The sequence below is a fragment of the Pistacia vera genome, unplaced genomic scaffold, assembly GCF_008641045.1.
Source record: "Pistacia vera cultivar Batoury unplaced genomic scaffold, PisVer_v2 Contig804, whole genome shotgun sequence".
Classification (NCBI taxonomy): Eukaryota; Viridiplantae; Streptophyta; class Magnoliopsida; order Sapindales; family Anacardiaceae; genus Pistacia; species Pistacia vera.
In genome coordinates, this window is record NW_022196673.1 from 214,178 (window position 1) to 286,266 (window position 72,089).

Here is a 72,089-nt window from a genome sequence, read left to right on the forward strand (position 1 = left end):
TTTTACTGAAATCTTGTCAGCAGTAGTAAAATTTAAAACAATTAGACTCATGTTATCAATTGTTGCATGATATGATTTAAAGATAGAACAATTGGATGTTAAAACTTCTTTTCTGCATGGTGAGTTGGATGAAAGGATATTCATGAGCCAACCTATAGGATTTAAGGATAAAAATTGCCTGAGTATGTATGCTTAATGAATAAATCATTGTATGGACTTGGACTCTGTCTCCTTGCAATAAGCAAAGTTTTTGCTGCAAAAATATGAAATAAGGTTGGAAAAATTCAATACTTTGGACTTCTCAAATAGTTCAGCCAACATAGCCACTACAGCTACTGGAAATCAGTTAGCATCATCTGTGAAACATGAGAATGTTCCAATGTTTAGTTGAGCTACCTTGAATGCTTTACAAAATCAATAGCCTTATTCTGCTTATCCTATTCCTATAAATTCAATGCCTCATTTTGGTTCTCAGAACACTCCAATGTAGTTGCCTAATTCTCAAACCGATATCACCTGGAATGCCTACAGACCTACAGTGTTTAATAATTCTGGTTGAGGTAGAGGCATATTTAACAATAGAGGCAGACCTATATGTCAAGTGTGTGGTAAAACAGGACATACTATTGTCCAATGTTACCATAGATATGACTCTGCCTATTCTGGAGGATTTCAATCAGGAATGTTTCCATCTCAGTCACAGTTTAGCAATGGAAACTATAATGGAAACTATCAAGCTGGAAATTGCCACTTTGTAAGGCCAAGTCCTTACCCGTATGTAGGCTTATCATCTCTACAGTTTAATTCACTCCAACATACTTCAATACCACCACAATACTCTTGTCCTGGTTCTCATGAAAGTTTAGGACACACTGGACACTTTGCTCCTATTAGTCTTCCAAGCCAACAAATATCATCTAGTTCACAAGCTCACTTTGATGTGTAGTCCCAACAGTTTCCTACCATGGCTACACAATAGTACCCAAAGATGCCTACACAACACTTCTCAAACATGTCAACTTCCCTTGCAAACTCAACGACACCTACTGATCCTATCTAGTATATGGATTCAGGCGCAACAGACCATATTGCATCTGATCTAGCTTAGTTGAATGTCAGCAAACCATATGAAGGTACAAATCAATTGCAAGTAGGAAATTGTGAGTTCTTTAACATTTCTCATACTGGTTTTTCCTCATTACCTAGTGTCTCACAATCCAAATGTTTATATCTTAAAAATATCCTGTGTGTGCCTAAAATCACCAAGAATTTACTAAGCATTTCAAAATTTACAAAGGATAATAATGTGGTTGTTGAGTTCAATTCTAACTGTTGTGTTGTAAAGGACAAAATTTCTAGGACTTTGTTGCTCTAAGGAGATCTTAAAGAAGGGCTATATCGGCTGATGATACCTTCTAGTATGTCCATTCAACCCTCACTCTCTTCACAAGTTAAACTCATAACTTTAACTCCTAGAAGTTGTGTAATGTCTAAACAGTTTCAGTGTCTAATAGAAGAACCTTTAGGATTAGCAATGTTAGAGAAGTCAAATTCTGTAATGTCTGATGTCAATATTACATATAATAATGCTAAATGCTCAAGTGATCAATTCATCACTGTTAATAATGACACTACTTGTGTTAAATCTTCTTGCAATAAAAATAAAGTTCTAGTTTCAGTCTCAAACATCTTATTACCTGATGAAAGTTCTAAGGTTGATACTTCTAATGAATGTCTTCAGCATGATTTATCTGATGCATATCTTAAGTATAACATTGTAATTAAATCTGCTACTGCTGATAAATAACACCATATGCGTGACTTTTTTTATGCATGTATTAAACATGATTTGTCTGATGAATATGTTTAGCATGATGCTTTGTCAAATTCTGCTATTATTATTAAGCAAAATAACAAACTGTTGTCTTTAGACTGTGCATCCTCTCTTGCTGAGGCACTTGTTGCTACAAACAATAGTGTTAGCTCATTGACTTGGCATTAAGGACTAGGTCAACCCCATGGTAAGATTTACAGTTAGATCATGCATCATTTGGTGTAGAAATTGAATTTACATCCTATTTAATTCTATGATGCATGTCAATTAGGAAAGATGCAGTAAACTAGTTTTCCCAAATCACATTCTAAAGCTAATTTTCCTCTTGAAATCATCCATTGTGACATATAAGGCCTTGCATCTATTTTCTCCACTGAAGATTTTTGGTATTATGTGCAATTTTTAGATGACTTCAGTAGGTACACTTGGCTGTTTCCCCTTAGAACTAAGGCTGAGGTTAGATCTATATTCATTAAGTTTCATCATTTAGCTGAAAGAAAATTTGGTTATAAACTTAAGTGCATCCAATTTGATCAAGGAGCTGAGTATAAGGGATTATTGCCATATCTAACTAATGAGGGAATTCAATTTAGATATTCTTGTGCCTATTTCCATTAACAAAATGGAAGGAGTGAAATAAAGCATAGGCATGTTGTAGAAACAGGTTTAACATTGTTAGCCCATGCTTCCATGCCTTTACATGTCTAGTGGCTTGCTTTTGATACTACAGTGTACTTAATAAATAGAATGCCCACTGATGTACTGCAACATGCATCTCCTTATCAATTACTGTTTCAATTTCCTCCTATGTAGAATACTTTGAAGGTCTTTGGTTGTGCCTGTTTTCCTTTCCTAAGAGTTTTTGATAAACATAAGTTTAGTTTCCATTTTAGTAAGTGTGTTTTTGTAGGATATAGTTTGATTAATAAGGGTTATAAGTGTCTTAGCTTAGATGGTCGAATCTTCGTCACCTCAAGTGTTAAATTCAATGAGCATGAATTTCTTTTTTTTTTTTTTTTTTTTTCTGGTTTTACCACTATTAAACTTGTCCAGCCTTCCTCACCCGAGTCCTCTTCCACTGCACCTACATCTTTTCCCTTTATTTCCATACATAATCCCTCTTGCTCAGTGGCTCTGATCCTTCTGTGGTAGCCTGTTCTTCAAATGATTCTCCTCCAACAAGTGGTAAGAATTCACTCTCCTTTTCATCTATTACTCTTGCATCCCATCAATCACCATTATCCAGTGCATCTCCACCATAAAAAGCACTACCTAGCACTATCACAATAGACCTGACAACTTCACAACTTCCTAATCCTTCACCGCATAATTCAACCCTCCACAATTCTCACAAACCAAAACCATCCTGTTCCATTGAAATTGATATGAATCCTTCCAAGTTTGCTTCCATTTCAAGCTTTTTAGATGCTCCCACAAACACTCATCCTATGATTACAAGAGCCAAGTCTATTGCTCTTCCCAAAACAGCATTACTAGCTGCTACCTCCATAGTACCTAAACTAAGAATTGTCCAAGAAGCCTTATTTAGTAATGAGTGGAAATCAGTTATGCAAGTAGAATATGATGCTCTAATTGCTAACCATACCTGGACCCTTGTCCCATTCTCCTTGAAAATGAATGTTATAGGGAACAAGTGGGTCTTTAGGACAAAGTTCAATGTCGATGGGTCCCTTCAAAAGTATAAGGCAAGGCTTGTAGCCAAAGGTTTTCAACAAACCCCTAGATGTTGGAGTAGGTGCCCTAGAGCCAATCAATTATTGTGGAACTGACTCTTTGTAATAATGTTCATTAATCAATAAAAAGGCATTTTATTCTATATCGCGTAAATCATTATTATTGCAATATGTATTGATATATGTCCTTAGAATGGTAGAACTGTGACGAGGGTATTAAGTGTTTCAAATCTTGATAGTGAGAATCCTATGAGCACATATGGTGGCCATTCTAGAAACGTCTGTAGCCCCAATATTATTCTAAAGTAAGGGCACAGATAATACGGTAAGGCTATCATAGTGTTGAACGATCCTATTGAAAGGCAGTGACTGATCTCACTTGTCAATATTGTTTGGTGACAACCTGGTGCAACACATGGGTGCTTGTTGTAGGCGGATACACCGCAGCAAGTTCACTGGACTGACCCACCAGAGGATTCCATATGGATGGTAACCCCAGTGTCTATGGAACAAATCCTCTAACGAATGGTGGTACATGTGATCCTTAGACTTGAGATCACTGGAACGTCTTGTGCACCGATTGGTGTAGTTTGACACTAGGCTAACGCAGTTCTTTTCAGAGCTGTCAATACGGTGGTGATTGGCTGCATCAAGGAGTGTATCAAGACTATGGTGGATTGACAGAGGATTCATCACTCCGAGGTACGAGAGAAGTTATCTCATGGCGCAATTCAGTATATGGCAATGACACTAAAACTGTGGCCATAATGGGATTGAGTTGTTGCTCTATCCGGATTATAATACAGGTTATTGGTCCAAAAACTAAATACATAATATCGAGAGTAACCGAAGGTTGACACTATTTCTATGCCTTCGTCTTGTCGAGATAACGTATGATGAAAGGATCGAATTGCACGGTAACCATATCTTTGACAGGTAGCTACTTTGCTGAATCCGAATCTATCGAGTGGCCATGATGCCTTGCTAGGAGCCAATCTTGGTCTATGTATTAGTGAGACGATTATTTGGTGTTAATCGTGACACTATATACTGCCGATATGATGAGGAGCCTATGGGTCACACACATAGAAAATAATTTAAGATCCAAGAAGAAAGAAGGGCGTTTTCATCTTTTAATGTGAAAGCGTATTTTGGTAATTTCACAGTGCAATTAAATTTGCTGAGGTCGTAGCCTTTATTTAATTTGCTAGAAAAATTAAATAAGTGAAATTACGTTTAAATGGTGTTCGCACATACTTAAATAAATTATCATTATTGTTAAATGTTAATATATATTTAAATATATATTAATTGATTTTAATTGAGATAATGATGGAAAAATAAAAATATTAAATTGGAAGTGTTTGGCAATATGGGGCGTTTGGGTTGGAGCCCAATCCTATTCCGTATGGGATTAGGACAACTTGATTATTTTACTATAAAAAGAAAAGTGTGTGATTATTCAATTAATTTGATTTCTGTTTTAAAAGAAAAACACACACACAGCCCCTCTCAATACACTCCCACGGCAGAAACAATATTACCCAAAATCAATTCAATTGATTTGCTTTCTTCTTAATCTTGAAGCCAAAGAGGATCTAGCGAATCCTTCTTTGGTTCTTTTGAGATTGTCTTCGTGTGGACTACGTGGGTTCGATCCTACACTTGGATCGGTAGCAAAATATTCGTTGACAAATTTGGAGGAGCCTCCAACGTGCGTTTGTTTTCTTTAAACTCAGATTTATTTTTCTGTAGATTTTATTTTAATATGAATTGTAAAATTATACCCTTGATCTTGGCTCAAGTAAACGATCTCTATATTATATTTACTTTGTTTCAGCTGCGTATATGGGACCGTTTACTAACAGTGGTATCAGAGCCTAGGGTACTAAATTTTACAATTTTCATTTGGATGGTTGATAACATGTATTTGATGATAACATGTTGCCTTATAAAATCTGCCTCAAATCATGTTTTTGAGAAATTGATTAATCAATTAATCTGATTTGTTGATGAACTGCAAGTTTGGTTTAATGCATGATGGATTTTTGTTGAGATCAATGTGTTTGATTGATTGCAAAAACCGTTTAAAGTGTATATGGTTACTGTATGAACAAATCCAGAGCTACAAATCTGTGTACGCTTGCAGCAGCGATATAACCCATCGCTGCAGTGAGCGTTGTTCATGTTGGCGCTAGTGATGAAACCAGCACTCGCCGCGGCGATATAAAGCATCGTCGCGGCGATCGTCCTCTAGACGAGCGCTGGCGATGAAACTAGCGCTCACCACGACGATATAAAGCATCGTTGCGTGCATGAATGACTGGCTAAAGCATCGCGGCGATCATCTTCTGGACGAGCGCTGTACGAAAACAGCGCTCGCCGCGGCGATATAACCCATCGCCGTGGCGATCGTCCTTAGGACGAGTACTGTACCAAATCGCCATGGCGTACGTTAAGCATGGACGTCAAGTTACCAATGCACACCACGACGATCTAACTCATCGCCACAGCGAGCGTACTTCCTAGTGTGTAAGGGCTAAAGTGCAAAGTTTCAAAACTTTTGGACCAAACGTAGATCTATAAATTGTCAGGGGGTAAATTGTAATTAACCCACTAATTTCAAAAATTGATTGTTTTTGAAATGTATGCTTTGTACTTGTTTGTATATTGCATGGTGCCCGGTACATGAGCCTTAGACCTAAGGGTGAATGTTTTAAATATTTTTGGGTATGTATGGTTGTATAATTTATTAAATAGAGCCTACGTGTCCTACCTTTCTCCTATTCTCGATGTACACTCTCTTCTCATCTCATTCCTCTCGAATGTAAATCGAGGTTTCTAAATTTATTGATGTAAAGAATTTGTATAATTATTTATTGTAAATTTAGAACGATATTTTTTTGTAATGTACTTGAAGACAAAGCAAAGGATGAGACAACCATACTTGAAGACTCAAGATGTTTATTACAGGACCTTTAGTGACCCACCGATTCCTCTAGGCTCGAGGAAATCAGTTTTAGTTGGGCCATGTAACGACATGTTTTAAATTATATTTAGAATGCATGCTAAGGTTGAATGTTGAATAACATACCAAACAATGTCATTCTAACAAAGAAAATAATCTGGTAAGACATTAATAAGAAACCCTCAATCAAAGTATATTAAGTCACGAAAGCCTTCCATCACCATGGTTTTAATCAAACCACTGTTCGTCGAAACCTTGTTCGCCAAAGCGAAGGGTACACTTCTACCAGTGGGAGGTTAAAATGCATTGGAGTTTTCCTTAATGGTGATGGGTCGACTTAAAATGACNATTCGGCCCGTCGCCGCGGCGAAGAAACCTTTGTCGCCGCGGCGAAACTGTCCAGAGAGTTTCACCCTTGGTTCAACCCATCTTCGCCGCGGCGAAGATTCTTCTTCGCCTCGGCGAAGCTTGGTACACTCAAATTCTTCTATTTTCAACCAAAATTCAGGGCAACATTCAACATAACATTCAATCAAACAATAATAACAAAAACCAACTCGATTAAGGGCGAAAGAGGAAACAATAACAACGTACCTCAAGCGGGGCGTTACACTACACCAATCAATGCACAAGATGCTCTAGTGATCTCAAGTCTAAGGATCACATGCACCACCATTCGTTAGAGGATTTGTTCCATAGACATTGGGGTTACCATCCATATGGAATTCTCTGGTGGGTCAGTCTAGTGAACTTGCTGCTGTGTATTCGCTTGCAGCAAGCACTCATGTGTTGCACCAGGTTGTCACCAAACAACCTTGACAAGTGAGATCAGTCACTGCGTTTCAATAGAGTCGTTCAACACTATGATAGCCTTACCGTATTATCTGTGCCCTTACTTCAGAATAATACTGGGGCTACAGACGTTTCTAAAGTGGCCACTATATGTGCTCATAGGGTTCTCACTATCAAGATTTGAAACACTTGATACCTTCGTCGCGGTTCTACCATTCTAAGGACATATATCAATACATATTGCAATAATAACGATTTACGCGATATAGAAAAAAATGCCTTTTATTATTATTGATTAATGAACATTATTACAAAGAGTTAATTCTACAATAATTGATTGGCTCTAGGGCATCTACTCTAACATGTACAGGTTGAACATTATAGCTCTCTTGCAATGAGGAAGTAATCATGCAAGTGAAAGTGTTGACCTTTCTATTCAATACACAGAGCATTTGTTTAACCGCATTTGGCATATTCGAATCCACCATCGGTTCCTGTACATCAATTTCCATTGTATCGATCCATCCTCTATTCAAAAGGTTTTTGCAATAACCTTTTCTAAAGATTTTCCATGGAACGTACAATTCCATAGCGCCATTAGGATAAACTGCTAATCCTTGGACCAAATCCGCCAAGTCAGTTTTTTCCTAATTTCACTATTAGATCATTTAGATTCTCGAGTTTGAGATCTACCATGTCAAACAAATGACATTTTCTCATTACCTCGAGTTTTTGGATTTCGGCTTCATAAAGTAGAGCAGTTCCTCTAAATTCATTGTCTCCATAAAACAGTTTATCAGTTTCAACCAAGCTAACCTTCTTTCTAGTTTCTCTAAACACCTCTGCAGTTGTACTTCCGACCTGTCGCCAATGCGATTCTAAGTTGGGTTTCCAAATCCCCCCAGAGTGTTTGACTAGCTGAAGTTAATCTTAAGCCTTCTAGAAAGTTAAACCTCTCACAAATATCTGTGTCAATTAACCGCTTTTTTTGTGGAGTATGTGGAGTCACCACGCTCGCAGCGCTTGATGATGATTCCTCCAAATTTTTTGTCTTTGGCAGTTGACAATGAGCCTGTTCATGTCCTTCCTGTTTACAAGACTAGCTAACCATTGCTTTCTTCTGAGGTTTTTGTTTTTCCTTCTTAGGAGTAACCTCCTTTTCAGAAGTAATTTCCTTTGTAGAAGTACCTTTCAAACGTTGAAATTTTGGGTTTCTTCTTTTTGAAGTATCAGAGTCATAATCTCGACTCTTTCCTTCTTTAACCTGCTTTGATGTAGTAACCTGCTTAGGAGTAGAGATTTCCTACTTATCTGCAGTTTTCTCCTTTTTAGCAGTAACCCTTGAAGCCGAAGTTATCTTCAAAGGACAATTCCTCCTCAAATGTCCTTGTTGTTTACACTTGGAGCATGAGAAGTGATTTCCAATTTCCTTGTTGTCCGCCATGATCCTGTAATTCTTCACGGAAGTGTCTGGACAAAAAGTCAGCAACAAAGTTAGATTTACTATAAATATATTCAAATTTGATTCTATAGTTTGCAAACCAAATCTGCCATCTGATTAGTCTAGCTTTGTCATCCTTTAAAGACAGTTTCATAAAAGCTTTTAAATATTTAGAGTATGTCCTTAAATTCCTGATTGATTACAAACAATCAAAATCGGTCAATACATTCTTTCGCTGCTAAAACTTCCTTTTCATGAACATGATAATTTATCTCAATAGGAGAGAATTTTCCTGATGCATATCGAACAATTCGTTCAATATTATCAGTACCTTTAGCCTTAAGCACACCTCCTCAGTACAAGTGAGACGCATCGCTCTCTATGATAAGCGCATCTTCATCTTCTAGGAGTTTAAAGGTTTTAATTGCTTTGTCAAGGCTTTGGTCCACTTAACATAGTTAGTATCTTCAAGTGTCCAAACCCAAGGCACTTTATCACTAAGCTTAAGCATCAAGCCATTGATTACATTAGCGAGATTAGGAACATACTCGCGCATGTGATTGGCTAATCCAAGAAATTGTTGTAACATGTGCTTATCTTCCAGCACATCTAGAAATTCCAACAACTTCTTCGAGATATGTTCTTGGATTTGAATACCTCCTTCACCTATCTCAACGCCTAAGAACCTTACCTTGTTCTTAAACCATTCTACCTTTCTTTCAGATAGAATCATTCCATTATCAAGGAACCTTTTGATCACCAGTCTAAGATGATTTACATGTTCTTCTTTGGTCTTACTAAAAACCAGAACATCATCAATATAGACTACATAAAAGTTAGATAAGTCTCCAAAAACCTTATCCATTTTCCTCTGGAATATTGATAGTGCCTACTTAAGCCCAAAAGGCAGAACCATCCAGTCAAACAATCCTTTCGGATAGGTGAAAGCTGTCAAAGGAATGCTTGACTCCTCCATTATGATCTACCAAAATCCTGACTTTAGATTGAATTTTGAGAAGATTTTTCCAAATCTAGCTTTATTCAAACAAGCTGATTTGTTTGGTATCTTATAGGCATCATCAATAGTTTTATCATTCAATTGCCTATAATTGATAACCATCTACGCTTTTCCTCTTTCCTACTCAGCTCTATTCATGACCATGAATGCTGGCGAAGAATGTAGGCTTTTATTAGCGTGTATTAATTGCTTTTCCAGCAATTCTGGTATTTGTTTGCTAAATTCCTCCTCTGCATCAGGAGTTTAAGGATAGGATTTAGTAGTTATCGTATCATCATCCTTCCTTAATTTAAGCGAAGCATATATACTGTTCCTTTCCCATAACTTTAATGGTTGATCATCAAAGCATGGAGAAAGTTTCTCTTTAAAGGATTTTACAAGTTCCTCAATCCTTAAAGAGTTGTTTTGGCTTTTGTTTTCAACTTTCAAGATTATCTCCTTATGTGTTGATTTATCCGTGCTCTTAGGGCATGCACCAAAGGGACCAACCTCTTGCAATATACCCCGTGCGATCCGGTTTGTATGATAGCTAGGATACAATCTTTGAAAGTAAACATTACAAGCCTCATCCACTTCTTCTACTTTAGAAGTTTTTAGCCACCATTTTTCCTTTTCCAAAATTTAAAAAACAATGTGATCTACTTCTTGCCTTAGTTTCACCGGTCTAAAACCATTTCTAACTTTTGAAACTTCAGGCTTAGCAAGAATATGGATTTTATGACCTCCAAGGATAATGTGGTCGTTATCCTGAGTAAATGGTCTAACTTCTGCTTGCCCTCCCAAAAAGCTATTCCCGAGAATAAAATCTACTTCTAAGTAATCCACTATTAGGACTTCCCTTAGCATAAATTTTTTCTCGTTCAATAGTACAACCACGTTTTCAACCACATCCGTGATCATACTTTGACATCAATCTGCAACTGTATTTAGAATTGGTTTTTCCAATGATTTTCAAAGCTCCTCTAGAAAACATTGCTTTCTTGCAATACATTTCGTTGCTCTTGTATCTACAAGAACATCTAGAATATATTCCTCATATTCTGGGAAATACAATTTAGCACGAGTGCAAGTGTCAATAGTTCCTTGAATGATCGCATGACAATGTATTTCATGACTCATCATCATTTTTGTGCTTGGAGTTTTGTTTTCATATACTAGAATTTGTACATATTTATATCTAACTATTTTCCTGCTACTACTACTCCTAGCATCACTAGCAGTGTCATCTGCTTCCAATATATTTTTCCTTGATATAATAGGTTGAACTTCCTTATTCTGCTCCAGAGACACCGAGTTTCTAGGCATAGGAAGAGTAACCTCAACCTCATTATCAAGTTCCTGGATTTGAATTCCCCGATTTGGGTTTAATTCCACCACGCTGGGCTGCGTCGGATATTCTCCATCGTTTCAGCCACGTAAGAGTCTTAGCATTGACTACCATAGGTCAAATTGGAATTACAGAATCTTGTCGTGGGCCATGAACTTCAGTATCCACACTGGAGTTCATTCGTATAGGATTAATAGAATTTATCAATCGATAAATTAACCTATACTAGATTGCTACTCCATCACTAGAAGCCATTAAATCTTCTAGCCCTGAAGTATGAATTCAAATAACCATAATCCGTTTAAGATTTGGATCCTGGAGACTAACCATATATCTTGCTTTAACAGTCTCGTAGGCATCTCCCAAAGCCATATTAGCGTGAAAACCGTCAACTAGAGCTTTTCCAAACGTAAGCCATCATCTGTCTAATAAAGCAACTTGAACAGGTACATTCATTCCTTCATGGAATAATCCTTGTACACGTATTTGTACAGCACCAAGTTGCACATAATTAAACTTGCCATTTGCCCATTTGGCAAGGTTTCTAACCTTTCGTAGCCACTCATCGTTCGAGAATACCAATTCACCTTCTTGAGACTAAGATAAAGCTAGACGAACAGGTTTTTCGTGTACATCTTCCAAGCCTTCATCTTTAAATAACCACTTAGAGTGTTTCTCGAAAACTTCTCTAGGTGTTAGCCTAAGAATTACCCAATTCTCCAGGTTACCCGAGTGATCCTCGTAATTAAATGATGAACTAATTACCAAGTCAGGATTTTCATCTTCATTTCTAATTGTGATAAGATCATTCTCATCACCGATTCCGTTATTCCTAGGATATTCATTAAGACTACTAGTCCTTTGCATGAATATACCTATGTGTTGAAGATTTGAAGATTGTTCCTCAAAAGTCATACCTTTTGAGTCATCCTCCGAAGAATCCGACTCTTCAGAGTAATCTGAAAATAATTCATAAACTTCATCATCCGAATCAATTTCGTATCCCCAAACTGGCTCAAATTCAAAAGTTCGGCTTTCAACGTTGATTTCCAAAAATCTTATCGCTGCCTTCTTCTTTCCCTTATGAGGACTTTTATCCACAAAATAATTGTTGTCACCACAAATCCAGCAACAATTACAATCTTTTGTGTTTTTTCCAGATGGGCATGTAGCACAATACTTACGTGCTCCGCGTTCTTTAGCATTGAGTCTACCTTTCCTTGTTAGCCTAATAAACCTTCCATGATCTAGAAGATTCCATTTATTAGTAACAAGTCTTTTTACCATATTACGAAAACGTTTCGGTCTAAAATTCCTTTTACCAAATGATCTTTTCCGTTTTATATAGTTTTTCCAACCTTGATGTTTAGTCAAATTCCTCGACTCACAACCATATTGTCCTGACATTCCATCAAAGTTTTGACAACAAGATTCATTGAACTCAAGTCTTTTGGCCTCTTTATCCAATTTGGCATTCAAATATCTTGTTCTCACGAGTTGTCTAACAGCTTTTATCCTTCCTCCTAAAGAATCAACAACTTGATTCTTTTCTACTAGAAGCTTAAACGCCTCGTTTGCTGCCTTATCCCATCCTTGGAGAAGCTTAGCAAAGAAAGTATTTTTCATGACTTCCTGTGTGCCACCAGGCAACTCATAAAGATATCATCTATATTCGCAGACAAAATTTTCAAACAAACACACGTCACAAAGCCTAAGCTTTATCAAAGCTTCTAAGGCAACTACCTCTGTATTCTCAACAGAGCATATCTTTAAAGAGTGCAAAAATAGCCTCTGCATTCTTTAAGTCCCTTACAGTATCTAACAGACCTGTACCAGCTTCTAAACTTCTTTAGAAGCTTCCTGCAGCTCCTTGGATCTGAGAAATCTATAAGTATCACTGAGTCCAAAATTCTTATTTTGCACATGAACCCCGTTAACAGTTTCCCATGCTTCGATTGCATCAGGAACATTCCTAATACAATTGATGTTTAAGAAACTTCCACTAGACAATATCTCCACCATTCTAGGTACTCCCCTAGGTATAAACTCCGACCTTATCCTTGTGGGATAAGTTTGTTTATATTCAGGTTTGGAGATTTCCTTAAGAAATCCTTCAAAAGAATTTAAAGTGTTACGAATTCCTTCAAGCGAGTCATCTTTAAACTCAAATTCCCTCAGTCTAGAGATTAGCTTATCGAGCTCCGCCTTTTTAGGTCTTGGAGTAATTTTCAAACCTCCAGTTTCTTCCCCTTTCCTTTGTCTCTTCATTTCTTCCTCATAATACCTGCTGATTCTTTCAGCGTTAGAGGTAGAAATTTTTGGAATATCAACCTTCTGTTTGCCATCTGCTTTAGAAATAAAGTCTTCTTCCTTTACTCATTTCATAAAAAGCCTTTCTACCTTTTCCCAATTACCTTGGGTTTCTTTGGCCATGAACTGTGCATACCCTAGAGGTAATCTAGGATATTTTTCCTACAGACTTGCCGCAAACTAATCCAAAACATCTTAACCACCTATGGTCAATCTGAATCAATTCTTAGACTAGTCGTAAAGTCTGACTCTTTATATGGTTCAGGATCTGGATCCAGCTGGGATTCGTCGTACCATAAGGAATTACCACCTCAGCCTTTTCCAACCACTTATTCCGAAGTTCCAACTCGGCAACTTCAATGGTTGAAATTCGACAGATAAAACACAAAATCTTTATACACCCTTAACTAAAGGCCTTCTAGATAACATCCAAAAGTCGCTTTACTCCTAGCCAAGTTAGATACTCTTCTCGAATATCTGGGTTTCCATTACAGAGGTCTAACACAACTCGTTTAACCTCTTGTTCTGTATATCCTTTAATAGGTCGCACTTGCTTGATGTCACTTAGAACCAAGGACATCTCTTATTTTACTGACTTAGTAAAATAGTTAGGATGCGTTCTAGTGTCTTGACATTTTGAAGTGCAGAATTGACCTTTTCAATTTGTCTTTCGATCTGGGTCAATTCTTCATTTAGAGCAAATATACGATAGACCATATAATTCACTCTCCTATCTAAGTTATCAAGCTTCTGGGTTAAAAGCTCTAACTTATCTATGACAGTATTTAACAAATCGATCTCCAGTTTTCCCTCGAGTCCATGATCCAAATGAAAACAAGTCTTATTCAGACAAACTTCATCATTTGAACCATTATTCATGCTATAGAACTTTCAACAAGTTAACAGGGAGATAAAATATATTTATTAGAGTAAAGAATTTTCATTTGCTATTCTTGTAAATTTCTTAGTCATAATATTGCGGTTATTGTACTTGTGTTATTTAAAATGTTATGTAATTTTTATTTTGGAAGGATGAAAATTGATATGTAATTAACTTATTACGTGGTGTTATTGTGTTATTGTATGTGTTATGTAATTTTAATTTTGAAAAGATGAAACTTGGTAGTTGATATGTTATTATGTTGTTGTACTTGTGTTATTTAAAGTTATAAAGTGTTATGTAATTTCATTTTTGGGAGGTTGAAATGGATATTGGAATAGTTGTAATTTTTCTAAAGTTTTTAGGGTGTATTTGTTTTTTCAGAAAACTATTAGGGGTTATATTTTTTTAAATAGGGAGCTAATTGATATTTTTTCAGAGAAGTAGAACCAACAGTTCCGGTTTCTTCAAAAAAGGGTGGTACCAGGAACCACCCACCCTAACCAACAGGTAGAAGATATATTAGTATATCAATAAAGCTACAGACACCAGGGTTTTTGCACCAAAAATATGTATCGGCCTACGTGTCCCCTGACTCACACTAGCAATCTAGATGCGTGATTAAACAATAAATATTTTTCTAGTGAACGGTTATCCATATTATATGGGCGGCCATTCACCTACATGGACTCCCGTCCATATTATATAGATGGGGGTCCATTTACTACGGACAGACATCTCCATTTAAAGGACGTCCATCCATAAGTAAAATGAAATAATTTTTTTTATAAAAATTAGGGACGGGCGTTTGCAAATAAGGGACGCCCGTCCTTAACCAAAATATGAAAAAAAAAAAAACTTTGGGGATGGCCGTCCAAAGCCGTCCCTTACATTTGGACGTGCGTCCATTCCGTCCATTATTTTGGTTTTTATATAGTGAGTGCGAGAAACCATGCATGCAAGTTTTGGGTCAGAGAAAGTCCCCTTTTTTTGCAGTAATGTTTCGAGAGTGCCGGCGTCCATGTACTCCATCGCCATGGCAATATCCCCTGACGGTTTTTCGAAAACGCCGTGGCACTGGACGACGAAAGGAGAGTCAGTACAGCAAAGGGTTTCCATTTCGCGGAAGACTTGGCGGCAGAGGGTGGAGTCGCTTTCGCCGTGGATAACTTTCAAAGCAAATATCTTGTCAGTCCGTTTATGACGGACTTTGTAGAAAGTTCCACCATTTCCGTGGCCAAGGACTTGTAGCCTGTCCAAGTCTGCGCATGTTATGGTGGCTGTTGCGGCGGCAGAATTGCCAGAGGGGGCGGCAGCTGGAGGGAGAGGTAAGGGGAAACGTGGGCAACGGTCGGATTCTGGTAAAGGGAGTTGCAGATTCAACTGTCTGCGCTGCCTGACAACTGCCATTAATACAACTAAGAGCTTCCAGTTCAGGGTTTGACGAGATAAAATGAAGTGAAGCGAGGGATTATATATAAAAATTTTGAAGGGAGAAGAAATGAATGATTAATGAAGTGAGAGAGCTTATTGGGGAAGTTGAAGATATTCATGGATATTTATGGACTGGAGTCCGTCTCATGAATGCGCTTTTGAATACGGTTAATCAATGGTTAAGTTTTACTTGCATGAAAAATCAAGGTTGCTGTATGTTTATTTGTTATCAACGAGACTGGAGCTCTTATGATCTTCTGTACCACTTTATTAATTTTACTGATTAAAAGTTTTTTTTTTGGGGGGTTAATTTTTCTAAGTTTTCAGTGTTTAAAGCTACTAAAAATGATAGTTTCTATTGGAGATAGCTTAATGTTGCTGTAAGTTTTAGTTTCTCAAAATTTATGGTTCGAGTAAAGGAAATGGATGCTTAAGTTTTGATTTCTATGATTGTAGTTCCAGAAAAAACCTCAATTGCTGGAGATGGCAGTCGTGTTCGGTGATCTTAACTCAGCCTCTGGTTTGAAGAAACTTGATGAGTACCTTCTGACTCGTAGTTATATTACTGGGTGAGTTCTATTTTGCTGTATATTTGTCTGTGTGCTCCCAAGAATAGTGATGGTAATGATGGTTACTTTCGCCTGAAGAATTTTAAGCATTTTGCTGTGTTGCTCGCATTAGGTATTTAGGTACCAAGCTTCAAAGGGCGATATTACAGTTTATGCAGCTCTTTCAAAGGCACCGTTGTGTGAATATCATACAGTTTAGCCTCGCATGCATGGTTTCTCGCACTCACTATATAAAAACCAAAATAATGGACAGGCGTAATGGATGTCCATCCAAACGTAAGGGACGACCATCCAAAATTTATGGACGGCTGTCCCCAAAGTTTTTTTTTTTATTTTATTTTCATATTTGGGTTAAGGATGGGCGTCCCTTATTTGTGGACGCCCGTCCAAAATGAAGAGACGGCCGTCCATAATGGATGAACGACCATCCCTAATTTTTATAAAAAAATTTATTCCATTTTACTTATGGACGGGCGTCCTTTAAATGGGGATGCCCGTTCGTAGTAAATGGACCTCCGTCCATATAATATGGACGGAAATTATATGGACGGAGGTCCATGTAAGTGAACGGCCATCTATATTTGATGAACGATCGTTCACTAGAAAAATATTTATTGTTTAATCATGCATCTGGATTGCTGGTATGAGTCAGAGGGATATGTAGGCTGGTACACATTTTCAATGCAAAAACCCCGGTGTTTGTAGCTTTATTGATTAGTATATATGCTTGACCTGATGAAGTAGTGTTTCATTTTCAAAAGGTAAGTAGGGCATCTAATTCCCTGCAGTTCTTTCATTGGCCATCACTTGATGGATTTCCTATTCAGAATTTTAATAGTATTCACGACTTTAATACAATTTCCCCTTATGGTCTAGTAAAATAACAATTTTAATAGAATTTTTTTTTCTTGGAAGAAAGAAAATGTGGCCCTCTTTTTTCTTGAAGACACCACCATATTGTCCTGGCACGCCATCAAAGTTTTGACAACAAGATTCGTTGAACTCAAGCCTTTTAGCTTCCTTATTCAGCTTGGCGTTCATACATTTTGTTCTCACGAGTTTTCTAACAACTTCTATTCTTCCTCCCAAAGAATCAACAACCTGATTCTTTTCAAGTAGAAGCTTAAACGCCTCGTTTGTTGCCTTATCCCATCTTGGAGGAAGCTTAGCAAAGAAGTATTTTTCATGACTTCCTGTGTACCACCAGGCAACTAATAAAAATATTGTCTATACTCACGGACGAAATTTTCAAACAAACACATGTCACAAAGCCTAAGCTTTGTTAAAGCTTCTAAGGCAATTACCTCCGCGAGATTCCTACTGGTAATTGTTATCCCAGTAAATTCTCTATAGAGCATATCCTTGAAGAGTGCAAAGATAGCCTCTCTATTCTTCAAGTCCCTTCCAGTATCTAACAGACCCGTACCAGCTTCTAGACTTCTCCAAAAGCTTCATGCAGCTCCCTGTAGTATGGATCTTAAAAACCTGTAAGTATCACTGAGTCCAAAGTTCTTATTTTGAATATGAACCCAGTTAACAGTTTCCCATGCTTCAATTGCATCCGTTACATTCGTAACACAATCGATGTTTAGGAAACTTCCGCTAAACGGTATCTCCACCATTCTAGGTATTCCCCTAGGTACAAACTCCGACCTTATCTTTGTGGGATAAGTTTGTTTATATTCGGGTTTGGAGATTTCCTTAAGGAATCCTTCAAATGAATTTAAAGGATTACGAATTCCTTCAAGCGGGTCATCTTTAAACTCAGATTCCCTGAGTCTCGAGATTAGATCATCGAGCTCTGCCTTTTTAGGACCTAGAGTAAGTTTTAATCCTCCAGTTTCGTCTCCTTTCCTTTGTTTCTTCATTTCTTCATTTCTTCCTCATAATACCTGCTGATTTGTTCAGCATCCGAGGTAGAAATTTTCGGAATGGCAACCTTCCGTTTTCCATCCATCTTAGAAACAAAGTCTTCTTCCTTGACACCTTTCATAAAGAGTTTTTCTGCCTTTTCCCAACCACCTTGGGTTTCTTTGGCCACAAACTGTGCATATCCTGGGGGCAATCCGGGATATTTTTCCTGCAAACTAGCCGCGAACTGATCCAAAACATCCTGACCACCCATGGTCAATCTGAATCAGGTCTCAACTCAGTCGCAAAGTTTGACTCTTTATATGGTGTAGGATCTGGATCCGGCTGGGATTTGCCGTGCCAGTAAGGAATTACCGCCTCAGCTTTTTCCAACCACTTATTCCAAAGTTCTAGCTTAGACACTTCAATGGTGGAAATCCGGCAAATAAAACACAAGATCCTTGTGCACCCTTGACTAAAAGCCTTTTGAATAGCATCCAAAAGTCACTTAACACCTAGCCAAGTCAGATACTCTTCTCAAATATCTGGGTTGCCGTTACAGAGGTTACAAAGGTCCACCACAACCCGTTTAACCTCTTGTTCAGTATATCCTTCAATAGGCCACACTTGTTCGATGTCACTCAACACCAGAGTCATCTCCTATTTTACCAGCTTAGTAAAATAGTTAGAACATGTTCCAGTGTTTTGACCTTTTGAAGTATAGAATTAACCTTTTCAATCTGGTTCCCGATCTGGGTTAATTCTTCGTTTAGAGCAAATATACAATACACCGTATAATTTACTCTCCTGTCTAAGTTTTCAAGCTTCTGGGTCAAAAGCTCTAACTTATCTACAACAGTATTTAACAAACCGATTTCCGGTTTTACCTCAAGTCCATGAGCCAAATGAAAACAAGTCTTGTTCATACAGACTTCATCATTCGAACCATTATTCATGCTACCAAGAACTTTCAACAGGTTAACAGGTATAAACACATATACCCCTCGTCTTTCAAAGCTCTGATACCATTTACACCCAACACATAATATTTGTTATACCCAGTCTAACAAATATTATTGCAATTAATAACTAATCAACCTAGTTAATTAATTGGAAGGAAAATTACATAAATTCAGTTAATAGAATAATTTATACCTGGATATCAATCGTCTTGAATGAACCTTTTTCTTTGTCCCGAGTGTACAAATTAAAAGTAGACAAGAGATTGAGAGAATTTTCACAAACTGAAAATATTATTAATTTTCCCTTGAATAAAATGTACATACACTTCTCGTTATATAGAGTAGTTCTGGACTTCAATTGAAATTGAATCCGTGAGAAAAAAAAACAAAAGAAACAAAAGTTACAAAAATCTAAGCTAACGTACAAAGCTTTTAGACAATTGTACAACAAGTCTTAAATAAGACTTTGACTTAGCAAAAGAAAAAGTAAATACAACCTTTAGCTAAAACTTTAATGATAATGACATAGGGGTCCACATCTCTCCCATGTGTCTTACAAACATTTTATTACAGACGACTAAAATTTTACATTTATTATAAAGTCAACATCCAATGCCTCTTTAAATCTGGATCGTTGAATTCTGTTGGCAACATCCTGGATGCCCACGTATTGTTCTGCTGTTTGATACACGTCGCATATATGTGTTGGATGTTTACTGTTGTCCAAATTTCCATCCTCTTAGAATTTACTGATCTTTGAAATTATCCATTTCAATCAGATCAATAAATTCTTGCAGAAATTCATCCTCTTGGGCTTTCTGGTCATGGGCTAAGACCAACCCTAGAAGATCAATTGTACCTTCCATCAAGGCCTGCTTGGGTAGATGGGCTAAATCAAACCCTTCTAACAATGTTTTCAACTGGGCCTGATTATGTTGAAACAGAGTATCCTAGATTACTGCATACATGTCTGGTATGACTATCACTATCCCATGTTGGATATGGACAGTAGCATTTACTCTCACGAGCTCTTCCAGTTTAGATTTTACCAATAACATTTTGGCAATGTGTAACCTGGTCCAATCTTCCTCTTCTGTCTTTTGAATTTCTTCTAGCGCATAAGAACCCATTTTTACCTCACTATTTAACATAATTCGGTACCATGGTTCTCCTACAAGAAATTCTCATATCTGTACAGGTTGAACATCATAGTTCTCTTGCAATGAGGAAGTAATCATGCAAGTGAATGTGTCGACTTTCCGATTTAATACACAGAGCATCTGTTTAACCACGTCTGGCATATTCGGATCCACCATTGCTTCATGTATGTCAATTTGCATTGTATCGATCCATCCTTTAGTCAAAAGATCTCTACAGAAACCTTTTCTAAAGGTTTTCCATGGAACAAACAATTCCATAGCTCCATTAGGATAAACCGCTAATCCTTGAACTACATCCGTCAAGTCAGTTTTTCCCAATTTCATTATTAAGTCATTCAAATTCTTAAGTTTGAGCTTTAACATGTCAAACAAATGACATTTCCTCATTACCTCAAGTTTTTGAATTCCTGCTGCATAGAGTACATCAGTTCCTTTGAACTCTTCATCCTCATAGAACAGTTTATCAGCTTCCAGCCATGCTAACCTTCTTGCTAGCTTCTCTAAACACCTCTGCAACTGTACTTCCCCTTATCCTGTCGCCATTGCAATCCTAATTTGGGTTTCCAGGTTCTTCCAAAGTGTTTGACTAGCTGAAGTTAATCTTAAGCCTTCTGGAAAACTAAACCTCTCACAAATATTTGCATCCATTGATCGCTTCTTTTGTGGAGTGTGTGGAGTCACCACGCTTGTAGCGCCTGACGATTCCTCAGAATGTTTTTGCTTTAATAGTGAACAATTAGCTTGTTCATATCCTTCTTGTTTACAAGACCAGCAAACTATTGCTTTTTTCTTAGTCGTTTCCTTCTTAAGAGTAACCCTCTTTTCAGAAGTATCTCCCTTTGAAGAAGTTGAACCTTTCAATCGTTGAAATTTCGGGTTCCTTCTATCCGAAGTATCAGAGTCATAATCTTGACTCTTTCCTTCTTTAGCCTGCTGCACCACAGTAACCTGCTTAGAAGAAGAAGCCACCTGCTTATCCGCAGTTTTCTCCTTTTTAGCAGTAACCTTTGACGTCGAAGTAACCTTCAAAGGGCAGTTCCTTCTCAAGTGTCCTCGTTGCTTACACTTGGAGCATGAGAAGTGATTTCCAGTTTCCTTCTTGTCCGCCATTATCCTGCAATTCTTCTACAAAATGTCTGGAAAAAAAGTCAGCAACAAAGTTAGATTTACCAGAAATGTATTCAAATTTGATTTTATAATTTGCAAACCAAATCTGCCATCTGATTAATCTAGCTTTGTCATCCTTTAAAGACAGTTTTATAAAGGTTCTTAAATATTTAGAGTCTGTCCTTAAAGTAAATTCCTGACTGATTACGAATAATCGAAATTGGTCAGTACATTCTTTCGCTGCTAAAACTTCCTTCTCATGGACATGATAGTTTATCTCAGCAGGAGAGAATTTTCCTGAAGCATATCGAACAATTCGTTCAATATTATCAGTACCCTTAGCCTTAAGCACACCTCCCCAATACAAGTGAGATGCATCACTTTCTATAATAAGTTTATCCTCATCTTTCGGGAGTTTTAAAGGTTTTAATTGCTTTGTCAAGGCTTTGGTCCGCTTAACACAATTAGTGTCTTCAAGTGTCCAAACCCAGGGCACTTTATCACTAACCTTAAGCATCAAGCCATTAATTACATTAGCGAGATTAGGAACATACTCGCGCATGTAATTGGCTAATCCAAGAAATTGTTGTAGCATGTGCTTATCTTCCAACACATCTGGAAATTCCAGCAACTTCTTTGAGATATGTTCTTGGAGTTGAATACCTCTTTCACCTATCTCAACGCCTAAGAACTTCACCTTGTTCTTAAACCATTCTACCTTTCATTCAGATAGAATCATTCCATTATCAAGGAACTTTTTTATCACTAGTCTAAGATGATTTACATGTTCTTCCATGGTTTTACTAAAAACTAGAACATCATCAATATAGACTACACAAAAGTTAGATAAATCTCCAAAACTTTATCCATTTTCCTCTGGAATATTGATGGTGCCTGCTTAAGCCCAAAAGGCAGAACCATCCATTCAACAATCCTTTCGGACAGGTGAAAGCCGTCAAAGGAATGCTTGACTCTGCCATTCTGATCTGCCAAAATCCTGACTTTAGATCAAATTTGGAGAAGATTTTTCCAAATCTAGCTTTATTCAAACAAGCTGATTTGTTAGGTATCTTATAAGCATCGTCAATGGTTTTCTCATTTAACTGCCTATAATCGATAACCATCCGTGCTTTACCTCTTAATTACTCAGCTCTATTCATGACCATAAATGCTGGCAAAGAGTGTGGACTTTTACTGGCGCGTATCAATTGCTTTTTCAGCAATTCCGGTATTTGCTTACTGAATTCCTCCTCTGCATCAGGAGTATAAGGATAGGATTTGGTCACTATTTTATCATCCTTCCTTTTCAATTCAAGTGAAGCATATATACTGTTCTTTTCCCATAACTTTAATGGTTGATCATCAAAGCATGGAGAAAGTTCTTCTTTAAAGGATTTTACAAGTTCCTCAATCCTTAAAGAGTTCTTTTGGCTCTCGTTTTCAACCTTCAAGATTTTTTCCTTATGTATGAATTTATCCGTGCTCTCAAGGCATGCACCAGAAGGATCATCCTCCTACGATATACCTCATGCGATCCGGTTTGTATGATAACTACGATACAACCTTTGAAAGAAAACATTACAAGCCTCATCCACTTCTTCTGCATCAGAAGATTTCAACCACCAATTCTTTGTTTCCAAAACTTGGAAAACGATTTGATCTACTTCTTGCCTTAGTTTCACCGGTCTAAAACCGTTTCTAACTTTCGAAACTTCAGGCTTAGCAAGAATAGGGATTTTATATCCTCCTAGGATAATGTGGTCATTATCCTGAGTAAATGGCCTAACTTCTGCTTGACCTCGCAGAAAGCTATTTTCGAGAATAAAATCTACCTCCAAGTAATCCACTAGGAGGACTTCCCTCAGAGTAAATTTCTTCTCGTTTAACAGTACAACCACGTTTTCTACGACATCCGTGATCATACTTTGACCTCCATCTGCAACCGTATTTAGGATAGGTTTTTCCAATGGTTTCCAAAGCTCGTGTGAAAAACATTGCTTCCTTGCAATACATTTGGTTGCTGCTGTGTCTACAAGAATATCCAGAGTATATTCCTCATATTCTGGAAAACACAATTTAGCACGTATGCATGTGTCAATAGTCCCCTGAACTATAGCATGACAATGCATTTCATGACTCATAATCATTTTTGTGCTTGGAGTTTCTTCTTCATATACTGGGATTTGTACAGATTTATACCCAACAATTTTCTTGCTATTGCTACTTCCAGCATCAATAGCAGTGTCATCTGTTTCCAGTATATTTTTTCTTGATATAATGGGCTGAACCTCTTTATTCCGCTCTAGAGACTCTGAGTTTCTAGGCGTAGGAAGAGTAACCTCAACCTCATTATCAAGTTCCTGGATTTGAATTCCCTGATTTGGGTTTAATTCCACCACGCTGGGCTGCGTTGAATATTCCAAAACCCATCATTTCGGCCACGTAAGAGTCTTAGCATTGACTACCATAGGTCGAATCGGAATTATAGAATCCTATCCTGGGCATGAACCTTAGTGTCGGCACTAGAGTTCATACGTATAGGATTAACAGAATTTATCAAGTGATAAATTAACCTATACTGAATTGCTATTCCATCACTAGAAACCATCAAGTCTTCTAGGCCGGAAGTATGAATTAGAAGAACCATAATCCGTTTGAGGTTTGGATCTTGGAGACTAACCATATATCCTAGTTTAACAATCCCATAGGCATCTCCTAAAGCTAAGTTAGCGTGAAAACCGTCAACTAGAGCTTTACCAAACGTAAGCCATCGTCTATCCAGTAAAGCAACCTGAACAGGTACATTCATTCCTCCACGGAATAGTCCCTGCACACGATCTGTACAGCACCAAGTTGTACATAATTATACTTGCCATTTGCCCGTTTGGCAAGATTTCGAACCTTTTGTAGCCACTCGTCATTCGAGAGCACTAATTCTCCCTCTTGAGATTGGGACAAAGCTACACAAACAGGTTTTTCGTGTACATCTTCCAAGCCTTCAGCTTTAAATAACCACTTAGAACGTTTCTCAAAACCCTCTCTAGGTGTTAACCTCGGAATTACCCAATTGTCAGGGTTACCCGAGTGATCCTCGTAATTAGATGATGAACTAATTACCGAGTTAGGATGATCATCTTCATTTCTAATTGGGATAAGATCATCCTCATCACCAATACCGTTATTCCTAGGATATTCATTAAGACTACTAGTCCGTTGCATGAATATACCTACGCGTTGAAGATTTGAAGACTGTTCCTCAAAAGTCATATCTTTTGAGTCATCCTCTGAAGAAACTGAATCATCAGAGTAGTCCGAAATTAATTCATAAACCTCATCATCAGAATCAATTTCATATCCCCAAACTGGCCCAAATTCAGAAGTTTGGCTTTCCGCGTTGACTTCCAAAAATCTTACCGCAGCCTTCTTCTTTCCCTTATGAGGGCATTTATCCGTAAAATGATTTTTGTCACCACAAATCCAGTAACAATTACAATCTTTTACGTTTTTGCCAGATGGGCAGGTAGCACAAAACTTACGCGCTCCGCGTTCCTTAGCGTTAAGTCTACCTTTCCTTGTTCGCCTAATAAACCTTCCATGATCCGGAAGATTTCGTTTATTAGTAACAGGTCGTTTTACCATATTACGAAAACATTTCGGCTTACTAAGATAAAGGATATTAAAGTCCATTTGAAACAAAGTTTCAAATTCTTTTATGTTTTTATTTCAATTTTTTATATTTAAATTAAAAATTAAAGAAATAAAACTTAAAAAAAAAGAATTAGACAAAGGATATTTGTCTTTATATGATAAAGTAATCAATTTTTTTAGTGTTTCTGTTTTGAAACTCTTGGATGGGTTTTACTTTTTCAGCAAAGAATGGTAGCCCCAGTTCCCAAATTTGATCAATCAAGCCAGTGAAGAATCGGGCAGTACCCAAAAAGAGAGAAAAAATAGTAGCTTGAGAGCTATGGTTGATGCGGTGATCTCATTTGTGGTGAACAAGATTGGGGATTATCTTATCCAAGAACCTGTGCACTTCCAAGGAGTGAGGAAAGAAGTGGAGTCGCTAAAGAATGAATTGGAATGGATGCAATGTTTCCTCAAGGATGCAGAAAGAAAACAAGTTTATGATGTTATTATAAGGAAGTGGGTATCAGATATTAGAGACGTCGCTTATGATATTGAGGATGTCTTGGATACATTTATGCTCAAAAGGAGGAGAATTTCTGTTTACATCAAGAAGTTCAGTATCTTCAACAAAGGAGAAAAGGCTGTCAATCAGCACAACATAGGCAAGAAGATCCAAGAGATCAGACAGAAACTTGGTGATATTTCTCGGAAACGTGAACAGTACCGCCTTGAGGATTTTGGTAACAAGGGTGAAGGAAAGGTAGATGCTTTTTACAGATTGAAGGAACTGAGAAGAGCCACCTCCTTTGTAGTAGATGACCATGTTGTTGGCTTTGAGGATGATGCTGAGAAATTGTTGGCTAAACTTCTTGGCGGGGGGCCGCGGAGAGGTGTGATTTCTATTTTTGGTATGGGTGGTTTAGGTAAAACAACTCTTGCTAAAAAGCTTTACCACAACTATGATGCCAAGAATAAGTTTCAACATCGAGCTTGGGTTTCAGTCTCTCAAGATTACAAAACTCAAGATATTCTTCGAAGGATTATAAAATTTTCCCACATCATGCTTGAAAGGGAGGATGAAGAATCTTCAAGAAGTAAGAAGATGAGTGCAGAAGAGTTGGAGCAAGAGCAACGGCAGATCAAAGAACGTCAATATAAGGAGTTGGAGAAGATGAGTCAAGAAGATTTGGAGCGGAATCTTCGAAACTCTTTGATTGGACGCTCATACTTGCTAGTGATCGATGATGTATGGCATAAAGAAGCTTGGGAGAGCTTGAAAAGAGCGTTTCCTGATAACAATAATGGTAGTAGAGTCATTATTACCACCCGTATCAGAGAAGTTGCTGAACGTTCGGACGAAAAAGTTCATGTCCATGAGCTTCGATTTCTAAACCCAAGTGAAAGTTGGAAGCTTTTTTGTGATAAAGCCTTTCAAAACTCAAATGCGGATAAGGATTAAAGAATTTGGGAAGAGAAATGGTGGAGAAATGTAGAGGCTTACCACTTGCCATAGTTGTATTGGGAGGCCTGTTGTCAACGAAAAAAGCCACATGAATGGCGGAGGGTACATCATCACATTTGGCAACATCTAAGGGACGATTCAATTCAGATCTCCTTTCTGTTGGCTTTAAGTTTTAATCCTTTGAATTGAAGTTATGTTTTCTCTACCTAAGTCTTTTTCCAGAGGATTATGAAATCCATGTGGAGAAACTAATTCGATTACTAATTGCAGAGGGTTTTATACAAGAAAATGAAGGACAAATGATGGAAGAAGTGGCTGAGAGTCATTTGAAACAGTTGATTAATAGAAGTTTGGTGCAAATAGAGAAAAGATGCTGGGGGCGGATTGCCACATGTCGGGTTCATGATCTTTTGCGTGATCTTGCTATTCAGAAAGCAAAGGAATCAAACTTCGCATGCTATTCGGTCTTATTATCTTGTCGAAGACAAGCTGTTTATTCAAAGGTTGGAAGACATTTGTGGTTTCAATACTATAATCAGTTGTCGCGTTCCTTTCTCTTCTTAACCAAAAGTGGGAAAAATCACTTAAATTAACACAGCACTTACCACCCCTTTTCACCAAATTCAGATTACTCAGAGTGCTCGATGTTGAGGGTTCTATGAGAAAGGATTTAACACCGCAAAATACAAGAAGCTTACCTGAAGAGATTGGAAAGTTGATCCACTTGAAATATTTGGGGCTAAGGAATGCAAATATATATAATTTTCCATCATCCTTTGTCAACTTGAAGAGGCTGCAAACTCTTGACATATATGGTATTGGGTGGATTTTTTATGAAATACCAATTGAGATTTGTAAGTTGCAGGAATTGAAACATCTAATTGGAAACTTTCAAGGATCATTGCCGGTAGACAATTTGACAAACCTTCAAACTCTCAAGTGCATAAATATTAGATGTTGGAGTAAAATTAATCCTGAAAAGTTGGGTTATCTTCGGGAGCTGCGGATCCAATCGGGTTTGGCATTTTCAAAGGAGTTTGATTTGGAACCAATAGGCAAACTGAAAAGTCTTCAAATGTTATCAGTTACGCTGCCGGTGTCGTCTGATAAATCTTTTGCTTCATGGCAGGCACTTGCTCATTGCACATGTCTTGTAGATTTGAGATTAGGTGGGGACATAAAGAAACTACCAAGAAACATGGAGGAACTCTTACGAAATCTTGAATGTTTAACATTATCAGGTATATTTCTCATAGATGATCCAATGGCCCTGTTGGAGAATTTGCCAAACCTAATGGTTCTTGGGTTAAACTTCGTTTCCTGTAGTGAAGAAAGAATAATATGCTCGGCAAATGGTTTCCCTCGCCTTGAAATTCTACAATTTGATTTCTATGAATTGGAGGAGTGGCAAGTACATGAACATTCAATGCCAATGCTTAGAGGCTTGAAGATTCCAGAGATCCCCAAGTTCATAATTCCAGAAAGAGTAAGATCAATCTCGCCCCTAACTGAATGGGAATGTGCAGTTGGCAGGGTAACTATTAATAACTCAAGCTACTTTCAACCCTGATTATTGTGTAAGTGTAAATCAATTTCCTTTCAATTTTCTCTTTTCAGGTTTTTTCCTTCATTTCTTTTTACAACAGAGTTCCTTGTTTTCTATATGCACTACTTTTCTTGCATAATGGTTTGTCTCCAAATGAAGTTGTTATTTTCAATTGTTAAATGCATGCTACTTGCAAATGATATGATATATGCTATTTATAGCTAGCTGATAGTAAATAGCTTTTACAAATGGTGACCATTTAAAAATGTGCTATCCCCTATACTTACCAATTCTTAAGACTTTTTGCACCTTTCGATTTCTCTGAATTAGACCCTTCATGTCATTGAAAGATGCCCCCTTCTTCAACATCTTTCTTTGCCAATTCCTTGAGACGATTTGCTTTCTTTCTCATCTCCAATGTTTCATCTTCATTATTCATGACTGCATACACCGCCTTCTTGATCTTATGCCTCTCTATCAAAGGCGATTCATCTGTTGCCCAAACCTTCCAAAACTCATTGCCTATGGGACAACCCAAAAAAGGGCCAAGTGACCATTATTCTTATGGTTTCTTTGACTAAAAGAGGGAGTAGCATGATGAACACTTTAAACCAAGATCTTGAAATTGGTCATAATTTGATATCAATTAACAACTTTGTTATCTTAACCAGGAATTTGTGGTGCAAAATTTATGTTGGATCGTTTTAGTGAATTACATATGAAATTGAGTGTGGGAAATTAAAAATTAAATTTAATAATTTAATATGGAGAGAAATTTGTTATTAAAAAATTTGGCCTTAAAAGCCAATAAATGTCGAGGCCCGTATAAGGTGGACAACCCAAGTTACCCAACACCAACTTCCTCTATTTTAATTTTTATCTACAATATGAATCGAATGAGGCGTATGGTTGGCATCATAATATTCATGTTCGTTGGAGCTATATTAATATTTAATTATTTTAATAATTATTGAAAATATTCATATGTTTATTATTAAACTAAGGGATGAGTAATATGACTAATTATTTGAATAATTAATTAGAGCATCTTTAATGGTACTCTTTATTTTAAATACTATAAAAAACATCTTTATTGATTTTTAAATATAAAGAACAAAATTTTTATTCAAATCTAATAGACTCTTTAAAATTTAGGAAAAAGAATATGTTTTTTTTAAAAAGAAACTTAATAGGAAAGATAAATCATAAATAAAATACATAAAAACTTACAATTTATTATTTAAAACTTGAATAAAGAGTGAAATTTAACTCTTTAAATGTGAAGAGTCAAACTCACACTTTAATTTATATTTAAAAAATAAAGAATCTGATGGACTCTTGTTTCTATGAATAAACTCTTTATAATAAAGAGTTTAGGTCATATAAAGAGATGATGCTCTTTATTTTAAAGAGTACATTTCGTATCAATAAAGAACATCTTCATTAATTTTTAAATTTTAAGAACAAATTTTTTATTCAAATCCAATAAACTCTTTAAATTTTAGGGTAGAGAATATGTTTTTTCAAAAAAGAAACTTAATAAAAGAGATAAATAATAAATAAAACGTATAAAAACTTATAATTTATTATTTAAAATTATGATAAAGAGTAAAATTTAACTCTCTAGATGTAGAGAGTCAAACTTACTCTTTAATTTATATTTAAAAAATAAATAGTTTGTTAGACTCTCGTTTTTATGAATAAACTCCTTATAATAAAAAGCTTGAGTTATATAAAGATTTATATCCTTTGGAGATGTTCTAACACCTATATTTTGAGAGTAAATGTTATTCATGTTAATCTAAGGGCAAAATGATAATTTTATCAGGTCAGATACTTTTATTGTCAATTAACTGAAGTACTGAACCCGGAGGTGGTAGTTCTCTTTTTATTAACTGATCCCGGAGTTTTCTATAGAAAAAGCATCCTCATTGCTGTTTATAAGACATACTCCAAGTATCTTTGCGAAACATTGTTGATCGTTTTTCATGGCTTAACATATATGTACAATATGAAGCAGGTATTGACACAGGTCAATTACAACATAGAGAGAGAGAGAGAAACTGACAGTAGCTCCCTCATGCTGGAATCTCTCAATTTTGTAGTTGAAAGCTCTGACCAGGATTTGCTGCTGGACGTGCCATCCAACAGCTCATTCCCGCAGGCAGAGCTCCTTCACCCAGCTCCAAGTTTTGGCCAACAGGCTAGTACTAGTAGTAGATCAGTTTATCCAAATCCTGCCCGACCATAATAGCGTTTGCCAAAAGGTTACTTGATTGCCAGGTATGAACCTTCAACCAGATCCTCTGACTGGGATCCACATACTTTGCATGCCAAATGGCAAATACTAAAACATCAGTGAAAGAGGTTTGCTGGTTGCACTATTTTCCCCTTGACCTTTTTTAATATGAAATGCTCAGAGATAATGGGTAGGTTTTTTTGTATAGGTTGACAACAGATTGTAATATATAGCTCAAAAATGCAGTCGAGGTGGTAATTTTCAGAATTATGTATGCAAAACTCTTGCAAAGTAACTTTTGCGTCAATCCTTTTGTTTGCTTGCTATATTTTTGCTCACTTTTTCCATGTGAAGAAAATATTTATAGCTTTTTGGGATGCATATGGAGTTGACATTTGGTGAGAATTTATGCCTTATGGAGAATACCAGCACAGTTAGTTCTAAATTGTCTCTGTAGTGAGTTGAAGAAAATGCTAGGCAATCCTAATGCAAGTTTATGAGTATTCCCGCTTCATCTTTCTAAGGTGCTTCAAAGCATCAAGATCTACATTGCAGCAAAGAATGGGAAATCTTGACTTCTAGAGTATTCCTATCTCAATCTCAATTTAACATCTACTGCCTAGAATATGATAGATATGATGGGACGTTTAAATAGTTATTCTATAAATTTCCTTGATTCAAGGGCAAAGAATAATGTAAGTACCACTTACCTGTTTCTTCTTCAATTGAAGCTCTGAGGCTTGACTTTACACAAAATAACTCCAACCAACAACGCTGCTTTAAAGAAACCAAATTAAACATACACGGAGCTCATATAAGAAACAACAGTAGTTAAATATCAAGTTTTAGACCTAAAATTCCTGTGCATATTTTTCTTCATGTCCCCAAACTACTAACTTTACAAGTCATATGAAGCTTCCCAAATCCCAGACATACGAAATTAGTAAACCACAAGAAGTATCTCCAAGTGCAAATTTAAAAGTTCAAAATGTTCCAAATCCTTCTCCAATCTGTAATGGGTCACCAGCCATCAAAGCTTGCAGCGTTTAAAAAAACAAATTCACCGTCAAAGTCTCTAATTTTCTCTGTTTCTTTTGCTTCCTAAATGCAGTTTCCCAAAAGCGCAAATGTCCATCCAAAACCAATTTTCTGTTTCCTACAATGAACATTTCTACATAACTGTGCAGTAAACAGACAATAAATTGGTTTTTATCTTTTACTGAACAAACTACCTTTTTAACAACTATCTATGGGAAAGTCATGCCACGGCTCTTTGCTACATCTAAGATACTTCTATTCTCAAGACTACTGTCACAATCAGATTTCGCTGCCAGCATCTTCAACACATCCAAAGGGGTGATATTCCTGTGATTCTTTCCCAAGTCTGGTTCCTTCCCAGCATTTTCTCCCGGCTGCCCACTAATTGAAACAGACAGAGCACGCACCCCCTGATTTGTTCTCTCTGTTCGACATGAATTATAAGTACTTGGACCAACATACCTAAACTTGTTAATATCGCCCATGTTCTTTCTATCTACATTTAAATCTCCCTCAGCATTTCTTGTATTATATTCTAAACCTTCCCTGAACCCTAAATCCCTATCAAACACTTCAGTTTCTAACTCCAAAGCCTCAGTTGTAAAGTCCAGCTTCCTTTTCACCGAACTTCCTTCACTAATTTGATTTCTTCGTTCAAGCTTCTGATCTTCTGGTTCTTTCCCTCCATTGATCTCATTCCCTTCTTGACCTGTGTAAGTCAGTACATCTGAGTTATCCAAGTCATCATCGTAACCCCCAGATGCCACAATACTCGCAGCAAGAAACTTTCCTTTATGCTTGACATAATCAATACCACCCTCAGTTGGGTGGTGAAGACCAATAATATTGAGCTTTATCCTGTAATGAAACTCATCACCAACTTCAACTCCAGGAACAGACCCAATGATTTTATTGATATCATTGATATATTTCCCTTTGTTTTTGAGAATTCTTGCTGCTAGATAATCAATTCTCTTACCACTGTTTTGCCCATTCACCTTTGCTTCTTCTTCTTGCAACAACTTCCTACAGACACCTTGGAAAAGGTGCAATGTTTCCCTCACTTTGTGTAGAGCGCCAGTAACATCATTGTAAGCGCCCTTACGCATTGAAGGAAGGAGGTTCACATCAAAAGTAAGAGATCTATGATCCACTTGAAATTTTTTATTTTCCCCATCATTTACAAGAGAATCTTCCTCATCCCAAACCACTAACGGAACCATAGCTTGATCTGCCTCTCCAACTGATGATAAATTCTTCTTATTGAGTGGCCCTCTAGAGCTCTCTGCTTCATTCTTTCTTGTGAAAGCAGATTCACAGACTAGCAGCATATCATGCTTCTTACTTTTGCTTTCACCAGTAACAACGCTTTCACTAGTAACAACAGCGCGATTACATTTGAAGGCGCCTTTCCCCTGTCTCCAAGGACAATTTTGGGATGCCATGAGACCATGCACAATAACCAAATTCGATGCTACTAGTGAATAATCAGGATCTTCCTCTGTGAATTGATTACCACTTCCTAAAAAATCTGAACAATTCCTATCAAATTGTTTATCCTCTGCATGAAACACAATATCCCTCACCGAATTTTCCTCCAAAACTCCAACATCCTTGTTGCTTGATTTTGAACCAACCTTATGGTCAAACCTATATTGTTCAGTCCCTCGTGGAGATGTAATGATATTTTTTCCAGCATCTTCCTCAGCAACCTTCACAATGCTCTTAGATGAAGTTCCAAACTCATCATGTTTCTTCACTCCCATGGTTGCATGTTCTGTAAGATTGGATAGATCTTGATCACAGATGATTCTAGAAACATCACCATACTCCTCCATTTGTTTCACATCAGTCTCCACAGTCCCTCTCAACGACCTTTCTTCAGTAACAAAATTCTCTTCATCCAAACTCTTCAAAGAAACAATCACTTTGCATAACTCTTCCTTACCAATACATGGAGCATTTGGCCCACAAATTGGAGGAAAGTCTCTTATCGCTGAAACTCTTCTCCTAGGTGGATAAATTTTAGTTACTGAATTCTCCTCACTGATACTTGGAACAGCAATTCGCCGGTTAGGTGGCAACAATGCCTTCAGACCACTTTCCAGGGACATCTCTTTCTTTGAGGCACAAATATCTGCCCCATTCAAATGCTTTGACCCACTAGAGATTTTGCATTCTAACGGTTTTAAATTTTCAGATTCTGGAAACAAAGCTCCTTCAGGATCAACACTCACCAATTCAGGCCTCTCCAAATGATTAGATGAGTGCACAAGATTATCTGCCTCAGGGCAAACTCTACCAACAACAGTATCTCTATTGGGTGTCTGCAAGACAAACCGTCCACAACCTGGAGGAAAATCCCGAACAGCAGAAGCTCTCTGCCGCTTATACTTGGGTAAACCACTCGGAGAAGCACAATGACCATTTTCCATTGGCAACATTCCTTATCTCTCCTCAGAACGACTACCATTACTCAATGAAACCACTCTTGCGGACTCCATATGCAGCAAATTGTCCATAACCCCCATCCCAAACTCGTAAATGATTCAATTGAAAACAATCTGAAAACCAAACGTTATCATCGTTAACTCTGTCCATAACTACACAGAATTTAAAGACTCAAAAATCAGTTTTCAACATATCAGCAAAAGTGTAGTCAGATTATCATATTATGAGTATTTTCACTCTCCAGAAAGCAACTACATGCAAAGAAAATTTACAAAAAACCTAAAGTTAAAAAAGTTAGAAATTAAGGAACCATATAATGAACCATCAATGTTTCATATTATCTAATTTACATAATTTTTCCTCATTTTCCCAATAACCAAACGAGAATGGAAGCAAATCTAGGAAGAACCAAGACACACAACACCACCAAAATTTCTTAACGCTGAATGACTCTCCTTGCTCCCTTAAAGGCAAACTAACGAACACACAACAATCNCACGATTCCTTTCTGTACAAACATGCATTTCTGCATCAGGTTTGAGGTATCAGTTCTTCCAATTATATAATCTTAAGTAGTTGCACTCACTCTAGAACACAAATCATGAAATTCCACAAATTTGTGCATCTTGAAGACTTCTGTCCGCTGTAATATTCTTTTCTATATTTTCTCTTTCTCTTCTTTCACAGTTTCACTTGTCTAAGAAGGAAGTCATTTCCTAATTGTTGTAGTTGTATAATCAGCTTCAATCCACATAAACACATTCCAAGAAGTCTATATGCAACAATCAGCAATATCAAGGAATCATCGCTTTAACATGCAAAGAGAAATGTGTAAAAAGAAGTTACAAATGTTTCTACTTATCAGTATTTATCCAAAATCCAGGTCCAAAATAAAATGGATTTTTCAACATCACAGTTATGATTATTCCATTTGTAAGTAATGAAAGCATAACATATGTCCCAACCAAATGATAAGAAGAAACACAAAAATTTAGGAAAAATCAACAGCACATTACGACTTAGGAAGAGTTCATTTAAAATACTGATAATAGAAAGTAATTAAGTTAGAGAACCAACAACAACCACATGCTTAGCAATTTACACAAGAATAAAGAAACATACAGTATCCTCAGACGTTTCAGCCGTCCAATTTGAGGAGGAATTGGCCCCGTAAGTTTGTTGTTGTGGAGATCCCTGCCAATCAAATCATTTTTAGAAATAATAAATGAATAACTAAGGAACTCTAAAACTATTATAATCAGCCAAATATTCAAAAGGATTTCCACTTTAGTCTTTTCACTCCACATGTCAAAAAGGGAAATCTTTCATTTTAGTAGGACTATTAATCATTAAGACGGAGTTCTCCAAGTGTTACAATACTCTCACATGACTCAAATGGGATTTACTTATAACTTGAAGAGAATCAACAACAACCACATGCTTAGCTACAGATAACATCATTTGCAAATGTAATTAACAGCAGAATACCTAGCCATGATACAATATTATAACGAACAGAACACACACCAATTAACTAATTATCTAGTTAATTCAGGCAACAATTTCCCAGATACCAGAGCTACAAGAAGCAATGTTAAAACATGTGATAAAGCATATACATGCATAACACAGAACACTAGATAAATGGATCTTTTCTTTAGGTAAAAAAGAAAGATTGGGATATTAGTAAAAGTGTAACACTGCCAAGTTGTCTCAGGACATAAAGCTCATTTGCTCAAAAATAGCTGGTCTTCTCTACATGACTAACAGATCAGGAACAGTCACAAACAACCATACAGTTCAGAAATAAATGTGCATGTAACATTGCCTATGCTTAACAGGGATGGAGGCAACAATTTCGAAATTAAATCCATTCAGGTTCTTCGGAACATCTCCAAATACAATATAAAGAATTTCACAACCACATTGTGAACACACCTCAAAGACACATAGAGTAAACGTGATACACTCCAGAGCTCATTCAGAAGAAAAAACTTAAACAAATCAAAATGGAATAGGAAAAACTTACAGTCTTGTTAACTCCAACAAATTGGTAACAGCAATTGGGAAAGGCCCAACAATTGATACTGCATAAACTTCCCTGCAAAAAGTAATAACCATAACGGTGAAGGTCAATTCTTCAATCTTAATTCTTAAACAATCTCATTTCAATCTATCAAAAAACCATTCCACAATATCAATTCTTGTTATCTTTCATTGGTATACTAAATTCAACACAGTAATCTCAATGCAAGTACACAGTATTGCTACAAAGGAATTCATCTCGCTCTGAAATCTTATGTAAGTAAACTAACTCAAAGGAAACAAAGCCATGCACTTACAACTCAGTGACAACCCTGTAATCTCCCTGAGTGGAGCAAGTGACACCAGACCACGGTGGCAGATCGCCATCGCCGCAGGGATCATCTCCAACCCAAGCATACACCACTCTCCATCCAAGCGATGCTTTAATCTCATTTAAAGCTTTAACTACAAACCCAAAAATTAAAAAATCAACAACAAATCAGCTTATATCAATCAGACCAGATCTCACAAAAACAACAGTTTATCCACAATGTAACAACAAAAGCGATTTAAAAGAAATGAAAGGCAGGTGAAACGAATCCTTTAAATAAACAAACTAAACCCAGGATTTAAAATGTTGAGTAGAGTGTTAGACACATACGTACCATCTCTCTTGAGAGTTTTGGAGTGAGCGAGTGATAAAAGAGATAAAATACAAATCAGAAACAGTGAGCGTTGAGAGGGCATTTTCAAAAGCCCAGATTTGGCAAGCAATCACCCCTTTGCTTCGATTAAACTCCAACAACCCAACCTCAATCACTTCACTCCTTTTCGGATCTTTCCGTGTTTTCTCAGTAGTCACTCCAATCTCTCTATTAATCAATGTCAATGTTACTGAGAAATTAACAGTTTGGAGACAGGGTACTTGAATTACCAACTTGATTGTGTTTACCCACCTATATATATTTTAATGAACCTCATACTGGTCAAATTCTGTAACGACGATGGTAAATACGGGCATGTGGCCCTATGGGCTAATTACGTACCACCCCCGGAGGTTTGGCTTATAACACTTTCCCCAATTTTGGCAAACTAATGCCGTCACCTTTCAATGATGTTTTTCTAAATTAAATGTAATGGTCCAAGGGAAGGAAACAATATTTTAGATAAAACCTTGATTTTTTTTTTTTTAAATTGTTAGAATTTTTTAATGTAAAAAAATTAGTCATTCGACTTAACCATTAATCGTTTATTTAACATGTTCTTTAAACTGGAGACCACCTTATTAGTGGTCAAGGTAAATCGAACTTAAAGATCTATTGAATAATATATTTAAGAATTCTAATTAATTACTTGATCAGCCAATAGTGATTAATTGCTTATAAGTTATACCATTAGATTTAATTAATGGAACCATCATTTGAGGATGAACATTAATGCGTTACAAATGTTTTACACCAAATCTTAGGGATAGCAATTAATAAACTCTTAGTAAATATTAGGTTATAGAGATTGTTGGTTAGTTAAAATTGCCCCATGAGGTTAGATTAAATTAACAAAAATCTCCTACCATTAAGATTTATATGTTAAAATAAATTATAATAGGATGATTAGAAAAATTTTCATCAACTCACAAAATTGTAAATTTTAATGATTCTGTGACCGTTTACTAACAAAATAGAAATTTTTATGAAATATACTATTTCGAAGGGATACCATTTTGACTCATGGGAATTTGGTATTTAACGTGGTTTTTTCGTTTTGCTTTTATTTCCTTATGACCTCTTTTCTTGCTTTCTTGTTAAGTGGAAGCGGCGTCGGTGCAAGTGTTGATGCTAAACTATATGGGAAGAATAAGTCTATCCTTACAAAGAACTCTACAAAGAAGCTTGCAAAGTGAAGAAAAAAACAAAGGAAAAACGGAAAAAGAGAAAGAGAGAGAGAGAGAGAAATGATGAAGATGAAGGGTGAAGGTTAACTTTGTATGCCTCCTTTGTAGGCTTCTTTGTAAGACTAGCACTGCTGATATGGGAAAGTGTTAAGAAGTGAGACTTTGAGTTTTAAAAGAAAGCTCTAACTTCGTCTAACAAAACACTGTGTGAAGTGGACAATGCACAATAATAGTTAGTTTTAATTTGCATATTAGCTGGATAAGTGATAATCATGTGTTGCAATTTTTTAGGATAGTGGATGTTTATCTTTTTGTTTCTTGCTAGTGTTAGCTAAATAATAGCCAGATTAGGTGACGTAAAGTGTATTTTTGTTTTGTTTTCTCCTATATAATGGAGCTCTTTTGTTATGAATGAACAAATCAGTTTTTCATCTATCATTCTCTGAAAAACTTGAACATGGTATCAGAGCTTTAAGTGTTCTTTCGGGACCTTAATCAATTGTATTTTTGTTCTTGAAACACTTTCAAACAAAATTTCCACCTATTCAAAAAGTCACAACAACGACATGGCCAATACATCTGGACCATCAATGCTTGCTACACCGATTTTCTCCGGGAAACACTACACGCATTAGGCTAAAAGAATGAAGATTATGCTCAAGGCAAATGGCTTGTGGGATATTGTCTGTGATGGTTACAAAGAATTGGAAGATGATGTCGAGTACACAAGTGCACAAAAGAAGGAGAACAAGGAAAAATCTCAAGAAAATTCAAGAGCTCTTGCCTTTATCCAAAGCGGGGTGAACAAGGCCATATTCTCAAGAATTCTAATTAAGGAAGAAGCCAAAACAGTTTGGGAGGTGCTTCAACTTGAATTTGAAGGGTTAGATAAGGTGAAATCAGCCAAGTTGGTGACTTTGAGAAGGGAGTTTGACAGGTTAAGGATGCAGGAGACTGATAGTGTGAAGGAATATGTCAACAAAGTCCAAGAACTTCTGAGTCAGATGAAGATTCATGGTAAGGAGTATCCAAAGAAGCAAGTAGTGCTGAAAATACTTGCAAGTTTACCTCCCATATTCGATTTGAAGGTGGATGCTATTGAAGAATCCAAAGATTTAGACACTCTAACCATCAATGAGCTTGTTGGCTCTCTACAAGCCAGTGAGCAAAGGGCTGTAGGAAGAATGGAGGGAAGCACAGAGGGTGCGTTTCAGGCCAAGCAACGAAAGAAATGGGATGCTGATGATACGAAGGAGGGAAAACGTAAATTTCCTCCTTGTCCTATCTGTAGAAAGACGAATCATGCTGAAAAGAACTGTTGGGTGAAAAACAAGTCTAAGATTCAGTGTTTTAAGTGCAAGGGACACGGTCACAAGGCCAAAAGTTGTAATAAGCCGATGGTCAATCAGTTAGATACATAGCTGGATGTCGAGGAAGCTAATGTGGCCGAGGAGGAACTTGGAGAGAACATGTTCATGGTCATAGGTAGAAGACAAGATAAGTCAGATTGGCTTATAGATAGTATTGAAGATATATCAGTTTAAGCTCTAGTCAGCTCCAATCAAGCACATCAGTTTGACTTCCAGCTTAACATACTAATTTGTAGAATTGGTTAAAGTTGTTGTGTTAGTTTATTGGTGTAATAGTTTGTTACGGTTAACCATAGTTAGTACCTAATTAAAGTGTACTCCATTCATTTGTAATTTTTCCAGATCTTGAATGAAATTCTTCTTCATTGAACTCTTTGTAGAAAAGTTATTATGGTATCAGAGCTCTAGGTCTCGATCTTCAAATCAGAGGAAGAAGATGGTTGAATTTGTTCATCAATCTTGGTCGACCTTGTTTTGATTCAAATGCTCCAGGTTAGTAAGCTGGAAATTAGCTCCTATCAGCTGGAATTAAGTTGAAATCTAAGTCGAAAATAGCTTCTTTTCAAGTCAAAATTTGTTGGATTTGTTTTACGGCAAGTTTTGTTTGTTTCAAATTGACTGTCAATTACAAATTGGAATCTTCCTCTTGTTTCTTCCAAAGCTTAAAATTGTGAGTTGCAGAGGTTCTTTCCTTCAAAATGACAAATACTAGTTTTCTTATAGATCCAAATTCCCCACTATACATACACTCTTCAGACACACCTGGTACAATGCTAGTGACAAAGCAACTCATAGGTACAGAAAATTATGGTATTTGGAGTAGGGCTATGACAGTTTCACTACAAGCCAAGAACAAATTAGGTAGATGGAACATGCAAGAAGCCATCAGATTCGATTTTAGGTGTATAATGGGAGAGATGTAATTCTCTTGTCTTAGCTTGGCTTTTTAACACAGTTTCGAAAGAAATCTTCAATGGAATTGTGTATTCCACCAGTGTACATCAAGTATGGCTGGATTTGCAGGAGCAATACCACAAGGTGAGTGGAACTAGGATTCATGGAATTCACCGGGAGATTGGCAATCACACACAGGGCACTATGTCAGTGGCGATTTATTATAATAAGTTGAAGGCATTATGGGATGAGCTGAGTTCTATGATCAGTTTACCACCACCGGACAGTGAATCAGCCAAGGCATACCTAGAACACTTAAAACAACAAAGGCTGTTGTAGTTCTTAATGGGGCTTAATGATACATATTCAATGGTAAGGAGTCAGATACTTTTTATGTCTCCATTACCTTTAGTTAAACAAGCTTACTCGATTGTCAATCAATATGAGAGTCAGAGGTTTTTGGTGGGAGCTAATACTGGATTAGATGTGACAACTGCTTTATATGCACAACATACACAGAAGAATTCTAAGTACAAAGGCAAAAAACCCTATACTGAATGTGACTTATGTCATTTGCCAGGTCACAAATGAGACACCTGTTATAAAATACATGGGTATCTAGCTGACTTTAAAGGAAAGATGAACAGATCCAAGGGAAATCATCTGCTAATCAAGCACAATCATAGTCTATTGTCCAAGCGCCTACTGTCTCTATTGATTCTGAGAAGGATTCACTTGGAACAATCCTCTTAGCTAAGCAATATTCATAGCTTCTTCAACTGCTTAGCAAAAAAAATGTGTCAGCCTCAGCAAATGTAGCAAGTATTGCCACATCCACATCCACTTCTCTTCTTTCTTGTTACAATGACACTGAAAATTGGATAATAGACTCAAGGGCAACATACCACATGACCAGTAGATTGTCTAGGTTGAAATCTCCTGTCGACATGGATTCTAGCCCACACATTTATGTTGGCCTACCTAATGGTACAAAAACTAGGATTAGGCACACTAGTTTTGTTCGTTTGGATGAAAGAAGTAGTTTGGATCATGTTCTGCATTTGCTTGATTTCAAGCATAACCTGTTTTCAGTTTCCAAATTCACTGCCTCTAATAACTGTGCTGTTACATTCTACCTTGATTTTTGCTTAATCTAGGACCTCTGGAGTGGCAAGTTGAAAGGGATTGGTAGACAAAGCCAAGGCCTGTATTTCCATGCTCCTTGTACACAATCCATTCTACAAAATTTTGACATTCCTACACTGGCCAAAATGATTTCTACTAATAATGTTTGTAATTCAGTAATGAATAATGTTTCCAGTTTTACTTCACAAAATGTTTCTCTTAATTCATTTACAGATTTCCATGTTTGGCATCAAAGGTTGAGACATGTACCAAATTTAGTTTTTAAACAAATGTTGAAAACCTTACCAGTTGATGATTCTTTTCATTGTACAGTTTGTCCATTAGCAAAACAAACTCGAATTCCTTTTCCATTAAGCAAAAACATTTCAAACAATGCTTTTGATCTTTTACATTTGGATGTATGAGGACCTTATAAAATACCTACTTTTGGCAATGCTAGATATTTTTTCACAATTGTGGATGATTGCACAAGGATTACTTGGCTATTTTTAATGCAATTCAAATCTGATGTTTTTCAAGTGTTCGAACAGTTTTTAACTATGGTCCAAAATCAATATCTTGTGACTCCCAAATGTCTTAGATCAGATAATGGGTTAGAGTTTTTCAATAAAAATTGCCAAGAGTTGTTGCAAAAGTTAGGTATTCACCATCAAAGCTCTTGTGCTTACTCTCCACAACAAAATGGTGTTGTGGAAAGAAAGCATCGAAAGAAAGCATAGACATATCTTACAAGTGGCCAGGGCATTGAAGTTCCAATCCAATTTACCACATTCACTTTGGGGTCATTGTGTTAAAACAACCATTTATTTGATTAATAGATTTCCCACCATAGTGTTGCAAGGTCTTTCTCCTTTTGAATTTTTTTTTGGCAATTCTCCTTTATTAGCACACTTGAAAGTATTTGGTTGTTTTGCTTATTCTACAATTCTTCCTCCTAAGGATAAATTTTCTCCAAGATCCACCCCATGTGTGTTTGTAGGATATTCTTTAGAAAAGAAAGGTTATTTACTGTACAATTTGGATACACGTGCTATTTAGGTTACTAGAGATGTTGTCTTTTATGAGCATGTCTTTCCATTCAAATTACCCACTACTAGTAAGACTGTTTTTCCCTCAGACACTTTCTTAGAAACTGACTCATTTGAACCCTATCCGTAATCTGGACAGTTCTCTACTCCAATCATAGAACCAGATGTGCCCTCTAGTTTAGCACCTATAGTAGACTCCTCTACTACACCAACCAGCCTTAATCCTGCACCTGATTCTGCCAACCTAGAAGCACCTCCTCCTGTATCTTTAAGAAAATCACAAAGAATCTCTAAACCACCCATTTGGACTACAAATTTTCACTGTCCTACACTTCCCTCTTCCTCACAAACTCATCTAGTCAAGTATCCAATTTCGGATTGCCTTTCCTATGACCATCTTTCAACTCAATAACAAGTTTATCTTAGCAAAATGTCCACTTTGACTGAACCTACTAGTTTTTTTCAAGCTTCCAAAGATCCTAATTGGATTGAAGCTATGTACAAGGAGATCAAAGCCTTAGAAGACAATCACACTTGGTCCTTGGTTCCTTTGCCTCTTGATAGGCATCCAATTGGATGTAAGTGGGTGTACAAATTGAAATATAATGCTGATGGAACCTTAGAGAGGTATAAGGCTAGATTAGTAGCCAAGAGTTATATACAACAAGCAGGGATTGATTATGAGGAAATATTTTCCCTTGTTGTGAAAATGGTAACAGTGAGAACTATTTTATCTCTTGCTTCCATCTATGATTGGCCATTGTATTATCTTGGTGCATATAATGCTTTCTTACAAGGGGATTTAACTAAGGACATTTATATGACTTTGCCTCAAGGATTTCATAAGCCTACTGCCCCAAACATTGTCTGCAAACTGAACAAGTCATTATATGGCTTAAAACAGGCTTCGAGCGCCTAGAATTTTAAGCTTACTACAGCCTTAGTTCAAGGAGGTTTCTCTCAATCTAAGTCTAATTATTCTTTATTTGTTAAGAAGCATGATACTCAAATGGTGGTAGTTTTAGTCTATGTAGATGATATAGTAATCACGGGCAGTAGTTCAGAGTTAATAGCTCATACCAAGAAATTGCTTCATTCTCATTTCAAGCTTAAAGATTTAGGTCCATTAAGATACTTCCTTGGTTTACAGGTAGCAAGATCAGCTAAGGGCATCACTGTTGGCAAAGAAAGTATGCTTTAGAATTAATTTCCACTACTGGTTTATCTGGAGCTAGGCCTTCTTTTATTCCTCTTGATCAGCATAAAAAATTTACTTCATTAGGTTATGACAAACAGTTTTCTATTTCCGGGGATCCTCTACTGCCTGATGCTACCATTTTTCAACAACTCATTGGAAAGCTTCTTTACTTGTGTATGACACGTCCATATTTGAGCTATTCAGTTAGTTTATTAAGCCAATTCATGCATGCTCCTAATGTGTCTCATATGCAGGCTGCCTTGAAGATTGTTAAGTATATTAAACATGCTCATGGTTTGGGGTTATTTTTCCCATCTGATAACACAGTTCAGCTTAATGCTTACTGTGATTCAGATTGGGCCTCCTGTTTGATTACTCGGCGATCAATTACTGGTTTTTGTGTATTTTTGGGAAGTCTCTTTTGTCTTGGAAGTCTAAGAAGCAAGCTACAGTCTCAAGGTCTTCTTTAGAGGCAAAATACAGGGCCATGGCTTCTAAGAAGCAAGCTACAGTCTCAAGGTCTTCTTTAGAGGCAGAATACAGGGCCATGGCTTCTGCTGTATGTGAAATTGTTTGGCTCTAGCAATTATTTTATGATCTTGGTTTTCCTAGTTCAGCTCCTATCCTTCTTTTTTGCGATAACCAAACAGCCTTGCATATAGCCTCTAATCCCATGTTTCATGAACGTACCAAGCCTATTGACATTGATTGTCATATTGTTTGTGAGAAGATACAAGCTGGTCTTATTCAGACTAAATATGTTCCTAGTAATGAGCAAAGGGCTGATATCCTTACTAAATCTCTTGGCAGTCATTTACATTATCATTTCCTTTCCAAGATGGGAGTGCTTAATCTTTATCACTCACCACCTTGAGGGGGGGTCTTGAAGATATATCAGTTTAAGCTCCAATCAGCTCCAGTCTAGCACATCAGTTTGACTTCCAGCTTAGCATACTAATTTGTAGAATTGGTTAAAGTTGTTGTGTCAGTTTACTGGTGTAATAGTTTGTTACGGTTAACCATAATTAGTTGAGCTGAGTTAGTACTTAAGTAAAGTGTACTCCATTCATTTGTAATTTTTCCAGATCTTAAATGAAATTCTTCTTCATTGAACTCTCTGTAGAAAAGTTAATAGACATCTGATGTACGAGTCATATGACTTTTGATTCAACATTGTTTGACGATTTGGATACCATGGATAGACCTCTCATCACCATTGGGAGTGGTGAAGAACTGCAAGCAGAAGGCAGGGGACCATAGTTGTTCAAACTGACCAAGGAAAGAGGGTGATCAGGAACGTACTGTATGTGCCAGGGATTGATCAAAATCTATTAAGTGTTTCATAGATGATGAGGAATGGGTATATACTGATTTTCAAAGATAAATCTTGTACCATTCTTGATCCAATGGAAAGGGTGCTCGTTAAAGCTGTCGAGGTAAACAATAGTTTTCCTTTGTCATCAAATTTGGCCCGAGAAACTGCATTCTGGTAGAGTAGACCTTGCTAAATTGTGGCATAAGCGTTTTAGGCATTGTGACATGAAGAAATTACATCATATGAGCGAAGAAAAATTGGTGTTAGGTCTGCCAGTGTTGAAGGCTAGTGGAGTGATTGATGAGCTAGAAACATTGGCCAAGGAAAATTCTATGGATGAATCGTTTATTGAGGAGCTCAATGCTAACCAATTGTCTTATGAAAGGCCAAGTAATATGACCAGAAAAAGCATTTGTGAACCTTATCAGCTTGGAAAGATGAAGCAGAAGTCGTTTCCTAAGAACAAAGCTTGGAGAGCAAGTGAAAAGCTTGGGCTTGTGCACTTTGATTTGTGTGGACCCATGAACAACGTCCTTGAATAATAATCGCTATTTTATTTTGTTTATTGATTACTATTCTAGGATGTGCTAGGTATACTTTCTAAGCCGGAAGAATGAAGTGTTCGAAGTCTTCAAGAAGTTCAAGGCATTGGCTGAAACTCAGACTGGGTGCACTTGGAAGAAGATTCGTTTAGATAATGGTCGGGAATATATCAATTTTGAGTTCAACAAGTTCTATGACGAATTTGGGATAGAGCATTAGCTCACAGTGCCATACACTCTGCAGCAAAACGGGGTGGCTGAGAGCAAGAATCGGACTATCATGGAGATGGCCTGATGTATGTTGCTAGAAAAGAATATGCCAAAGTCTTATTGGGCAAAGGCAATGAACACGACAATTTTCCTACAAAATAGGATGTCAATAGTAGCTATCAAGGGGAAGACACCATATGAAGCATGGCATGATGAAAAGGCTTCAGTCCAAGATCTGAAGGTATTTGGTTCTGTGTGCTATTATCACATTCTAGATGAGAAGAGAGATAAACTAAGTCAGAAGGAAGAGAATGGTATACTTGTTGGTTACAGTGATCATAGTCAAGCTTACCAGGTACACAATCCTCAGGAAAACAAATTAATTGTGAGTCGGGATGTGATTGTAGCTAAAGATGAAGCATGGTCTTGGGATAAACAAGGTTCAGCAAAACAGGAACCATGTAACTATTGGCTGGAAGAACTATGGCCAGCTCATGAATCTGAAGTTGATGAAGAACCAGGAGAACATGGGCTAGATACACCGAATGATTTCGACCAGGAAAATGAAGATCCTCCTCCTCTAAGGTACAGATCAATTGTTGAAATTTATGAGAGAAGTTTAGTGATGTTTGAAGTGCGTACCACCTTTGAAGATACAGCTCAAGACAAAGAATGGCAGCAAGCCATGTTAGAGGAGATGAGGATGATTGAGCAAAATGGCACATGGGAGCTAGTGGATAGGCCAGTCCACAAAAAGCCAATTGGTGTCAAGTGGGTCTTCAAAATAAAGAAGAACCCGGATGGCTCTGTGAACAAATACAAGGCCAGATTAGTGGTGAAGGGTTATGCACAGAAGGAAGGTATTGATTTTTCAAAAACCTTTGCACATGTTGTAAGGTTGGATACGATAAGGCTTCTTATTGCATTAGCTGCTATGAAAGGGTGGTTAATTCATCAGCTAGATATGAAGTCAGCCTTCCTAAATGGCTATCTTGAGGAAGAAATTTTTGTTGAGTAGCCAGAGGGGTTCGAGGTAGCCGGGCAAGAAGAAAAAGTTTACAAGCTTACTAAAGCTTTGTACGGGTTGAAGCAAGCACCACGAGCCTAGTACAATTGGATTGATTCCTATTTGACCAGAAACACTTCAAGAGGAGCCAAAATGATGCAACACTTTATGTCTTTAAGCAAGAAAATGGAGCAGAACTTATTGTGTCACTTTATGTCTTATATCACTATATGTTGATGACACAGTTGAATAGGGTGCAGAGTAGAGTGTATGAGACTGTCTTTTTTCAGTAGATAATATACTATTGTGTGCTCCTACTGGGGCTGAGAAAACTACTATTGTTGTGCATACCATACTTCAGTAGTTGGCATTGAGTCGGAACCCAGATGGTTCGTTCAACCATAGCAACTATAAGATTGTCTATGTGGCACTGATGAATGCTCTTGTTGAAGCTGTCGGTAATCTTTCTAATCGTTTGCAGGTATATGATGTCAAGGTGAGGGAGCTAAGCGGAGACCAGAAACTCACGCGCCAACAAATTGAAGAAACACAAATAATTGTGACCACTCTTGAGAAGTGGGATATCGTTACCAGAAAATCAGCGGATCGAACCTACACGCAGCTTGTGAAACTGCTCATCATTGATGAAATTCATTTACTTCATGATAATGGAGGGCCTGCGCTTGAAAGTATTGTTGCCAAGACTGTTAGGCAAATTGAAACCACAAAAGAGCATATTCGGTTGGTTGGGTTTGTTGGAGTTAGGCCTAACTTCTCACCCAAAAGACCTTATCGAGTGAGATGATTGTCCACTCTTATAAACCTATTGGCTTGAGCGTGCCTAGTCGATATGGGATCTCCAATACTCCCTCTCACGATTAAGCCAATACTCCCTCTCACGATCAAGCCCATATGATCCACTTGCCTATGAATGGAGGTAGTTCGGCAGCCCACCACTGGTCAATCACTCAGCTCAAAAAGGGTTGACTCTGATACCACTTGTTGGAGTTGGGCCTAACTCCTCACCCAAAAGACATTATTTAGTGGGAGGATTGCCCACTCTTATAAACATATTGGCTTGAGCGTGCCTAATTGGGATCTCCTATAGGGTTGTCGACTGCACTCCCCAATTATGAAGATTTGGCTTTATTTTTACGAGTGGATTTGGGAAAAGGGTTGTTCCACTTCAACAATAGTTATAGACCTGTCCCTCTTTCTTAACGGTATATTGGGATCGCAGTCGAGAACCCGCTGCAAAGGTTCCCGTTGATGAATCATTAGTGTTATGAAAAGGTTATGGCAGTTGATGGAAAGCATCAAGTTCTTATTTTCGTCCACTCCACGAAGGAAACAGCAAAAAGAGCTTGTGCAATATGAGATGCCGCACTTGAGAATGATACCCTTGGTAGCTTCTTGGAGGAAAGGGTCAGCCGTGGGATTCTCCAAAGTCACACAGATATTGTCAAAAGCAATGATATTAAAGACCTTTTACCTTATGGTTTTGCAGTTCATCACGCTGGGATGACAAGGGGTGACCGTGAATTTGTTGAGGATCTTTTTGGTGATGGACATGTGCAGGTGTTGGTTTCCACTGCAACTCTTGCTTGGGAGGTGAACTTGTCTGCTCATACAGTGATCATTAAGGGAACCCAGATTTACAATCCGAGAAAGGGTCAAAAGCAATTTTTTGTTTCAACTAACTTAGGTTATATTTGTATCTTTTATAGTATTTTCATACAATTATTCTTCATACTTGCTGCGTTGCTTATCAACAATGGAANGTCTATTGAAAATAGAATATCTAGAGTATTATTTTGGTACATAAACATTAATATTCATTAAGGAACGGAAATAAACAATTTAATTACACTGATGTAGGTTTGCCATGGGTAGCAGAAGCACAAGCTTGTACGCAAGATTCAGATTGCAAGGATATGTGTGAGGGCCACGGCAAGCCAGTCTGCGAAACTATTTCTAGAGCTTGTTTCTGCACTAAACTTAATATTCCTGGAGTTTAATAATTAGCAAGAAGGCTTTTCTCCTCACTGCACTTCACTCAAAAACTAATATTTATGTCTCTCCAAACAAATTGATATTTGTTTTATGTATTCCAACATATTCTAAAGAATAAAAATTCTTTTTGATTAATTTAATTTACCATTTTCTGCTGAGTAAAATTATCATATTTCTCTCTCATTCTAGCTGGAGTTTATAAACACATGAAATCCCATCTCCAACTGAGACCACTCTCCCGATCTCATCCACTTGAAAATTCGTATAAAAGTTGGTAATTCGACTTTTTACTCCATTCCAGATTTATGAAGGAAATCAAGGTGTTATTTTATAGTATCTAAAAAGCAGTGGTGGACACATTATTTTTGCTTGGGGAGCCTCCGTAGCTCTGCCATTGTTTACCAATCAACTAGTGAAAACTTTTAAAAAACCATCAAACCTTGAGCAAAGAAAATAATACAATATTAAGAAACTAAAAAGAAAAAATACAATAACACAATACTTTCTACTTGAATAAATTTATAAGAAGCAAAACCTTGAGTAAATGTTTTGCAAATAACGTCTAATTCACGTACAAGGAAACACAAGAAAATTTTTACGTGAAAAAACATATTCAATGGGAAGAAAGCAAAAAAAAAAAAAAAAAACCTTAAACTTAAACCCTAAACCCAAATCTTGAACTAATTTGCTTTCAATTCAAATTCTTCTCTTATCAATTGATGTTATTGATGTCTTATCAAAATTTGTAATGAAATTGGAAGAGAAGAAGCAAGGGCCAAATGGAAAAAAGAGTTGAGTTATATCATTTTTAAAGTTATGTTTTATATGATTATGTTCTTTAAAAAATTAAATAGTAAACAATTCTGTTTGCTTTTAACACTGTATTGTCCTGGTCAAAGTTCAATGAATGATTCAAATTCAATTATAATGTGATTATTTTTTTAATTACGTCACGTCATTATCATTAATTAGAGAATAGATTTGTGAAAAGAGTATAACATAATCATTTGAAATTTATTAAAATCAGGAAAAGATAATGATAATTATTAAGTAGATTATTAGTTTATAATTATATAAATTATTAATTTTTATATCTATTAGAAAGGGGTGTAAGTTACAACATGAAATCTTTTATTAGTAGAGAGAATTGATGTTTGTTAAGTAATTAATTAGATAAAGGGATAAAAGACAGAAACGTAAGTATAGAAGAAATGAGGCCACTCATAGAATTAAAAATCATAATTACTAGTGATTTGTGTGGTATATTTTATGAACTAAATTAGGGGAAAGGGGGAGGACAAAAAGGTCAAATTAATAAGGACAAGTAGAATCCCAACGGATAAGAAGAGATTAGAGGAAAGACTTTTCCATGGAAAAAATTGGTTTTTTTTTTTTTTTTTTTTTTTTTTTTTTTTTTTTCCTAATTTGAGGGTAGGCCCAGGCTCAAAAGGGGTGGGATCCGCCCTGTAAAAGTGTAGAGGAAAACTAGTTGTATTATCATTGCCATGTCATCTAATTCATTATTAATTTGTATAATTGTCTTCATATGGAAAAAAAATAAGTCACTCCCGTGGGTGGTATAAATAATTAAAAAAAAAAAATGCCATTTTAAAAAATTATTTCTCACAATAATGACAGTGCACTTGTAATACATCTCAAATTAATAATTAATTATTTAGCATGCTATCTAACATAGAGCTAAACTAAACACATAAATTACATGGTATGATGTGGTGTTAAAGCATCCAGTTAGCCAAAATCAAGCGAAGCTTGATCAATGGCTGAAATCAAGGGTGTTAGCCAAAATCAAGCAAAACTTGATCAATGACTTGAATCAAACAAAGCTTGATTTCAACCATTAGCATGATTCTAGCATGTATTGTAATGTATAAATAGAGAACTAATAGGAAAAGAAGGTCTAAAATATTGATCTTCTATTTGATTTACAAGGTTGGTAAATATATATACATGAGAGCTGAACTCTTTTAGTAAGATAGAGATGCCTAAATACAAGGAAGAATAAGAAAAACTTTTGAATAATACAACAATGGTTAAAAACTAATTAGAGGAGATTTGTGGAGAAAATATAGAATCGTAGGTTGTTGAAGCTACTACAACTAAATCACTTGAGTCTGGTGAGAGAGAGGTGACAACATTTGATGAAAAGTCTCTAACGAGCCCCTAATGAGCCCCCATAAGACGGTGCTCCCATTGGAGACACTGATCTTAGAGTGTAAGTTGTGAAAGGTGATAGATGGTATGGGATTAGTCAAGGCATCAACTAGTTGGTCTTTGGATGAGATGTGAGACACTATGAAAGACCTTGAGCCATATGGTCACGAACAAAATGGTAGTCGATGGAGATGTGCTTCATTCTTCAGTGAAAGACAAGATTGACAGAGAGATAGGTGGCACCAATGTTATCACAAAAAATATGTGGAGCCGATAAGCAATTAACATGTAAATCAATAAGTAAATTTTTAAGCCAAAGCATCTCAGCAGCATAGAATGCAAAAGCTCAATATTCAGCTTCTATCGAGGAATGGGCAACGATTTTTTTTTTTTCTTAGAACACTAGAAAATTGCATTACCACCAAGATAAACAATGTATGCAGAAGTGGATGTGTGATAATCACGATTGCTCGCCTAATCAACGTCTATAAAAGCCGTAATACAAAGCTTTTGATGATGTTTAAGAAAAAGACCATGATGTATGGTAGCTTTCAAATAGCATAAAACCGGTCGACTATTGACTAATGAGTCTCGATTGGAGAGTGCATGAATTATGTTAGTTTGTTGACTGCGTAAAATATGTTAGGCCGAGTGAGGGAAAAATATTGGAGAGCACCAAGAACTTGACAAAATTGGGTTGCATCAGTGGATGAAAAACCATCATGCAGTTGAAGAGACTAAGTAGAAGACATAGGCATACTACATTCTTTTGCTCCATACTTTTTTGTTCGGTCCAATAAGTCTCTTATATACTTGTGTTGGGTTAAGAGAAGCCCAGAGTTGGTTGGCAGAACTTTAGTACCAAGAAAATAGTGAAGATTGCCAAGGTCTTTCACAAAGAAACTCGATGCCAATGCTTGCAAAAAAACATGTGCGAGTTGTGTTGTTATTGCTGGTGACAATCAAATCATCCACATAAACCAAAAAATAAAGAGTAATACACATTATGATGATAGATGAAAAGCGAGGTGTCAATGCGTGAGTCAGCAAATCCATAGGAGAGTGAAAATCCCTTGAGCTCATTATACCATGCTCGTGGAGCCTGTTTAAGACCATAAATTGCCTTCCATAATTTGCAAACAAAGTGTGGATTGTTTTTGTCATTAAAGCCAGACGGTTGTTGCATAAAGACTACTCCAGATTGTTCTATGAAGAAAAACATTGTTGACATCTAATTGACGTAAAGGCCAATCATTGGACAATACAAGAGCTAGTATGAGCCCTAATAGTCGTTGGTTTAACAACCTCACTAAAAGTGTCATGAAAATCAATTCCAGGACATTGGTGAAACCCATTGGCGATGAGACAGGTGTTGTACTTGGAGATTGATCCATCAGGGTGTTGTTTAATTCAAAAAACCCATTTGCAGCCAACTACATTTTGAGAAGGAGAATGAGGGACAAATTCCCATGTTCCATTGCGAAGAAGTGCTGTAAGCTCATCAAACATGGCGTGATGCCATTCAGCAAATTTAATGGCCTAGGTAATGGGTTCAACAGAGGCGGGAAGAGGATCATTTATAGTTGTATGATAGAGACATCAGGGTTTGAAAATGTTATTTTTAGAGCGAGTAGTCATGGAATGAAAGGAAGTCTGTGGAAGGGATTTGGTAGAGTTTTGTGGCATAGGATGGGCTGGAAGTTGTGATGAGGAATTGACAAGAGTATGATCTACAGTAAAAGAACTGGAGGAGAGGAGTTATGAGTAAAAGTACCTGACTCAGCAGAAAGAGGCTACAAAGATATGATGGGAGGCTGCAGCAGAATGTGCAAAAGAGCTGCCATGGTGGTCTTGTCACAACCGGGGGCTATCATCTATCTTGCCACCTTTGGGTTGAAAGGTTTCCCTCACGTCGGACATGTCTACGGTATTGTCTGCTATGGGTTCTTCTGGCCACGCCTCCTTTGGACCCTCACGGCTTTGTTTCGCTTTGTGGTCTTTTTTCCACTTTGTGAACATCTCCCCCACGACTTGAACCTTGGGCTTATACCTTGGCCAAGTAACATGAGTAGCATTAGGCCAACTCAAAGTCATGAGGGTCCGAAGGAGGCGTGGCCAGAAGAACCCATAGCGGACAATACCTTAGATGTGTCCGGCATACGGGAAAAACCCCAAGGTGGCATGATAGAGGATAGCCCTCGGTTGTGACAGGTCTCTACAGGTAAGTGTTGTGCAATAAGAGGAAAAACGTAGTGGGTGGAGAAACAAAAGTTAAAGACAATATGCCAAGCATAAAGAAAAGGAGAAAGAGATGAAAAATAAGCCAAAGAGGAATTTAAAAAAGGAAATTCGATTTCAACAAACCTAACATGGCGAAAGGTATAAAATTTATTTGTGGTAATATCCAAACAAAAATATGCACTTTGATTAAGAGACTAACCAAGAAAAATACATGGAGAAGATTTGGGTTCAAGTTTATGGAGTTGTACGGTTTTAACCAAGGAAAGCATAGACACCCAAAAACTTTTAGTTTATCATAATTTGGTTTCCGGTTAAATAATTTTTCATGGGGGGAGCAAAATCTATTAAGGACTAGGAACCTGATTAATTATATAAACAAAAGTTTGAAAAGCATAAGACCAATATTTGGGAGGGAGTTTTGCTTGATAAAAGAGACTTAGACCATTGTCGACAATGTGTTTATGACATCTTTCAGTAGTGCCATAGAGTTGTGGTGTGTGAGGTGGTGTCTTAAGATGTTGTATTTCCATTGTGCTTACAAAAATCTTTTAGAGTAGTATATTCTCTGCCACCATCCGAGTAGATAAAGATTATAGAACTTTTAAGAAAGTTTTCAACCACATCTTTATATTGGCAAAAAATGGTGAACACATCAGAATTGAGACACAAAGGATAGAGCCAAACATAATTAGTGAAATGATCACAAAAATAATGTAATAATAAAAACCATTAATGGATTGAACAAGAAAGGGTCCCTAAATGTTAGTGTAAATCAAATCAAGAGGTCCTCAACTTTCCAAAGTAGGTTCGCCAACGGTACACATTGGCTTTTATTGCACAAACAAGATTGACACATAAATTTAGGAGGAATAAAACAGGAAAATGGCATTGAATCATACTTAACCATATATTTTATTATTTTTAAAAATGGATAACCAAGATGCCCATGCCAAATTCTTGGAGATGTAGAAGTAGTTACATCGGTAGAGAAAGCCACTGTCGGGCTATTATTTGCATCTTCTGCCATCGGCTAATCATAAAGATCATGTTGATTCTTTCTGCAGAGTAGATGAGTCCCTGTACATAAATCCTTGACAACAAAATAAGAAGGAAAAAGTTCAGTAGAGGTTTGATTGGAGCAATAAAATTTGGAAACAAATATTAAATTTTGTTTAATAAGTGACACACATAAAACATGTGAAAGATTGAAAGAAGGAGGAAATGAAATAGATCCAATATGAGTAATTTTTAAACTTGAACCATCACCAATTTGAATGTCATCAGGACCTTCGCTATGCTTGATGAAGAGACAAGTTTGACATCTGAGAGGTAATGTGGTGTGATGCACCAGAATCAACTATCCACAAAGATTAAGCAAATGGGAATGTTGTGACATGATTGGCAGATGGACAAGAAGAGCGAAGTTGAGGAAAAAGCTTGAAGCATTGTTTGGCATGCAGAATTGACATACAAACTATGGTGACGAGGAGGGGTTAGTTTTGTACTTTTTGTGGGCAACAACAGGAGTAGGAATGAGGCCAAGCTCTAGGGAAGGAAAGTTGTGCTTTGGAGTTTGGTAAGAGGAAGGGGAATGTTTGGCTAAATAAGTTGTGGTTGGGTTAGGATCATAATTTTTTCTATCATTGTGAAGAAGGAAGGTCTTATGATCAATAATCTTATCAAACAATTCTTTGAACGGAACAACAAAATCTCGAGTTTGTAGGACACTAATGAGTTCCTTGTAAGTAGGATCAAAACCATGGGTTGCATAGACAAGAAGGTCGACATCATTAGGGGAGCACCAAAAGCAGTGAGTTCATTTGTAATTTGTTTGATGGAGACAAGAAAGTCAGTAACAAAGAGAGATTGAACCATGATTAATCATAGTGAGTTTATCCTTGAGATGAATCATGTGAGTGGTAGATCTCTTGGCATAGAGACAAGAGAGATGAGTCCAGGCTTCATGACTAGTTGTTACAGAAGAAACTAAAGGTATGACTGCTTCACTCAGAGACACAAGAATCGCATGAAGAGTTTGTTAGTCTTGTCGACGCCATGGAAGATAATCTGGGTTGGGAAAGACTGATCATTTTGGTTCACTGTTGGAGAGGGACATGGGAAAGTGCCATCAAGATATCCTAGAAGATCCAAACCAAAGAAAAGGGCATTGAATTGAGCTTTCCAGGAAAAATAGTTGCGATTGGTGAAACTTTAGAGGTAACTGAGCAGCAGCATTTATCATTATTAAATTGTGAGCAGAAATGGAAGGAACAAAAGCAATTGTTGACAGATTACTTGGAGCAATGTTGGAGGCCATTTGAATTAAAAAACAAAAGACAGGAAAGAAGAACGAAAGAAGGATCTCACTCGTTAGAGGAAGTAGCTCTGATACCATAATAGGAAGAAAAGGTCTAAACTATTGAACATATATTTGCTTAACAAGGTTGGTATATATACACATGAGACCTGGACTTTTTTTAGTAAAACAAAGATGCCTAAATACAAGGAAGAAATAAAAGAAACTTTTGAATAATTAATACAACAACTGTTAAAAACTAATTAGAGAAGATTTGTGGAGATAAAATAGAATTGGAGGTTGTTGAAGCTGTTGCAATTGAACCACTTCAATCTGGTGAGAGAGAGGTGACAACATCTGATGAAGATCTCTAACACTCATGTACATTGGAAAATACACATTTGAATATAAAAATTCATTATTTGTCTTTCTCTCTAGAAACCTAACACATGCAATAAAGATTTTCACGTGTTAGCTAGGGTTTGACACATATTTTGGAATTAAAATAGAAAATATTAATTTGAAATTAAAGCTAATGATTTGGTAATTTGTGTGTGGAATTTAATTGTAAAAAAACTTTGATTATTTTTAATATTAATTCACAAGTACATATGATCATAGCTTTTGACAGGGGAGCATCGTGATAGGTCATTACAACATCATCAATCTGAACAAGAAGCAACTTGCGAGGTATAAAGAGATGAATGAGGTCAACTAGCAAAGTGAATAACTTAGAGAAAATACAAGTAAATGTTTTATCTTGCTTTATTCTAAAATAGTACACGTGTATGTAGGGATTTAAAAGGTTGGGACACTTGTCATTAAAGTTGATAAGATTTAGGGCAAGTGTCAGATTTCTATTAGGGTTTTGTGCGCCTATATAGGGGCATTTTTCACATTGTAAATGCAACTTTTGAAGAAATATACAGAGAATATTTTCATAAACCTTTGTGGTCTCTAAAACTAGAATCCTTTGTGGATTCACTGTCCTTTATGGGTGTTCATCAAGCTGTAAATCCTTAGTGGGTTTACGCTATCCTTAGTGGGCATTTATCTTATTGTTTGTTCAGTCTTCGTTTTAGCTCTGCTAAATGTGCCACCTTGTGCAAGAATGGGTTAACCCCTAGTTCCCTAAATCAATCTTGGTATCAGAGCAAGTTCTGGTTCCAGGAGAGATTTTCGGTTAAAACAAGTTCTTTTGTTCTGTTTTGAGTTCAAAGAGTGAGTTGCGTGTTAAGTTGTGAAAATGGTAGAAACCAGTAATGTCCGTGACCATGGAAGACACAACAGTCGGGGAAGAGGCTGTAGTACAGAGTTAGAGGATGACGCTTGTGCCAATCAGAGAGAGTTAAGAGATATAAAAAATGACAAGTTGAGGAGATTGCTTCAAGAAATCCAGCTGCAAAATGAGCAGCTCCAACAAACTGTTTTATGGTTGGAGGACTCAACTGACGAGAATCATCTGAATGGGTCAGATGAGGCAACTAAAAGTGGTGGTGAGAATGATGAGCATGATAACCATTCGAAGAGTCATTAAGTGAGAGGGGTAATAGGAATGAACCAAGGTGAGGGAGGTCGTCGACAAACGTTGGTATGAAGGTGGAGATTCCAAACTTCGATGGGAAAGCACGCCTAGATGACTTTAGGTTGGTTGCATATAGTCAAGAAAGCCTTTGATATTAAAGAGTTCACAGACGAATAGAAGGTAAAGGTGGTCGCTATTCGCTTGAGGAAACATGCTTCTATATGTGGGAACATGTTAAGAAGAAGAGAGCTTGAGAACGAAAACATAAGATTGCGACGTGGGAAAAGATGAAGAAACTGCTAATGCGTAAGTTTGTGCCCGAGCACTACAAGCAAGAGGCTTATATTGAGTATCACAACCTGTCGTAAGGTAGTTTTTCAGTGGAAGACAATAATGCTGAGTTTGATTGAATGAGAATGCGAAGCGATGTTGTGGAGGAAGACGAACAAATAGTCGTAAGGTTTTTAAGAGGTTTGCGATATGAAGTATCTGATGTAGTGTATCAACAGCAGTACTATGGGTACAACGATGTTTGTCGTTGAGCGATGAGAGTGGGAAAACAGTTGAAAACAAGAAATGTGAACTTTTTGCATTATCAAAAGAAGTTTGTTTAAAGCGAGGGCTCAAGCACACAGAAGAACACTAAGCAGAATTTCAAGGACAAGTGTAAGCTTATTGATAAAGGAAAGCAAGTGGAAGAGTTGAGCTATAAAGGCAAGTGATGTTACAGATGTCAAGGTATCGGGCATTTTACAGCGAGCTATCCGAATAGACAAGTTGTTACTCTAACCGAAGAAGAAAATGGTGAACCGATCTATGAGGAGAACGTGTTAGAAGAGTCAAAAGAGGGAGATATCGTTTATGGCGATCAGGGAGAATGTTTGGCCATTAGAAAGACGTTAAATGTAAAGGTCGTGGGCAAAGGTGATTCTTAGCTTTGCAATAATATCTTTCACACGAGGTGCACAACATATGGTAAAGTGTGCAACATTAGGAGTGCTTAACTAACCAAGCCACTCGCGAGCTGGCTCGACTTGGCTCGAGTTCAGCTCATTAACGACTCAATTAATCTGATAATGAGCTAGCTCAACTCGGCTCGGTTCATGAGATAGAATGAGCTGAGTTCTGAAGTAATGGGATTGAATTGAAAATTATGCAGCACAAGTTTTAAAAAATAACAAAATGGCCCCCGTTATTAAAATCCCTAAGTCATTGATTATCGTCGACAGATGAACACTTGCTATAAAAGTCATCCCAAAGTCATGATTTTCGTTGTCGTCATCAACACAACTTCCAGTCGGATTTTCGTCGTTAGATACCATATTCTTCATCGGATTTTCGTCGCATTTCTTTGCATTTCTCTGTTCATCGTGATTTCTTTGCATTTCTCTTTTCACGGTGAAAGGGATCTACGACACCGTCGACCGTGGGAGAGATTATATAAAGCACAGGGTGTATTCATTTACGCCTAGTTGATGATTCATTTCTGTTTCTCTGTTCACCGTGAAAGCCATCTGTGACACCATTGACCATCGATTTCTAGGGGTAAGGTTGTTTGTTTTGGCTTTGTTCTTCGGTTGTTGTTGCTTGTCTAGGGTTTTGGGTTTGGGGTTTTGGGGTTAGGGTTTTGGGTTTGGGGTTTAGGGTCTAGGGTCTAAGGTCTAGGGTTTTGGGTTTGGGGTTTAGGGTCTAGGGTCTAAGGTATAGGGTTTTGGGTCTAGGGTCTAGGGTCTAAGGTCTAGGGTTTAGGGTCTAAGGTCTAGGGTCTAGGGTCTAGGGTTTTAGGTTTAGGGTCTAGGGTTTAGGGTTTAGGGTCTAGGGTTTAGGGTCTAGGGTCTTAGGTTTAGGGTTTGGGGTTTAGGGTTTTGGGTTTAGGGTTTAGGGTTTTGGGTTTAGGGTTTGGGGTTTAGGATTTAGGGTTTAGGGTTTAGGGTTTAGGTTTGGGGTTTGGGGTCTAGGGTCTAGGGTTTAGGGTCTAGGGTCTAGGGTCTATGGTCTAGGGCCTCGGGCCTAGGGTTTAGAGGTCTAGGGTCTAGGGTCTAGGGTTTAGGGTCTAGGGGTCTAGGGTCTAGGGTCTAGGGGTCTAAGGTCTAGGGTCTAGGGTCTAGGGTTTAGGGTCTAGGGGTCTAAGGGTCTAAGGGTCTAGGGTTTGGGGTCTAGGGGTCTAGGGTCTAGGTTCTAGGGGTCTAGGGTCTAGGGTCTAGGGTCTAGGGTCTAGGGTTCAGGGTTCAGGGTCTAGGGTTTAGGGTCTAGGGTTCAGGGTTCAGGGTCTAGGGTCTAGGGTTCAGGGTTCAAGGGTCAGGGTTCAGGGGTCAGGGGTCAGGGGTTAGGGTTTAGGGGTTAGGGGTTAGGGGTCAAGGGTTTAGGGTTTAGGGTTTAGGGGTTTAGGGGGTTAGGGTTTAGGGTTTAGGGTTTAGGGTCTAGGGTTTAAGGTTTAGGGTCTAGGGTTTAGGGTCCATCTGTGATTGATTTTTGTGAACGATGTCAATGGAATTTTAAGCTAGTTTTTCGCAAATTGTTTGTCTGTAACAGGGGGCTTTTTCTGGTGAAACAATTCAGGGAAGAACAGTCTGCCATGTTGTGGTCGTTGACCATCGTGGTGTTGCTGTGAAACCCATACAAGAATCGTTGAGCCCTTGATTTGGTATCCTGGATTCTTGGTTAATGTTTGTGTACTGTCTGTGAAGAGCAGTTTGCTGTGTAGGCCAATTTGTTTCATTGTTTGTTTAAATTGCTTTACTGAATTTGTTATTGTTTGTGGTTGTGGTTGTGTTGTGTACTTGCGGGACAAAATTGAAATTGCAAAGGAGTTTGTTAATTTGTTTGTGGACTGTGGTTGTGGACTTCTACTTGTGGGGATTTGTTTTGCAGTAAATAGCAAAAGGGCAATTTATAAATTTGTTTGTGGTTGTGGTTCTGCAATTGGTGGTGGGGACAGGGGGCTTTGTTATATATTAAATTGCAAAAGGGTAAAGGGCAATGATGCCTAAATTGCAAAAGGGTAAGGGCAGTGTAATGTAAAATGGTAAAAGGGTAAAGGGCAGTGTAATGTAAAATGGCAAAAGGATAAATGGCAGTGTAATGTAAAATGGCAAAAGGATAAATGGCAGTGTAATGTAAAATGGCAAAAGGATAAAGGGAAGTGTAACGTAAAATGGCAAAAGGGTAAAGGGCAGTGTAATGTAAAATTGCAAAAGGGTAAAGGGCATTTGAATTGACATATATATAGTATTGGTTAACTATATTAATCTATAATGCATGCCTTCGTTAAGCACTCGTAGAAATCACAGGGATATCTTTATTATTATTATTATTATTATTATTCATTAAATTGAGTTTTGTTTCTTAATTTTCTATCAATTATTAGCATAATATCATGGATGATAATGTTTAGAATGAAAAAGAAAGTTTTCTGGTGCTCCTGCAAAGTCTCCGAAAGGATAGTTTGAAAAGTATAACTATAAAATATAAAATTATTTGGCATGTTAGGGGGAGAAATCTTGGACTAAAAAGTTGGAAAGAGATTTATAAATCTGATGGTTTATAAATCTCTTTCCAACTAACTTAGGTTTATAAATCTCTAAAGAATCTTTTCAAAGGTGGGTCTAGTAATCATGTTAGTCCTCCTTAGACTAAACAGAGTTGAGGAATTAAAATTGTTGAATGGTAAAAACGATGAACACGAAAAATTAATTATAATTAGAGCTGCCTTTTAATGAAAGAAAGTCATATTGCTCAAATTGATGCCTTTGTATTTAAGCAAGTGAAACTGCATTAACTTTACTTGAAGTTAAACTAAGTTAGTTGAATTCTACCTCTCAGTCTAGATTTTGTGACTAAATTCTCTCATATGATTTATTGCTTTTTGTAGTATTTTGATCCACCATTATCCATTATTACGATATGACTTATTGATATATATATTTTTTTTTTTTTCATTTATAGGTTTGTAAATGGAAGGTACTTCCTCAAGCACCCCTACAATACAAGATATAATTACCAATACACCAGGCGGTAACCTTAACTTGAATGCAACCACAACAAATACAGAGCAAAATATTAGTAACCTGGATAATGGTGATGAGAATGAAAATCCAATTCATAAGAAAACAAGAGTGAAGACATCAGTGGTATGGACGAAGTTCAAGGAGGTAGTACTCCCTAATGGTACCAAAAACGTAGAGTGTATTCATTGTAAAATAAAGCTGTGTATTAATGCCACCGGAAGCACCACCCAGTTTAATAAACATTTAAGCCGGGGTTTAAGGAGAAAATCTTCCATGAGGCAACAACATATTAGTTTTCCGAGTGCCGGTAATGATATTGCAACTACTATTTTGCTAGGTTTAAGTGGGAAGTTTGACATGTTGAAAATGAGGGAACTTATCACCCATTGGGTGTTTACGCATGAGCATCCATTTACAGTTGTGGAGGAAGAGGGCTTGAACAATATGATGAAGTGTGGGATTCCTGGATGGACTTCGGTTTCCTGCCATACTTGTAAAAAAGATTGTATGAAGGTATATGAAAGTGAGAAGGCCAAATTGAAGACTTTGTTGAAGAGTGTGACAAAAATTAGTTTGACTAAAGACTTATGGAATTCAGGGAATCAAAAGATGGAATATATGGTGTTGACCGGCATTGGATAGGTAGTACTTGGAGGATAAATAGACGTATCCTCAGCTTTGTTCGTCTAGCTCCTCCCCAAACTGGTATTGTGATTGCGGACGACATTTTCAAGTGCTTAATGGGATGGGGAATTGAAAATAAGGTATATACTATTTCTGTGGATAATGCTTCAAGTAATGATGTTGCGATTAAGGTTTTGAGGGAAAATTTTGAAGTTTTGGGGAAACTCCTTTGCGGAGGCAAACTATTTCATGTAAGATGTTGTGCACACATCTTGAACTTGATTGTTCAAGATGAACTTTATCAAATTAGGCACATAATTGACGACATCCATGAGAGTGTGTTGTATATCAACAAGTCAGAAAGTAGGCTTAAGGTATTTTCTGAGATTGTTCAACAACTTAAATTGCTGTATCAGAAACTTATTCTCTATTGTAAAACAAGGTGGAATTCTACCTATGAAATGTTGGCAATGACAATTAATTTCAAAAAGGTTTTTTAAAGATTGAAAGAGAGGGATATCAATTTTTTTAATAATCCAAGTGACGAGGATTGGGAGAAAGTGGAGAAAGTCTGCGACATTTTAAAAGTATTCAGTGGTTCAACGAAACTCATTTCAGGAAGTGATTATCCGACGTCTAATTTATTCTTGAAAGAGGTGTGTGTAGTGAAATATATGTTGGATAGTAAAAGTGAATCTGAAGATGATTTTATTAGAGTAATGGTTAGGAAAATGAAAGAGAAGTTTGATAAATATTAGGGGGAATGTAATGTGTTGATGTCTGTGGCTGCTGTATTGGATCCTCGGTTGAAAATGAGGGTTATTCAGTGGGCATTCCCTAAGATGTATTCTGAGGCAGAAGCGCAGCCAAATACGATGACTGTCCGGGATGCATTGTATGAGTTATATGAGGAGTATGTTCAAGCTAATCAAGGTGTGACTATCGCCCGTGCTTCTACATCAGAAGGGGATGGACATAGAGCTATTGGTGAGGTGGCTACGGTTGAGGGAGCCTAGGCTTGGGATGATTTTAGAAGTTTTATGGACGTGGTTGAAACTGTTGAGCCTGGTAAGTATGAGTTGGACTATTATTAGTGAGAGGGATGCCATTAGTGTGTGGGGGATCATGACTCATTCGATGCCTTACAGTGGTCGAAGGCAAATTCAACCAAGTACCCTATATTGTCTACAATGGCTCGTGAGATACTAGCCATCCTGATCACTACGGTTGCTTCAGAGTTTGCATTCAGTGCTGGGAGTAGGGTTATTGATAGCTATCAAGCTTCTTTGTCACCAGCTACAGTGGAGATGTTGTTATATGGATGTGACTGGTGTCGCACTTTGAATGGAGTGAAGAAAGGGTGCAAAGTAAGTTCCATTGATTATATTTTTTTGTTAAATTCAATATTTAAAATTACTTTATTCTAACCTATAATTTATTTTTATCTCTTTCTCATCTTAGAAAGAGGAGGATCACTTGGCAATTCAGCTTCCTATCCTGTTAGGTGATGGGAATCAGTAGATTGGTTGATTCACCCATGAGTTATTGGCTGTGGCAGTAGGATTCTGCAGGTCTATATTTATTAGTCTTGTGTTCAGGTTTGCATTTTCATCTTTACGGTTTATATAAAATGACAATTGTACTTAATATGTTTCACATTAATTTGTTTGTAGGAGGAGTGGGGCTACAAAGAACATACAGCCAATTATTTTTTGAGGATTCCAGTCATTCGACAATTTATATATTTTACTTTGCTGTTATATATATTTTTTGATGGTTGGGGATGTCATTTGATCTATAGTTATGCTAACCCCCCCATTTTATTGTGACGAAAACTTAATTAAGTCAAGTGAACTAAACAAAAAACCTTTAGTTCACTTAACTTAATTTGTGGTACATACAGTATGTTGAATGATAAATTGTATGTACCAGTAGCATTTCATTTAATGTTTATTTTAAGTAGGTTTAATTGTTGGGTGATGTATGAGGACATGAGAAGAAAAAAATTGCAATCTGTGGGACTGAGAAGTTGTCTGAGGATGGCAAAAATGAGAGTCAAACATCAAAAGGCAAGTAATTTTAAAGCTTTCGGAAGCAAAATCAGCTTTAATTTTCAGTTTTTAAGTTAGATGTCAGCTGAAAATAGTAAAGATTTTGAGAATCAAACAATTATAGTAAAATACACTTCATATCACAACTTAAAAGGGAAGGGAAATTCAGTGACAAACTTGAAAAAAATCACAGTTTCAAGGAAAATAAGAAAAAGGGCAGACGCCAAAAAAAAAATAATAATAATAATAAATAATAAGAAAGAAAAACAAAAAAAAAAAAAAAATGGCAGTTTAGAAGAAAGAAAAAAAATTAAAGGAAAATAAGAAAAAGGGCAGACTCTAAAAAAAATAAAATAGAATTTTCTAGAGCTGGCTTGCGAGTCGGCTTGAACTTGGCTCGAAATACTCTCAAATTCATTATGAGCCAAGCCAAGCCATAGAATCTGAGGCTCGACTTGTTTCTTAACCCCATTTCACTAGCTAAGCTCGTTAAGTCGAAAACTCGGCTCGGCTCGACTCGTGAACACCTCTATGCAACATTATCATTGGTGAAGGAAGTTGCAAGAACGTGATCACATCAACTATGATTGATAAGTTGAGTTTGTAGACATAGGATCACCTGAGGCTGTATAAACTTTCATGGTTTAAGAAGGGTAACGAATTATGAGTCAACTAGAGGTGCCTTGTAAAATTTTCAATCGGAAAGAGTTATGAAGACGAGGTCTAGTGTGACGTTGTTCCAATGGATGCATCCTGCATTTGTTTAGGGAGACCGTGGCAATATGATCGTTGGGCTATGCATAATGGTTAAAAGAATACTTATTCGTTGAAAAAGGATGGAAAGAAGATTACTCTAGCGCTAGTAGATTTGAAGCATGTTGGAGATTTGCAAGAAAACCATTATTTTTCAAAGGCTGATGTAGTAGAATAGATTGACAGTAGAGTAGAGGTTCTTGCTTTGTTCGTTATTGAAGAGAGTGACAGTTTAAAGTGCCAGAACAAGTGTGACTAGTGTTAGAGGAATTCAATGATATGATTCTCAAGGAGATGCCAACATGTTTGTTGCCAATGCGTGACATCCAACACTATATTGATTTTGTGTTGAGAGCAATAATTCCTAACAAGGCTGCTTATTGTATATGTCCTAAGGAGCATGACGAGCTCAAGAAGCAAGTTCCATAATTGCTCGTTAAAGGAGTTATCAAGGAGAGTATGAACCCATGTGCAGTGCCCGCACTATTAGTACCCAAGAAAGATGGCTCATGGAGAATGTGTATTGACGGTTGAGCTGTCAACAAGATAATGATCAAGTATCAATTCCTCATTCCAAGGTTTGATGACTTGATAGATTTGTTACATGGAGCCATTGTCTTTTCAAAGATTGATCTACGAAGTGGTTATCATCAGATTAGGGTGAAACCAAGTCACCAAGGTTTGATGACTTGATAGATTTGTTACATGGAGCCATTGTCTTTTCAAAGATTGATCTACGAAGTGGTTATCATCAGATTAGGGTGAAACCTAGTAATGAATGGAAGACCATGTTCAAAACGTGAGATGGGTTGTACGAGTGGATGGTCATGCCATTTGGTTTGTTGAATACATCGAGCACATTTATGAGGTTGATGAATTAGGTTTTTCGAGCTTACATTGAGAAATTCATAGTTGTGTCTTTCGACGACATTCTCATATATAGCGATAACTTGGAACAACACTTGGAGCATCTGAAGAAAGTGTTTGAGAGTACAAAAGGAAAGGTTGTTCGCAAATCTAAAAAGGTGTCAATTATATTCTATTGAGGTAACATTTCTAGGGTATGTAGTGTCCGCAGAAGGAATTATAATGGATGAAGCTAAGGTCAAGGTGATCTTAAGTTGGCTAGTTCTGAAGAGTATCCATGACATTAGAGGATTTCACGGGTTGGCATTGTTTTATAGACAATTTATTTGCAATTTTAATACAATTATCATGCCAATCACCGAATGTTGAAGGGTGAAAAATTTGAGTGGACCAGAGGGGCTGAAAAAGCTTTTGAGTTGTTAAAGAAAAAGGTGACAGCACTAGTGCTCGCATTGCTAGACTTCAAAGAGGTATTCAAAGTACATTGCGACGCTGCAGGAGTGGGAATAAGGGGAGTATTTTTTAGCAAGAAGTTGAATAATGTGAGGAGAAGGTACTCAACCTATGATAAAGAGTTCTACGCGATTGTGAGAAGCTTAGAACATTAGAGGCACTACTTGTATGCCAAAGAGTTCGTGCTACATTCTGATCAGGAATCGTTGAAGTATAGTAACAGGCAACACAAGCTCAATTTAAGGCATGTGAAGTGGGTAGAATTTCTATAGGCTTTCACATTTGCTATCAAACATCAGTCCAGAGTACTAAACAAAGTTGTAGATGCTTTGAGTCGGAGACATACTTTGCTTGCAATTATGGAAGTTCAACAGAGTTTGAAGAGTTTCAGGGACTGTATCACAATGATCCTTATTTTGGAGAGATTTGGGAGAAATGTCAAGAGCGACCTTATTAGCAGTTCATGATTTAGGAAGGTTATCTCTTCAAGGGAAACAAGCTTTGCATTCCCGACTGTTCGTTGAGGGGAGCAATCATTGAGGAGACTCATGGGGGAGGTCTAGCTAGTCACTTTGGGAAAGACAAGATGATGACTTTGATCAGCAAGCACTTCTTTTGGCCTTGCATGGACAAAGATGTGATGAGATAAGTCGAGCGATGTCGGACAGGCCGACTAGTGAACACTTAAAGCACCAATAGCGGGCTATACACGCCTTTACCAGTTCATATGGCTGATGAGAATGCAAAATGTCATACTTCCCCCCCTTAATGTCTAGTATTTTATACTTATTTGGTGCCTAAATGTACTCATTATTATTTTATTTTGATTTAGGATGCAAACAGAGGCGTTAAATGCAAAACGAAACTAATTAGGTAATTTCAGACAGTTTTGACATTACTTCATAATCTGGGCATAACTCTCTCATCTGAGCTCCGATTGAGATGATTCAAAATGATGTGGAATACTAAGAAAGAGATCTACAACTTTCATGTTTTGAGTTTGGAGATATACTAGCTACATCGAGGCTTTAATCGGGCTTGAAATTGACACACCTGTACTGCTGACGTTCTGGAACATTCGGCCTTATCATGCAATTCAAATCTGCGGTTTATTATTGGAAGTTTTGAAGATCTAGTCCACAAAAGTTACAGCTGGAAACACCAATTTCCTAGTTATATTAGGACTTTATTTTATTTTTAATTAATCAGATTTGGATAAATGTTATTTTAGGATAAAACTTAGAATATTTTAGGAGATTGAGGAGAATTCAAAGACTTGAATTAGATATTTTTAAGAGGGGGAGAGAGATCAGATGGGAATAGACTATACACGCCTCTCCTTCCCCTCTTCTTGAACTTCTCCTTTGAGTTTTCATGATGGCCATGGGCGGCTAAATTTTCATAACTTGGTCAAAGGAAACGGAGGCCTCGAAATCAATAAAATTGTGAGATCTAATATGTTTTTAGTGTTTAACATATGCTTTGAGTATTGGATGTTCTTCTATGCCTATTTTCATGATCGTCTCATTTAATTACTAGGAGGCATACTAGTTTATTATTTGTTGCAATCTATCGCTAAATTAGATATCAAATCCGTAATTGTTTGATCCCTCTAATTTGTAAGTAACAAAGATTTAAGAATTTGCTGCGTTAGGAATTATTAAATCTTAAGAAGAATGCTCAACTAAATTAAATACAACCGCTTATGTTTGTGTTGTTCAGCTTCATCGATCTCTCTAGTTCTTGAGGCTGCTACTAGATTAAACCTTTAGCACTTGTCTTGAGTTGTTTAGTAGTAAGATTAATTAGATCACTTGTTTCCTAATTAACTACAACTAAGGAGAGATAGGAAAATAGTTCCAACGGTGAATATTCAAAGTGTGAATTGATATATACTTGCATCGATGATCAGTTGTAAAATTCCGATGGTGGATGTTGACTTAGACCAAGGTTTGTTCTTTTGATTGATTTCGATAATTTAATTTGAATTGTCCCTTAGTTGTTTTTCCTAAAATTGTTTTCATTATACTCAAATCCCCCATATCCTTGTTCACGTAGCATAAAACTAGGCTAGACACTCTCTGTGGGAACGATCCTTACTTACACTACTACATGTATTCTTAGATTTTAATTTAGGTTGTCTGCAACAGCACACCAATGGCACCTTAGGAAGATCTAAGTTTAGATTTTGTACCGGGATTGTCAAGGACATTGAGGAAAAAAGACTCGATCATGGTGGTGGTAGATCGTTTTTCCAAGATGGCACATTTCATTCTATGTAACCAGACCTTTGATGCATAACAGATCGCGAGGTTATTCCGACAAGAGGTCGTTCGTTTGCACGGATTTCCAAGATCGCTTACTTTAGATCATGATATGAAGTTTGTGAGTCATTTCTGGAGGACAATGTGGCAAAAGATGGGGATGAAGTTACATTTCAGTTCATCTCATCATCCCCAGAAAAATGGACAAACAGAGGTTGATAATCAGAGTTTGCAATTTATTGAGAAGTTTACTTGGTGATAGTTCACAACAGTAGGATTTGGTGTTGCCATAAGCTGAGTTTGCATACAATAGATTGCCCAACCGAACCATGAAGAAGAGTTCATTTGAGGTCCTCAATGGGAGGAATCCATCTACGCCCCTTAACTTAGGGGGATTACCGGTTCTACATTACTACAGTTCAGATGGAGAAGACCAGGCCGAGATGATCAAGGATCTGCATGCCCAAGTGAAGCAACGTATCACAAAATAGAATGAGATCTATAAGCAGAAGGCATCTATCGTCATCGCAAGAAAGTGGTGTTTCGACCTGGGGACTTGGATTGGATTCATTTGAGGAAGGAAAGATTTCTAGCTAGGAGATTTGGTAAGTTGTAGCCGCAAGCTAATGGACTTTTCAGAGTGCTCAAAAAGATCAATGACAATACTTACAAGATTGAGCTACTAGGTAACTATGGAGTCTCAGGTAACTTCAATGTGTCCAATTTATCACCATACCGAGAAGAGAGCGTCGAAGAGCAAACAGAAGAACACAACGTTGATTCAAGGTCGAATCTCTTTCAAGAAGGGGGTAATGACACAGGAGCATCATGACATGTCATTACAACGATCTGATTAAGAAGCGACCTGTGAGCTATAAAGAGTTGAATGAGGTCGACTAACGAAGTGAATAACTTAGAGAAAATATGTGTAAATGTTTTATCTTGCATTATTCTAGAATAGTAGACGTGTATGTAGGGATTTAAAAAGTAGGGACACTTGTCATTAAAGTTGATAAGATTTAGGGCAAGTGTCAGATTTCTGTTGGGGTTTTGTATGCCTATATAAGGGCGCTTTTCACATTCTAAATGCAGCTTTTGAAGAAATATACAGAGAATATTTTCAGAAACCTTTGTGGTCTCTAAAACTAGAATCCTTTGTGGGTTCACCGTCTTTTGTGGCCATTCATTAAGCCGTAAATCCTTAGTGGCTTCCATCCTATTGTTTGTCTGGTCTTCGTTTTAGCTCCGTTGAACGCGCTGCCTTGTGTAGGAACCGGTTAACCCTTGGTTCCCTGTATCAGCTTTTTTTTCTTAACCAATCGAGAGGAATGAAAAATAATAATCAAGAATACACTATTGTTGTTTTATACTATTTTTGACATTTAATTGTGACCCTATATAATTACGTACATTGAATGGTCGAAGACCATACTCAATATTTTATTAGAAGTAATTGTATTTAATGAAATATCAACATTTTTTTTTCTCAATATTCTTCACTTTTCTTATTCATTTAAAGCAGTCTCTTTGTTGCTTACTATTTCATCTTCTCTCACTAATGAATTCCTTTTTTTCTTATTTTAAGAGAGAATGATGATAATCCAAAATAAAATATGTTATTAATGACGTACAATCACTATAAGATTTGTTAATTAATTTAAGAATAGAAGTAGCTATAAACAAAATCTTATGGTATTATCCTGATTTCCAATTAAGAAATTAGAATAACAAATTCAGTTCGCACTGCATATAGCCATGGCAGAAGCTATATATACCACTTCTATCTCTTTAATACAGCATGCACTACAAAAAATGGAGAAAATCTCTCAAATTGGCTTGCTTCCTGGTCTTATTAATCATTGCATCTTCAGGTAATCATCCTCTCTTGTCTAATTAGTTATTTATCGATTAAAGTCCGACTAAAAAAATGTTTTATAGTTTAAGCTTTTAAATCAAGCTATATGTATTCTAAACGAATGTTTCTGAGAGGTTTTCCATTGGGAGTGGAAGCACAATCATGTACTAAATATTCAGATTGCACCGCTGTGTGTATATATCATGGCCACGGCCGCTGCCAGAACAGCTGAGTTTCAACTTGTTACTGAGATGGAATTCATAATGGTTGATGACTACCATGCATTCAATAGCTACTGTTTAATTCTCTGCTAATGGCTTCTATTGAGAGAAATAAAAGTATCCCTAATCTTAATTCAATCGATTATAAATAAACGTTTCTATATATTAAGCATTTTCAGTTTATTTTACATTTTGTTCAGTTAATTTTTTTTTGAAATATTTTAATTATTAATTAAAGGAATAAAACGTACTGATTAATCATGTCTTGAACGAAACGATTGCATTTCGTGCAAAATTCAAAGTGTATCCTTTTTTCAATGGATCGATTTTTAAGATTTAATATCAATATATAAGAGGTTAATTAGCATTCTTACCATAGAATAAAATTTTTTTTTTATTTGAACACCAATTAATTACCATTTTCATTTTAACATAATTTTAGGGGCGTTTGGATCATATAATATGTTATTATGGGAGGATATTATATTAATAGAATAAAAGAGCACCTTTAATATCACTAAGAATGTTTAAAAAATATATTTAGTTGGTTCGAATAAATTAGTAAATAATATGTTTGATTGAGATGATAAATGAGTGGGTATGTTATATAGATTATTAAATTGCCCTCATTTTTAAATATTAATATAATAATATTTATTATTATTATTTTTTGAATAATTCTTTAAACCCCCTACTTTTCAAATTTAGCAAAAACACCATAGCTAACAAAAATGTTTTAAACTTAACAAAAACACCCCTACCCACCGCAAGTCACTATCGGTAGCCAACCATCACCGCTGACAGTGCCACAAATCTGGCCGTGACGCTGGCAGTGCTATAGATTTGGTTGTTTCACGGCCAAAGATGTAGCCATGAAATGGCTAGGTCTTTAGCCATAAAATGCCGGCCGTTTCACGGTCAAAGACCTAGCCGTTTCATAGTCAGATATGTGGCCATTTCACGACCACATCTTTGGTTGTGAAACGGCCATAGATCGGTTTGTGAAATAGCCAGATCTGACCTTTTTCGAGGAAAAAGCCTCACTTGCGCACGACCGGCCATATACGGTCGATCGTACGCCATTATGACGACTTTTCTTGGCCTTCGGCGACGGTTGATGATGGCTAGTTCTGTGTACAATGGCATTTCTGTAAATAATGACAATAACAAGGGTAGTGTCATCTGAAAAATTTAAAAAGCGAGAACAAAAGTGTCTGCATGATAGAATTGGGTGTTTTGTAAATGTTAAACAAATATAAGGTTAATTTGGACCAAATACTCAACTGTTTAGGGGCAACGTAGGAAAAAAAATTGTATTATCAAGGGTATGTTTAAATAATAGATCCCCCCCNGACGGCCGTCCATTGTGTAATGGACGCCCGTCCATAAGGAATGGACGGGCGTCCATTACATATTAGTTTTTTTTAATAAAACTAAAAAGCAATTGGAGAGAGTGGAGAGAAGTTTTACTGCCAATAGGTATCAAGATTATCATCACGAAGAGAGGAGACGCTATTGCCTGGCTTGCAAGAGCTAACACTCCAAGCAGCTTTCTTGCCTATTTCTCTGAGGTCATCATCTACTAATAAGTGTTGATTTCCTCCTGTGATTTTCCCTTCTTCTTCTGATTCTTCTTCTCCATTAACTGCTAAAATGCCATGGAAGGCCATGAAGAAGAGGAAGTGGCGTCAAAAAAGCACATTGGTTGTGGGAAAGCGTGAAAGACATTTTTTTTTTTTTTTGTATATTTTGTTTTGTTTGGTTTTAGCATTTTTGGCTTCCTGTCAGAGAAAAGGAGCTCCACCTGTTTCGGTGCAATTTTTCGGTGCAATTTTTTCAATGGATATAGCATTTTTGTTAAGATTTAATATGAATATATAAGAGGTTAATTAGCATTCTCACCATAAAATAATTTTTTTTATTTGAACACCAATTAATTACCATTTTCATTCTAGCATACTTTTAGGGGACATTTAGATCATATAATGTTTTATTATAGGGAGATATTATATTAACAGAATAAAAGATCACCTTTAATATCACTGGGAATGTTTAAAAAATGTATTTGATTGATTCGAATAAATTGATGAATAATATATTTGGTTGGGAGGATAAATGAGTGGGTATGTTATATAGATTACTAAATTGGACTCCTTTTTAAATATTAATATAACAATATTTTTTATTATTATTTTTTGGATAATTCTTTAAACCCCCTACTTTTCAAATTTAGCAAAAACACCCTGGCAACCAAAAATATTTTAAACTTAACAAAAACACCCCTACCCACCCCAAGCCACTGTCAGTAGCCAACCACCACCGCTGACAGTGCCACAGATCTGGTCGTGACACCGGCAGTGCCACAGATTTGGTTATTTCACTGTTAAGATGTGGCCGTGAAATGGTTAG

The 72,089-nt window shown here is 36.9% G+C and overlaps 5 protein-coding genes across 5 annotated transcripts; 3 read left to right on the forward strand and 2 right to left on the reverse strand.

Annotated features, from left to right (window-relative positions):
* Nucleotides 1–25,314: 25,314 nt before the first annotated feature.
* Nucleotides 25,315–26,436, forward strand: LOC116117309 (disease resistance protein RPP13-like). Its single transcript, XM_031403345.1, has one exon. The coding sequence runs from the start codon at nt 25,315–25,317 to the stop codon at nt 26,434–26,436; it is 1,122 nt and encodes a 373-aa protein (XP_031259205.1).
* A 3,628-nt stretch (nt 26,437–30,064) lies between these two features.
* LOC116117347 lies at nt 30,065–33,858 on the reverse strand. The gene has a single exon (XM_031403394.1). The coding sequence runs from the start codon at nt 33,704–33,706 to the stop codon at nt 31,472–31,474; it is 2,235 nt and encodes a 744-aa protein (XP_031259254.1). The 5' UTR covers nt 33,707–33,858; the 3' UTR covers nt 30,065–31,471.
* Nucleotides 33,859–34,751: 893 nt separating this feature from the next.
* On the reverse strand, nt 34,752–36,705 carry LOC116117352 (receptor-like protein kinase HSL1). The gene is made up of 4 exons (XM_031403400.1): nt 36,404–36,705; nt 36,056–36,203; nt 35,743–35,814; nt 34,752–34,907 (listed from the first exon to the last, which is right to left on the reverse strand). Exons 1-4 carry the CDS (start codon nt 36,483–36,485, stop codon nt 34,778–34,780), a joined length of 432 nt encoding a protein of 143 aa, XP_031259260.1. The 5' UTR covers nt 36,486–36,705; the 3' UTR covers nt 34,752–34,777.
* Nucleotides 36,706–38,273: 1,568 nt separating this feature from the next.
* LOC116117310 lies at nt 38,274–39,050 on the forward strand. The gene has a single exon (XM_031403348.1). The coding sequence runs from the start codon at nt 38,274–38,276 to the stop codon at nt 39,048–39,050; it is 777 nt and encodes a 258-aa protein (XP_031259208.1).
* Nucleotides 39,051–43,076: 4,026 nt separating this feature from the next.
* Nucleotides 43,077–44,139, forward strand: LOC116117311 (uncharacterized mitochondrial protein AtMg00810-like). Its single transcript, XM_031403349.1, has 4 exons — nt 43,077–43,257; nt 43,350–43,539; nt 43,620–43,824; nt 43,996–44,139. Exons 1-4 carry the CDS (start codon nt 43,077–43,079, stop codon nt 44,137–44,139), a joined length of 720 nt encoding a protein of 239 aa, XP_031259209.1.
* Nucleotides 44,140–72,089: the final 27,950 nt, after the last annotated feature.

Excerpts from the sequence above, each read along its gene's own strand:
- LOC116117309 (XM_031403345.1), top strand. The coding sequence starts at position 25,315 with ATGGTTGATGCGGTGATCTCATTTGTGGTGAACAAGATTGGGGATTAT.
- LOC116117347 (XM_031403394.1), bottom strand. The coding sequence starts at position 33,706 with ATGTTGCCAATGGAAAATGGTCATTGTGCTTCTCCGAGTGGTTTACCC.
- LOC116117352 (XM_031403400.1), bottom strand. The coding sequence starts at position 36,485 with ATGCCCTCTCAACGCTCACTGTTTCTGATTTGTATTTTATCTCTTTTA. Across the intron at positions 36,204-36,403 it reads CAAAACTCTCAAGAGAGATG|TTAAAGCTTTAAATGAGATT; the intron begins GTACGTATGTGT and ends TTGGGTTTGTAG. Across the intron at positions 35,815-36,055 it reads TACAGGGTTGTCACTGAGTT|GGAAGTTTATGCAGTATCAA; the intron begins GTAAGTGCATGG and ends TACTTTTTGCAG.
- LOC116117310 (XM_031403348.1), top strand. The coding sequence starts at position 38,274 with ATGAAGATTATGCTCAAGGCAAATGGCTTGTGGGATATTGTCTGTGAT.
- LOC116117311 (XM_031403349.1), top strand. The coding sequence starts at position 43,077 with ATGGTGGTAGTTTTAGTCTATGTAGATGATATAGTAATCACGGGCAGT. Across the intron at positions 43,540-43,619 it reads GCTGCCTTGAAGATTGTTAA|ATTGGGCCTCCTGTTTGATT; the intron begins GTATATTAAACA and ends ACTGTGATTCAG. Across the intron at positions 43,825-43,995 it reads ACAGGGCCATGGCTTCTGCT|ATACAAGCTGGTCTTATTCA; the intron begins GTATGTGAAATT and ends GTTTGTGAGAAG.